At 32.4% G+C, this 72,089-nt stretch overlaps 2 protein-coding genes across 5 annotated transcripts; both read right to left on the bottom strand.

Moving 5' to 3' along the window:
* Positions 1-617: 617 nt before the first annotated feature.
* On the bottom strand, positions 618-20,516 carry LOC142333746 (facilitated trehalose transporter Tret1-like). 4 transcript variants are annotated; one of them, XM_075381253.1, is made up of 3 exons: positions 20,353-20,516; positions 13,285-13,348; positions 618-2,781 (listed from the first exon to the last, which is right to left on the bottom strand). In XM_075381253.1, the coding sequence occupies exons 2-3, from the start codon at positions 13,331-13,333 to the stop codon at positions 1,403-1,405; spliced, it is 1,428 nt and encodes a 475-aa protein (XP_075237368.1). In that variant the 5' UTR covers positions 13,334-13,348; positions 20,353-20,516; the 3' UTR covers positions 618-1,402. The 4 variants fall into 4 exon arrangements, 2 of the variants coding, with proteins under 2 accessions (XP_075237368.1, XP_075237446.1); XM_075381331.1 differs by having other exon boundaries at positions 13,285-13,403; XR_012758734.1 differs by lacking the exon at positions 618-2,781 and adding an exon at positions 4,418-4,551.
* A 10,106-nt stretch (positions 20,517-30,622) lies between these two features.
* On the bottom strand, positions 30,623-35,944 carry LOC142318062 (facilitated trehalose transporter Tret1-like). Its single transcript, XM_075354585.1, has 2 exons — positions 35,714-35,944; positions 30,623-31,995 (listed from the first exon to the last, which is right to left on the bottom strand). Exons 1-2 carry the CDS (start codon positions 35,760-35,762, stop codon positions 30,623-30,625), a joined length of 1,422 nt encoding a protein of 473 aa, XP_075210700.1. The 5' UTR covers positions 35,763-35,944.
* Between the last annotated feature and the right edge of the window lie 36,145 nt (positions 35,945-72,089).

A 72,089-nucleotide genomic window follows, 5' to 3' on the forward strand; every position in this document is an offset into this window, starting at 1 on the left:
GTATTTTGAAAGAGGAAGAAAGTATGTTGCATTTTATCCAGTGTGTGCAGTATTAAAGGAATTTATAAGAAAACATTTTGGCAAGGATAGATTATCATTGCAATAGTTAATAAATCCTTTGAATGGATTAAGGTATAGATATGATATGATGTGATGAGGAAGTTTAGGTTTTAATTTTGTGTGTTGAAAATAGACGAGAAATTATTTTTTTCATAACTTTTTTAAAGACTAGCTTAAACATTTTTCTTGATACTCGTACCTTTTTATTTTAATCTAAGTGGCAATTTTTGTTTTCTAAGTTTTTCTCTAAGTAGAAAGAGTAAATGCAATTTAAGCTATCAAAAGAGAATAATGTTTTAAATGGTTTATTAATATCAGATAGTTTTAAGTTCAGTATGTAGGTTTTTTAAATTTCTCTTTCATGGTTAAATCAGTCAATTTCTCTGACAGGCTCAACCATGAGTATTACTAGCATAATTTATGTATTTTAATACGTTCCAGATTTTGTAATATTTTTGTGCTAAATACTTTTATTATTGTTACAGTAATAGCCCGCATCACATATCATATATTTGGTAGAACTGGAAGTGTCAAATAAGAATTTCTGAGAGGGTTAAGAAAGAGGTTTACACTTAAAAAGGTAGTAGTATTTTTAAATCGTACTTCTTTTTATTTTTAAATGCTAGTTATGAACAAAAATAAAAAAGTTATCCATTAGATTAGATTACAGAAGAAACAAAAGGCTTGACATTAACCAATAGGCTTAATAACACTTGTTTAGGCTTTTGTGCAACCCTCTCAGTTTAGATAGAGTGTTTCTTAAAAAGCTCAGTTTGATACATCACTCACTAAGAAATCAGTTACTGGATAGCATAACCATTCAAATGGAATCATTGCTGCAGTTGACCCAATTTTCTTGGTTTCTATTCAGAGAAGAAAGAGAAAGAGTTGGTGGTGTTGAGAGGAATGAATTGCAGAGAGAAGGGTGTCATTGAAAAGAATTACTAATAAATATTTGATTACAATAATGTTTGTAAAGCCTGTTAACAAATAATGCTAGCTTATTTCAAGAATTCATAAAAGTAAACAAACCAAAATGTGTGTAAAAAATATTGTGTATTATGGACCCAAAATTACAGGAAAAAGAGTACAAGATTGCCACCAGATTATTTTAATGAAGATTATTATAATAATAATTGGAGTCATTTAAAATTAACCTAACACTTGCCCGACTTTGTCACAATATTTTTCAACAAAATATCTGAGATTAGATTTTTTAAACAGCAAATATCCAGAACAAACTGGATTGTATAAAAGTACAAAAACATAAAAATGAAATATTTTAAAACAATCTATTACAATAGTAATTAAAAAATAGAGCTTTCATTATTACAAAAAAAAATTATGCTTCAGTTTTAAATGGAACTGTTTCACTTAGATCAGGTTTTGTCTTTGAACTTTTAGAAAGGTGTTTAAGTTCATCTTGTATTACAGCAAGAGATTTGCCTTTCGTTTCTATTAGAAAAATATACATCAAAATACATCCAAATATATTAATAAAGGCAAAGAACCAAAATGAGTAGTATATTCCAAAATTTGTATTTATAACTTGGTACATTTTTAATGCGATCACTGAGAAAGAACACATTGCTACAGTGAATATACCTGATGCAATACCTTTAATTCCATTTGGAAATATTTCACTTTGATAAACTGGGGTAACAGGTGCCATACCAATACCTGCAAAAACACAGTATCCACCCGTAGCTAATAACAAAATCCAGCTGTAATCAGAAACATTTAAAGTTGTTTCTTTCTGAAGAAAGAAGTAGATACCAGCAACTAGATGACAAATACCTGATCCTCCTGCTGCAATCATTAATAATGGCTTTCTTCCATAATTGTCAACAACTAATGTCCCAAATACACTTAATATTAAATAAATTAAACCAAGAATAATTGTGCACTGGTCTGCACTAAATAAAGAATTTTGTACTGAGGAAAATATTTCTGTTGCATATGTATACATAACTGACTTTCCTCCAAGTAATCCAGTAAATGCTATAATAAAAAATAAAAATACAGTCATTCGGCAAACAGGATCAGTTACTAATGCTGAACAAGGCATTTTTTTAGCAGTTTGCTCATATATAGCAACTTTAATTGATTCTATTTCATTCACTATAGATGTGTCATTTCCGCTCCTTATTTTTTTCAATTCTCTTTTAGCTTTTTCATATTTTCCTCTCATTACAAGACTATATGGAGATTCTGGTATACAGTGTAATCCAAACACTAAAACTGTAGGTAATGAAATACATATACATGAAAAAGTTTCATATGAAACATATGGTGCTATAGAATATGATAAAAGTATTCCAATAAACCACATAACAATGCAAAAAGATGTGATTTTTCCTCTGATGTGAGGTTCAGTGATCTCACCAAGATATAATGGACATATAGTATAGATAATTCCCACACACATACCAAAAATTACTCTTGCAAGAATTAAAATTTTATATGATCTTGTTGCAATGAGTAAACACCATCCAATTATATACATAGGAACAGTTGACCAAATTACTAGTTTTCTGCCTAACCGATCAGAAATAAATCCAGCTGGTATTGGTGTAAATATATCTCCTATTTCTAGAGAAGCAGTGACCCAAGATCCTTCATCTGCATTCATATGAATTTCAGAATTGTTAGATAGAAGACGTACCATCACAGGTGCTGACCATCCATATGCCATTCCAGCTGTTGTGAATGTTAATGCTACTACAAAAGAAGAAATCAACATTAGAAAACACTAAATAGTTACAAAACTCTTTTTATATTAGAATAAATTCAGGTTTTTGTACTATTTTCACAAAACTATTAATCATCTCCAATATTAATTACAAAAATTATAAAAATTTAATTGTATTAAATACCATTTATTAGATGTAATTTAACAAGACATGTATAATATTTACATTATTACTGTTTGTATATTACTTGTACATTATACAAAATTGGAATTTTTTTACAAGTTTAATGAATTTATTTCTCCTGTTTATAGACTGTAATTTTGTTTACAAGACCTCCAGTTTCTTGTGCCTAGACCCCTGACACTTGAATCCATCATTACACCATGAAGTTGCAAGTTTTGTCTTAGCTGTCATGCACAAAGGTATAAGGGTTAAGTCCAGCCACAGATCAGCAACAACACTAATATGTTTTCTCCAGTCTGTTCTACAAACTTGAGGCACAAAGTGCTGGTCTCCATGGCCTCAGTCTTTCTTATCCAGAAAATCCTGGGATAAACCCTGCTCAGGGATGGCATCATTTTCATACGTTACAAAATTTCCATTCTATATACCCACACATAAGCTTTGAGCTCCTGTGGTAAATTAACTCATCAATAAAAAAAAATTAATAAAAAAGTAAACTGTACAGGACAGGATAGATAATATTATATATATTTTGTTTTGTTTTATATATTTTATATATATAAACATTTGTTCAAAATTTTTTTTTTTTAAAATATAAATAATTTCTTATTAATATGTTTAAAGTATGATTTTAAATTACCAAAATTAATCATTTTTTTTATACATAAATTGTGCAAAAATTATATATATATTTTTTTTATTTCAGCACCTAGTCTTACAGTACCTGATTCCTGGTAATTTATACCTGAAGATGAGAGGAGGAACCCTTTTCAAAGTTAATAGAATTTTTTTATAATTATTGATACATTTTATTTTCAATTTTTTCTGCAAAAATGATTTTACTTTCTCTGGGAGTAAAAATATATAGAGTATATATATATTCACTTCGTATACAATACTGTTACAGAATGTATGTGTATATATTGTTACATATATAAATAATATTTTTTTTGTAATTAATAATCAAATAAAAAATATTAATAAAATAATTATGAATTTAACACAAAGTTGATGAATTAGAATCTTAAAAAACTTAACAAAGTTTATTGAGAAAAAAGAACTGGAGTTATAATAAAGGCTTGTTCCATACAGTAAAAATATGCTCTTATTTTAGTAGAATTGTTTATGTTTAATTTTAATATGACTTATCCTAAAATAAAATTTTTGATTAATAGTAATTTTGCAACAAACTACTGGATGATCTCAGGAAAATATGAATCAAATAGAATAATAAAAAAATCTACCTATAATACACGAAGCAAATAATTGAGAGAATTTCAAAGATTACTAAAAGCATTATAAAAGAATTTATAAGTCTGCTACATTTAGCTGAAGTGGTAGTTGTTAAATGTGAGTTAAAACTTAGTGGAATGAATAAGACTGTTTAGAATATAATAAACTGTATTTAATTATTGTTAAGAACAGAAAAAACTAAAAACAATTACAAATAATCTAAAACTAGAATATTCAATGTCACAGATACTAAACTTGGAAAACAAGTTTCATTTCTAATAACTGTTTTAGTTCTTCGGGTAACTGTGTTCTAGATTACAATACCTCTCCTATACTGTCTGAATTGGCTTCACAGTCAAGGATGGAACTGGATCATCAGAAACTGAAATATTAAATATTAACATTATAAAGGGACTAAAAACAAATATTCATCAGGATATAAGGAAATAACATATAATATTGTGAACAATTGTAAAGAATTCAGTCCCTAGCCCACAACATACATAGTTTTAGGTTACTTTCCATAACAGTTACAAACAGTCAAAATCAAATCTGTTTTGTAGACATTTTATTTATTCTTTTTAAAAATGACTTTTTTATTATAAAAATGCAGTTTATTTTTATTATGAACATTGTTTTAAACATTTTTGAAGAGCCTTTTTAAACAGATTTTTACAACATGCTGTAGATAATAATGATATTACAGAAAAGGAAAAAGGTTTAATAGAAGGGAAGTGTGATAGATGCTCAGTGCATAATATTGAACCTTCATAAATGCATAAAAAAACATGTTATGCTTTTAATGGATTTAATAAAGAGCCTTTGATTGATTGTGTTATTGGAAATGCTTATGATTTGTGGAAATGAGGATGAGTTTATTATGCTTGAAATTTAATGTATAGCAAAGAAAACAAGAGCTCTTTAAAGATATAAAATGCTTTTCATATTTAAAGGCCAATTTAATTAAAAACATCTTATTTGCTAAAGGAAAAGTTTTATTTCCTAATGAAGCAATAATAAGGAAATTAGCAATAATAGGCAATAATAAGAAATTAGCAATAATAATAAGGAAATGAAGCAATAATAGGAAATTTTTTCCTGAGGATATGATGTTGGAGACTTGACTGTTTAGGAAAAATGTCTTTTTTCACTTAATCAAGCAGTTGAATATTTTAAGGAATGTAAAATATTATTAATCTCAAAAAAGCAAACTTTATTCAGCGTAGCATCAAAATTAATCAACTTTCTGATATTAGAGATTTTATGAAAGGTGAGAAGGTGGATAAAGGTACAGCACTAAATTTTTGGGTGTTTGGTGGTGTTATAAGTTTGCTTGTGCAATTTTGTGATTTATTATATACTTGTGTTTTAGTTTCCCCACTTTGTGTTTAATTTGTTCAGCTGTGTTTGTTTATTTATAGTTCAGTTTTTGTCTGTACTATAAGCGCGTTTATGCATTTATTACAAATGAAAATCGGCTCGCCAACACAAAGATGAACCGGCACGACGAAGCAGAGCAGAAACGCAGTAGCGAAGACAGCCTGAGTGAAGGAAGACTACAAATTTCAACTTCACCTCACCTATCACTCACCATCCTCTCTACCTAATTCTCACAATTATGCCCCCAACCCCGTAGGAGGAAGACACCCATCTTGTGACGTTACCGGTTACCTCACCACCCTCTTCGTATCGAGACCTGAGGAGTTTTACCGGAGATCGTCTTTAGACCCTCCTACTGATTACATCTCACAGTCATCAGCCAGGCCTAGGTCGGGATGCCACCGATGTAAATGCCTCGACGGACATTTGTATAAGTAAAATACAAATCAAATTTTGCCTTCATATAGGTTTCAAACGGACATCTTTACATCCAACCTAACATGATTCCCTCAAACTAACTGACCAAAACCGCGGAAGCACGAACCCCGCGCCTAGTCCAGATTTGGCATTACCGTTCGTGACTGTGAATATTTTTGAGCCGTAACGTACCGAATGGGGGGGAGACCAGCCATCCGAACCCGGATTTATCGGGAAGCAGCCAGTCGGCCCTTAAGCGATATCATTGTGGTTTTCTCTGAGATGAAAATGATCTTATGTTGGAGACTACACTGTCGGAATGTCTCACAAGCATGAGCAGCTCGGAACTCTACCTCATTAAGCGAATCTCCTTCCACCAGTAGCAACGCGTTGTCAGCATTACACGACAACCACATGACAACCTTAAACGCAACATAGAATCGAATTCTGTGACCCAAAGAAGGGACTCAGAATACTGCCCTGAGGGCATCCTTTTGTTAAGGTCTTACGAATCTCCGAGCCATCATCACGCAGGGAAACTGTTTGATGGCTGAAATAACTTGAGAGAACTTCTAGTTTATTTCGTGTACACTTACACTTGTGCATCTGAAACAGGGCAGAGAGACACCATAAGTTATTAAATGCCCCGGATATGTCCAGATAAATCCCTAGTACATATTTACATGGACTTGAGGAAGCTATATCCATCACCTTTAGTATGGCATCCTCAGTGCTCTTGCCCGGTCAGAAACCATACTGGTTGTCCATTAGCAAATGATTAGTGATCAATCTAACATTATTACGCAAATATAGGACGTTCTAAAAAACCTTTCCAATCGCAGGCAACAGAATTAGTGGACGGTAAGAAGAACTAACAGTAGGATATTTTTCGCCACCTTTGTACAATAACACCAAGTCTCCACACTTCCAACATGCCGGAAAGTGGCCGGTGAAGAGGAACCTATTATTTATTCTAATTAGCGGACAAAGGACTGCCGGAAGCGCTCGAACGAGGAGCACCACTGTGATACAATAATATCGTTTAATTCGCTAACGTTCGAGTGGGTTCTCCAAGAACTAAAGAGAGGAAGATCAGCCCGTATTTGTACAGGTTTGTGCAGGATTACTTTAATAGCAGATCGGTGGTAGGCAATGCAGAAGGGGTTCCAATTGAGATTGGTGTGAAGGCAGGAGTGCCGCAAGGGTCGGTCATTGACCCACTCTTGTGGTGTATCGCTTATGATGGGCTGCTGCGGTTAGGTTTTCCAGACGGGGTGTCGCCAACTGGTTTTCGGCTGATCTTTCCCTGGTCATTACAGCTAAAACGGAGGAGGAGGTTGTGGCCTGGACAAACGAGGCGGTGAAGGTGGTTCACGATTGGTTACGGGAGCGACAGATCCATCTATCGTTGGAGAAAACGCAGTTGGTATTAATGACTGGAAGACAACGGCTCAAGGATTAGTTTGTCAGTAGGAGGCACGGAGATTGTACATGCGCCCAGGGCTAAATGCATGGGAGTAACGCTAGATGACAAGCCTTCTTTTCTGCCACATGAAGTGGAAGAGGTGAATAAGGGCGATAAGACTGTGGGGGCGATTAACAAGTTGTTGAGTAGAATGGGCGGGCCTAGCACAGCGAAGAGAAGATTATTAGCATCGGTAGCTAGGTGCGTCGTCTTGTACGCCATTCTAGCCTGGAGGAGAGCGTTAGATAAGAAGCTTGTGAGAACGAGACTGCTCTCTATGCAGAGGCCGTTGGCAATTGGGGTGGCGCGGTCGTACCGAACTGTTTTGACGGAAGCAATTTTAGTAATAGCGGCCATGCCACCTTTAGATCTGATAGCGGAGGAGGTAGTGGAGAGATCGGCGGTTATGTCAAAAGGTCAAGCTAAGCGAAATACGCTGATGAAGTGGCAGCACCGCTGGGAAAGAGCGCAGGTAGGGAGCTGCACGAGAAGGCTGATCCAACAGATTAAACCATAGTTGGGCAGAAGGTACGGCGAGTTAACCTATGAGATAACGCAGTTCCTGTCCGGTCATGGGGGCTTCAACAAGTATCTGTGGGACAGAAAGAGGAAGAAGTCGGATGGGTGCCTCTACTGGTGAGAGAGTGATTCAGTGGAGCACACATTGTTCCATTGTGACAGATGGGTGAAGGAGTGGAGGGAGGTGGAGCATATTATTGGTGTGATTACCACAGATAACGTGGTGGAAACGATGTTGTTTAATGGGCGGAATTGGGACGCCATTACGGATATAGTCATCCGTATAATGAGAGCGAACGATAAGGAGGAAGTGGAAGATGAGGAGGACGATAGAGGGAACTTCGAAAACGGAGATTTGGGGTTTCTAGATTAGGGATTGGTTGGTTAGCCGCTTTCAGGAGGCGTGGGATGCCGAGGTGTCTCATGGCCGATGAGTGAAAGGGGACTCCAGGGGATTTTTTAGGAGGTTAAAATGAAAAGACCAGAGTCCCGGATGAAGGGCCCTCTAGGGGGCCCTCCACTTAGAGGCAAAGCATAAAGGAAAACCAGAGTCCAGGGTAGAGGTCCCTCTAGGGGGACTTCCGCTTAGAAGCAAGGCATTAGAAAATACCCATTCCCGGCTGACCGGGTAGTACCCCGTGCAGAATGGCATAGCCAGGTCCAGCATGGTCACTCGGAAGGTTAGAGGCAAAGGTCCCGTTGGGATTGAGTCGTGCTTCGCCGGTCTAGGTTTGGTCCGAAGGGGATGGATAAAAGTCTGACCACAACATGATGCCCTAATCGATAAACAGTCTGCCTGCAAACGTAAACGTTTGAAAGAGACCAGAACCCACTTCAAAGACTCTGTGATATTTCTGGGTATCACGCCTATCCGTTTTAAAGACCAGCCTGCAGGCCCGCCGGAAAGCGGTTTCATCCAAATCGTTCTGCTCCCTAATGAGGGACAAGACATCCTCATCGGCAAGGTTACAGTCAATATCATAGACTATAATGCGGGTCCTATGCGTTCTCTTCGGGTCTATTTTTACATTCAATCGCCTAACCGCAGTGGAATCTCTAATTGCCTGAATGATCTTTGTATCATCCGCTATCACAACTAATCCCGTGCCGGTCTCTTTGATGTTTCCGATTTTAAAACCCTTCCAGTCACCCCGAAGGGCAATCTGGAGGTCTTTTTTCAGCTGAATGCTGGACACAGTCGAGTCCTCCGCTCTGCTGACAAACGCAACCTTAGGTTTCTTGGACTGGCTGGTTTCACGTCCACCCCTAATCACCTCAGCATACCTGGGCGGCTGCATTGCGGCGGGGCCAGTTTATGAACTACAGTTACTTCCTTAGGTTGTGAGGCAAGATTTTGGAAACCCTCAACAGGAGCTGTGAAAGCCGCTTGGAAGAATTCTAGACGACGCAATAATCTCCCCTTGGTAGCTGCATTGGTACGCTTGGGATTTGCTAAATAAGAAAAGAAGCCATCTAGTTCCGCCAAAACATCATGGGCCAATGGGACAGAGCTGCCAGACCTGCCCCGTCAGGCCCAGGCCCGTCAGGCTGCCAGGCCTGTATTCCTTCTATCCAGAAATATTGGGCACAAGCCCACAAGCGAGACTGCTACCCGCAGAGCCACGGGCAGCTGGAAACCTTCTGTATTCTCCTGTCACTCGTTGCACCTCTTCGCAGCTACTGGATCAAATGTGTGAAATCAAAGCTCAACACACAGTTACAGATTACGGCCCCTGCTCTAAAAGAGCGCGAGCAGGACTAAGGGTAAAGATTCCTTTGCTCGTAACTGGGACTTACGACCAGGAATCGTTGCCACTCTTTTCGCCACGAGGCGGGTGCTCGAACAAACAGTGCGCCAAAATAATCTGAATCCCCGTGAAATGGAAATGAATCATCTAGATAATAGGGTGCAAAACCGTTGTAACAGTTCTCAGACAGCAAGATTGTGAAACTGGGAAAGGTATACACTTGACCACCAACTCAAAAATAGCACTGAAAAAAAACCTTATACAATGCAATTCTCTGCTTGTAAAAAGAGACCAGAGGGATATGCTTCGCCCAGCATATGCGGCTCCCTCCGAAAAGGGGAGCGCATTATTTCCTCAAAACACTAGCGCCCCCGGAAGGCCGAATCCTTGAGTTCCGTTCCGGAATTCGTTTTTTGTGGGTGACCAGATATAAATTAGCGAGTGATTCTTCAGCTGTAGCTCTTTTATGGAGGAGTTAAAAGATGAGATGAAATTAATGAACCTTGTCCCTAAACAAATTTACAATGCCGATGAGAGTGGGTGTAATTGAAGATTGTTACCGAATAAAACTTTTGTTCATAAAGAGAAAAGTGTGCTCCTGGTCATAAAGTTGCAAAAAAACCATATAACATTCATGCCACCCTCAAATTCATAAAGGTACACACAAGCTTAATTTGTTGGTTTTTGGTAAATCAGAAACCCTCGGGCGTTTGAGAACGTAACAATGGATTAACATCCAATTAAATATACAAACCAAACCCGAGCATTGATGACATTTAAAGTGTTAAAGAATGTTGCAAAGATATTTCATTCCTTCTGTAAAAGAGTACCTACGAGAACACAATCTTTCTCAGAAAGCTCTCTTACTTATGGATAATGCTCCTGGCCATCCCAGGGAAGTCGACGACTTGAAAGTTAAAATCAAGAACGGGTTCATTGAGGTTATGTACTGCCAGCTAATATGACAGCATTAATTGGCCAATGGACAAGTTTGTGATAAAAATTATGAGAATGTGATAAAGTGATAAAATGATAAAGTCGCATTATAAAAAACAGTTACTGATACATTTTGTAATCCAACAGTCTGATATTTCTGCTAGCTTGTCAAACTTCAGTATGAAAGATGCTGTTTTTAACTTTATATATGCGTACTCTTGGAGAAAAGTACCCACGAGTACTATAATTAATACATGGAGATCATTGTAGCCATCACATGCACTTTTAACTAAAGAAATGAAAATGATACCAGTGAACTGACAATCTTAAGGAAATATGGAGATTTTATCAACATTACGTTGGATGCAGGCATGAATAAGCTTATGGAAAAACACAGTTTAGAGGAAGTCTTGGCTTGAAGGTCCGAAACTCACTCTGACAGTGATATAATCGCCAGAATTTTTACATTTCGAATTTCTAATCTATTTTTCTTTTTTTTAAAGATTTTTTTTTGCTAATATTTTATTGTACTAAATACAATTTTTTTTGTTAATATTACTTTAATATATTGTTATTAAAATAATGATTATTAAAATAAAAAAAAACAAAAAAACCAGTAATTTAGTTAAAATTCAAATGTATTTTCACTATTTTCTATAAATAGTATTGAACTATGCAGTAGTATTATATGTATATGCACAAATTCAGTAATCCAGCATTTTCGGTAATTTTGCACCCCCTTGGTCCCGACCACAGCCCCGGAATACTGAGACTCCAATGTATATAGATTAATAGTAGATTTTACAGTCTGGAGAAGTACCTGCAAATTTAAAAAAAAATAGTCTAATTGCTACCATATCAAACAAAGCAGGGGTAAATAAACATGAGAAACATGAGAAGTATCACACTAACACTACCAGCCCAATATCTTATGCTTTTAAAATACTTGGTAAAATAATTTACAGGTGTGGTGGAAGGTGACTAGACTAAGACTGTGGTTTTAGGAAGAGTTAGATTCAAGACATTCTGGTTCTTAGATGACAAACTTAAGGAGAATGAAAGCACCTATATGGTTTTATTCATACTGGTTTACATAAGTAGATGGAGAGGAAGGCATTTGATAATGTAGAATAGAACAAAATGTTTAAAATTTTAAGGAAAATTTGATAGAGGTGCAGGGAAAGAAGTATATACAATCTGTGTAAGAAACAAACAACAGTAATGAGAGTAGAACATGTAGGAAGACTTGGAGTGAGACAGACATGTTGCACTCTACTTATTGTGTGAAGAAACAATTCAGGAGTTGAAAGACAGATTGGAGACAGAATTAGGCATCCAAGGAAAAAAGTTAAATTTCACCAGTGCAAAACATTAAAAAATCTTCAGGAAATTTGAAAAACATTTTTTTATTGCTATCAGTCACTTCCCAATTTCAGAAAAGTAGCAATTTTTCATTTGACAGAAACCAAAAATGAGTTAAATTATTAATGTTGTTGATGTACTGGTAGGAGAGAATTTACACTCGAAAACAAACTTGAAAACAGTTAAACAAACTTGTTAAAAAGGAAAACAATAATGAATTAAATATTAAGATATGGAACACGAGAAGTAAAAGTAAAGTGTACAAGAAATGAAAGAATTTTCATATTTAAGTTGAAAAACTAATTGTAAAGGATGGACAAAGTTAATTAGATATCAAAAATAGACTGATATAAGTAAGAATACTTTTATGGAGAAAATAACTCTGCTTGCATCCAATATAAATTTATTAATTAAAAAGATTTTTCTTAAAAACATTTCTGTGAGTGTAGTATTTTGGTAGTGAAACATGTTTAAAGTTAAAGCAGTAAGGAAAAGGATTTGAGGTTTTTGAAATGTGCTATTATTTCGTAGTTGCTGAAATTTAACCATATCAGCAAAATTCAAAATGAAGCGGTGTTAAAAAAGTAAAAATGAGAGGAGACCTGATAAAGAAGCAAACTAGGTTCACCAGTCAGTTTAAAAAAAAACAGATTTAGTTAATTTGATTATAGAGGAATGGGTACAGGATAAAGACTATCTAAGATTATGAAGATTAGAATTTGTTAAATGGGTAGCTGAGGGTAATTATCTTGTAGATTAAAATATTGTAACAGAACATAAAAAAATGAAAAAATAGTATTAAACCAGTTAAATGATTTGACTTCAAAAAATTAAATATTTTGTTTTTAAATAAAAAGCTGTATTTTTGAATGCAGATGTTCACTTCATAATAATCATAATTATTTATGCATGTAGTTTACATAGATAAAGTTAATTATACATTTTATGTGTGTTTTGATTTGTTTTAAACATGTTTCTTAATAAAAGCTTAACATTCTTCAAATTTTATGTGAATTTTATATATAAGTCCTTATTTTTAAATACTTATTAATTAAATACTTTTTACAAAATTTCCTATAATTAATTTTGGTAGAAAGATAAAAGAGTAACAGAACAATGCTTGATAATGTAATAGTAAATGTGAAATATCAGAACAATATTTGGCTTCAAGAACTTTAAAAATATTCATATGTAATATGAACATGCACATTAGGAAATGAAGTTAAATCATCAATAGCTTATAGTGTCATTACATAAGTTTTATTACAATTATATATAAAAAAATTACCTGCAAATCCAATCAAATACTGTTTCAAGTGGCCCCTGTCCATTTTCATAGAAGTGAAGTTATCCTATGAGAATACAAGATGCTATTTCAGTGATTATAACTACATTATTAAACTGGTACTGAAAATAAACAGTATTTAACTACTTCAAATATGCAACTTCTCAAATCACTTAATTAAAAAGCATATCAATTTAATAAGGAAAAAACTCGCTACTTTCAAATAAATCTGTTTTTGTATTTATGTTCCAGGTAAATCAGTTGGTCAAAACAGTTAAATATAAATTCAACTCCTTTAACTTAAAACTGTAAATGTCTATTTCACTGGAAGGATAATGTTACGTTGTTCCTGTATAAAATGTTAGGAATTTTATAATAATACAAGTAATATTCTGTTTGCTTATTGATCATTGATTCTTTAAACAAATCAACACCACAAAATAAAAATTACTTTTTATGTAATTCTACATAAAAAGTAAGCTTTAAAAAAAAAAAAAAAAAATGTTTTACTTCTTCTAATCTGAAAACCCATTTTTGTTTAAAATTTTTTTTTGTGTAGAAGCAAATTTGTAAACAACACATTGCAAAATCTTCAGCAAGTTTGAAAAATATTTTTTGACTGCTGCATCAGTTATTTCCTAATTTTCAGAAAGGTAGCAAAGATAATATAAACATATTCCCTTTAATATTTAGTTCCATACTTATTATTGTAGAAAAAAAAATTTATCAGGGGAACTGTTGAGAGCTAAGTAAAGTACCTTAACAATCCTAAACAGATAGTTGAAATTTCATTAAAAAACCAAATAGGTCCCCACTTTATAAGGTAGAACATGAGCTGTCGCAAAGCTCTGTCTTTTGCTTATTATTTATTAATGATTTACCCAAAATTCTTTGATTATTCATTGGTACCTTTTTGTAGATGATACCACTGATTTACATCCTACAATAATTATTTAACAGGGTAACGAATTCTACACTAGTAATACCAAAAATGGATATGAAATGTATAATGAAACGGCATGTTGGATCAGAAGAACCAACACCTTCTCTCATACCAACATTTAATCTCCCGATACCATCAGAGAAGATTAAGGTGGGTTACTTGTCGGTTTGGGTGAGGCCATTCATACCCAACCCACATCGATGTTTCAAATGTCAAGAATGTGGTCACACTACAACATTTTGCTTGAAAACTGAGATCTGTGCTCGACATGCAGGGGAAGGCCACAATGACACTAACTGCAATGAAGATAAAATATGTGAGAACTGCAATGGTTCACATACAGCCCACTCCCGAGATTGTCTGATTTTCAAGGAAGAGAAGGCAATTCTAAGAATTTCTACTGAGCAAAAGCTATCTTTTCCTCGGCTAAGCAGAAGATACAGAAAAACAATTAACTCGCAGAACCTGGTTAAACCAGATGTATCTTTTATCACAAATCAACACAACATCAAAACAAAATCAAACATGAACACAAACTCCCACAAATTTAGGTACTCAGCAGTACGAATCCTACACTGAGTTAAAACAACTTGTTCAGAAGTTGTCTGATCAAGTCGCTTCACTTACAGCCTCTATTTCAGAGCTTATGAAAATGAACAAAGTTGAAGTTAGTGAATCCAATCGTGAGATTTATCTGAAAGCCCCTGACCCCAGAGTTTTACCCGTGCGGGCAGGAATAATCGCAGCTGGTGGTAAGTCATCTACTAAGCCCCCTGTTATGGGAGCCACCACAACCAACCCATCTGGGATGACATCTACGACTTCCCATTCTTCAAAATCTCCTTCTCCAACACCTCATATACTGGAGGATATGGTTGAGGAACCGCCCGACCATAGTACATCGAAGTTCCTTACCATCAAAATTACATAAAAGAAAAACCGGATCACGTACAACTAATTTTTTTAATATATTTTCCTGAAATTCTGTATCTATAACTACCTTTACTTATGAACATTATTTAGTGGAACGTTAGAGATCTTCGATCCCGCATTGAAAATATTAGGGTACACGCATATGAACCACTAATCATGTGCTTCCAAGAAACGCATCTTCTACAAGATGCAATAACACTCGGAGGCTATTTCTGTGAGAGATACGACTGTATAATGGATAGTAGAGAGAGTGGAGTTACAATTTTCATACGGAATGAGGTGTCGGCTACACGGATACCACTATCTTTATTCCTGCCGTCGCTATGAAGGTTTCTATCCCCTTCAAATTGCAAGTATGCAATTTGTATCTCTATACGAACTCTGAGTTCAACGCTCTAGAACTGTCAAATCTCCTCACGCAAATCCCATCACTGTCGTTAATAGTATGAGACTTCAATGCTCACCATGTTTCCTTGGGCTCAACTTTCTGCTCGTCTCAAGGAAATATGGTAGTTAAGACAGGACTTGGACCTTTGTCTACTGAATGATGGGTCACACACATTCATGTCCTTATCATCTGGTACATTGTCCAGCATCGACCTCCCTGTCTGCTCGCCGAGTTTACTTCCTCGTCTTACTTGGTCTGTTTGTGATGATTTTCACGGTAGTGATCACAGGCCAATTGTTATTGCTTTTGGTGTTGCCCATGAGTTAGTAAAGATGCCACGAGATGGATTGTTGAAAAGGCGAATTGGAACGTCACCATAAAGCCTTCCCTTCTCAGTATGGCGGTGGCGCGGGCGTTCTTGATCACCTTTCCTCTTTTGCGTCCATGATACTTAAGAATGCTAATAATTATATCCCTCGAATATCGGGAAAATCTAGACGTCCTTCCGTTCCTTAGTGGAATGTTGATTGCCAAGACGCTATTAGTCGGCAGGCTCTGCGTAAATTTAACCGCAGGCCAATTGAACAAATGTTCAATTGCTGGCCTTGTACCGACTTTTACCGTAAAGCTAGAGTGATGTGTCGTCGGGTATTCTTGGATGCTAGGAGGAGAGGAAGTACGTGGAAACCATCTCACGCTCTAATCCCGCATCTGCTGTGTGGAAAAGATCCGAGCAATTTGCAGATCACCAACACAATCTATTCTCGGACTTATTCATTCAAAGGAGGGAGAACTTCTTTTATCATCTTCTGTAGTGGCAAATATCTTAGCAACTTCTTTCCGCTCGGTTTCTCTCACTTCATCCTAGAGTAACGAATTTAAGAGGTATAAGATACAGATGGAAGTATCATCGTTTAACATTGGCGATTCGGTTGGCGAATTAAATGCTTCATTCACATTCAAGGAGTTGTTACTCGTACCCAGATACTTGACAATATTCGTCTCTGTATGCTGTCGTGCCTTCCTCATTCGGCGTTGTAGTATCTATTGAGCATTTACAATGATTTATTCTCTGCACAAGTTTTTCCACCCGGCTGGTCAGAAGCCGTTGTCGTATCAATACTTAAACATTGTAAAGACAAAGCAAGCCCCTCAAGCTACTGCCCTATCTCCTTGACAAGCGTCTTATGCAAAGTAATGAAAAGAATGGTGAACCGCCATTCTCTCGCGTGGTATTTGGAGAGACATGGCCTTCTATCTCCAGAACAGTATGGTTTCCGACAAGGACGATCTTCCATTGACCATTTAGTGTCTGTGGAAACAGCTATCCAGAACGCTTTCCTACTACGACAGCGTCTCTTTGCTATCTTCATTGATATGAGTAAGGCTTTCGACACAGCCTGGCGGCGAGGTATTCTTAACACCCTCCAAAAATGGGGAGTCAAGGGGAATATGCTTACTTTTGTAAGGGGTTTCTTAAATGACCGAAGTTTTCGTGTTCGTGTCGGAGATTCTCTCCCGCGTAGCGTCATCTTGGAGAATGGGATAACCAAGGGAAGTGTATTAAGTACTACTTTATTTTCTTCTATAGCCATCAACGGTATTACTAAATGTGTTCAGACACCTGTCTCGTATTCTTTATTTATTGATGATTTTGCTATATACATTGCACCCCATTTCACACTCACAGCTGAGAGACTACTGCAGAACATTGTATCTCACCTTGAAAGTTGGTTCAAGGTGACCGACCGGCTTCACATTTTCACCTGAGAAAAAAAATGTGTAGTCTTTTCTCGTCTTCGAGAAAGTACCCCTTTATTCCGCGACTCTTTCTCGGTGGACAGTTAACTGCTATTTCTCCTGATATCAGATTTTTAGGATTATTTTTCGATAGCCGGCTTACATGGGTCAAACACATCAAAAAATTAAAAACAAAATGTTTAAGACTTTTGGATATGCTGCGAGTCCTTAGTAATACAAATTGGGGTGCCGATCGGTCATATATGTTGCGTTTTTACTATTCCTTAGTTCGTTCTCGTTTGGATTATGATTGTGTCGCCTACTCTTCGGCGCGCAATACCGTGCTTAAAATGATGGATTCCGTACATCATGCTTTCCTTCGGCTTGCTACAGGTGCCTTTAGGTCAAGCCCCGTCGTTAGCATCCTTATTGACTGCGGTGAGCCATCACTTTGGGATAGACGTGACCAGGTTTTAGCGTCCTATTTTGCCGTCTTAAAGGACAGCGAAATCACCCGGCTTTTGACGCAATCCTTGGAAATCCTTATCTTCAAAGATATGAAAACCATCCACGTTATACTGCCCTGTGGGTATTCGTACTCGGCATTTCCTATGCCTTATAAATGTTGACACAGCTTCCATTTTTCCGATTTATCCATCTTCGTATTCTCCGTGGAGAATCAACCTGATTAATTCTATTTTTGACCTCACTATGTATAATAAAGAATCAACGTCACCTGTTTTATTTCAGCAAATGTTTCACCATATTCTTTCCGAGACGAACCCAGACTCGTAGTATACACAGATTGGTCGAAGCAGCACGATACGGGTTGGATGCATGTTGTTTAATACTGTTTTTTTTTTTTTTTATTGTGATAGTTGTATGTTTTTTGTTTTAACATTTAGTTTAAGTATTTGGTTTGTCTTTATTTTAATATTTTAGTTTGTTTTGATTTTGTCTTTAAATTTCAACTTTGAGTTTTCATTTTGTTTTAATTTTTTTATACTATTTTTTTTTGTGTTTATATTACACGTTTTGTTTTCTGGGCGTTTCTTTTAAATTTTTAATTGTGAATTTTGTTGGTTTTTACATAGTTTTTAAAACAATTTTATCGTGTTCGGACGGTGATAACGCTGAACCGTTTTTCGCCCAGAAAAAAAAAATTATCATATTATAAATTGTAATCATCTTTAAATAGAATGTCTTATTGGGTAACATATTTTTATGGAATGAAAAATTTAATATGTATTAATTTATTGTTAATTGATAAGTTAATTTTTGTCGATAGAAAACTGTTTTACCTGGATATTCAGAAATTTTAATGTAAAATTAATTAGAATTATACTAATAAACAAACCTAAAAAAAAAGGTATTACTAAAATTTAGTTTAAATTCGACTGTTCATGTGAGGGAATAAGAACACTCACTCGTTGCAAACTGCAACGTCGTGAAACAAATGTCAACGGTTTGACAATTTCAACTATCACACTCGTATATAGAGAAATAAATACTTTGTTTTCAGAAACGTAATTGTGTCAGCAGCCTGCAAAAATATTAAGACCTTTTGTTACTAGAATTAAAACAATTAATTAAGTTAAGTTAAATTTATTTCATCTGCAAATAATATATCAATGTTTCTGCTTCGAAGCGTCTTAAAAAACGCTAAGGCTATCCTCATAGTTAAATATTATTATTACTATTACTTATATTCCTATTCGAAATATGTCATTTCTTTGGGCTTTAAAAAAAATCAAAGCCGTTTTTCAAGATACGCCAAAAGGGTCGCCCTGAGGTCATTTCTTGACTTACATATAAATCATGTAAACCGATCTATAATAAATTTAACATTTTAACTTATCTACTCCTTACTATTTAGTCCTTGCTAAAATAAAAGAAATGGCTTCCCAAAATTTAATTATTTCCCCCTCCATCAAATCAGAGATAAGTGAGTACTTCTTAATACTAGTTTGATAAATGTTTTACCACAATTTCCCTTGATCCATCTAGGCATATGCAAGAACAGATCCTCTTTCTCGCCTCCAGGAAGTTAGACATATCCCTATTCCTAACGTGATCCATAAATATACAAATATGTACTTATTTAGTATTAAATAAGAAAATATTATACAATATTTAGTATTAAAATTTTGATGTGGACAACAAATGACTTCCTTGTACGCCTATTAAATTTACACGTTTTTTTTAAAATGAAAATTATATAAAATTTTATTTTATTAAAAACTTCTGATATTTTTTCATTTTTTATTCTTATTATTGAATTATTATTTATCGTAAAAATGTTTCTATAATGGGAGGTTAATAATTCAATATATTTGAATTAGAAAAAAAAAAGGTAAAAAAAAGGATATGAAGTCTGATTCGAACCGATGTTTCTTCCCCTAAGATCCAAATATTTCATTAATTAAACTTTTATTTTGCTGTAACTGTGGGCTTTGATTTTGGGCTTTTTTTGGACACTTTTGGTTCAGTCGATTGAAATCAAAAGGGAAGGTGCATAACTAGATGTTACAACAGTCCTAAATCCAAAATTTCAACATCCTACGCCTAATCGTTTTTGAGTAATGCGAGGTAAGTACGTACATACATACATACATACGTACGTACAGACGTCACGCCGAAACTAGTCAAAATGGATTCAGGGATGGCCAAAATGGATATTACCATTGAAATCTGAAAACCGAATTTTTTTGCGGTCACAATGCTTCCTTTACTTCGTGTAAGGAAGTAAAAGTTAAACGCATTACATATTCTATCGCTATGAAAGCCAGATTGGAATGTTATAACAACTTATATCATTTGCTTTCAACAATTTGATCAAATTTTCGTGGAGAGTTATTTCCCTCTTGCAATTCTGAGATCATTCCTGTATGAGTGTCTGAGAAGAAATAGCTGTTACACAGGTACATTACAATAAAATAACATCTGTTTCACAACAGTTAGTGATTAACACCGTTCTTTATGCTTTTATGTGAGATATCTATTTATCATTTTTTACATGATAACAGATGTTACAAAAGTTTTATTACAATTATATGTAAGAAATTACCTGCAAATCCAATCAAGTATTGTGCCAAGTGGCCGCTGTCCATTTTCACAATGAAGTTGTCCTGTGAGAGAATACAAAATACTATTTGAGCGATTATCATTAGCAATATTAAATTGGTACTGACAATAAACAGTATTTACCTACTTTAAATATACAACTTCTCAAATCAGTTACTTAAAGTGGATATTAAAACGATAAGGAAACAATGATAAATACTTTTTACAAAGTCTCGTATAATTAATTTTAATAGATAAATAAAAGACTAACGGAACAACGCTTGATAAGATAAGTGTTGTAACACGTGAGATTTCAGAACAATATTTTGCTTTGAGAACTTTAAAAATATTCGTGTGTAATAAATATAAATGTGCAGGTTAGGAAATGAAGTTAAATCGTCAAGTTTTTTATAATAGTTTAATATAAATATATCCCGAGTGGTAGCGTCTCGGCCTTTCATCTGGAGGTCTCGGGTTTGACAGGCATGGCATTTTAACACGCTACAAAAATTGTCATTCATCTTATGCTCTGAAGTAATACCTAAAGATGATCCCGGGAGTTTACAAGAAAAAATACATCACGAGTTAGTTATGTTTATTTAACAAGGAATTTTTGCATCAGGAAATTTTAATTAAACAATGTACTAATTCTTATTCTAAGTAAGAAACAAATTGTTATTATATTACTTTTTCAAGCTAGCCAGCAAAGGAAGACACTGAAGTTTGAGTATTATAGCGTAGAAATTAATAGTTAGGAAAACATATTTATACTATATTAAAGCCTGTAATTAATTTTGTTCCTCTTGAGGAACACCTTTTTTTGAGGAATACAATTTTTCCATATACTTATAACCAATTCAGCAAAATAAGAAGCAGCTACAATAATGTTGGTAGAAGCAAAAACAGTATTCCAGTCTTGTTGCTTAAAAAATTCATAAAGACCAGAGTGGTAGTCACCTCATTGAAAATTAAACATAAGCCACTCAGATTTTTATTTATAAAATTACTTCCTTAGTTGTAATATAAATACTGAGAGGTCACGAGGTCCATCAGCTGACGCAAGACGATCAGTCTACAGGGTAACATTAAGCTTGATGTTAGAGAGCACTTATCCAGAACATATTCAGAAAATCCATAACATTTTATTATCCAGAACATTTTTACCACCCTTGGAAACATGATGATTAAAACTGTTATACTGAGGTAATTCTTGAAACTATAGAAATCAAGGTTTCTTTTTAGAAAAAAAAATGAGTGTTAGGTTTGATAGAATAGTTCATCCAATCAAGTCAGGGGCATTAAAATCAGCAATGATATAAACTTATCTATCAAATTATCGTTAAAATATGGCTTGAGTAAAACGGGGTGATATCACGACTAAAGTTATGATTACCCACCCAACAACAGATTGATTATTTTCATATCTCATATTCACTTCAAGCTATAAACATTCAATTATGAATTTCTAAGAAGTTGTAACTTCTGCGACAGCTCTGAATTAAAGACTGAACTGTAATCAGGGTATTGCCACCAAACACCAAATTTCTTTCCAGAAATATTAATATGATGACAGGTTCTTTGCACCACAAAATTTTTGGGAAAGTAATTGGAAGGCAGTGAACCGTCATTGAAGAAACTCAGTAACAGCAATAGAACATTAATCAAACAAAACTAATAATTATTTATTAATAAATAAATAATAAAATATTAAAGAATTATTCATTTTTCATAATTATTTATTATTTTTTGGATTATAATAAAAGTGTTAGGTTGAAATTAAGAATGAAATTTTGGTTAGGTTTGTTTGTGAATTTATTTGATTAATAAAGTTGATAATGATATCAAAATGACTATTACCTACAGACACAAAAATTCATCTGACTTAGTGCGAATTCCTCTGACATGATATATTACACAGAGGGATTTACAAGCCATTATTGAGGCTAGAAGTGCCCACCTTCTCAAATTTCTTAGCATTACTTTCAGAACAAAACACCTGGGTAAGTGTTAACAAACCAAAGAATGGAAACCAACACTCCAGAAGAACATACTAACAAAGCAGAAACTTTACCAAAATTACCTTCAATTTTTCTCATGCTGTAGTGCTGTCAGATTTAACAGATGAAATTCATTATGGTTATTTTTTTATCTGTATAATTGTAACAAAAAACTTTGGCATGTCACTGATTTGTAAATAGATTGTATATCTAATAAAGATATCTTATTTTAAGTCAATTTGTTATAGAACTTTTTCCTTACATTAAAATTATTATTTTTTCAAACAGCATGGTAAAAGTAATATATTTACCTTATTTATTATCATCATTATTTTGTACATATTCAATCATGTTCATTATTGTCTGATTAAGTGCAGATGCATTACACTCATACTCCACAACATAAAATTAATTAATTATAATCTGTTCTTTTGGTAGCTAATTTAGGGCATTTTTACATCTTTTACAACTGTAGTAGTGGGGCTAAACTGGTGATAAATAATGCTTTCCTTTTGGAGTAACAAAATGAAGGCTTTTATCTACCATCTATGACATATTTCTTATTAATTTTCCTTTTTTCCGAGCCTTACTGTATGATTAACAACTGTCCTATCTTTGTCGTTCACTTCCACATCATTGTTTGTCTCCTTCATATTTAATAGCAGCCAACAATAATTCTCCTCAGAACATTGAAAACATGTCCTTTTTTTCAATCTTAACCCTCATTATACACAAAACAAATTAAATTCTTTGTGGGGTAAATTGTGTATAGATTCTTTATACTCTCAAGAGATTAACTTGTTTTGTGTTAAGCCATCATGTCAAAAATCACTAGACCTAAAATAACACACTTTAAAGTAGTCGTCTACTAAAAATTAAATCATGCAAGTACTTGCTACATATAATATATACCCTCTCTCTCTCTCTCTCTCTCTCTCTCTATATATATATATATATATTATATATATATATATATATAGAGCTAATAAAAATGTATAACTTTTTTATAATATTTTTGGTAGATCTGGACAGTAAAGCTTTTTATATTGTTCATAAAAAATCAACTAAAACATGAGGATTATGTATCTGAATAGCAAGATTTTCTTTAAAAAAAAAAACTTCTGATAGATTTTGAAAATTAAAATTAAATACTCAAATCTGATAGACATTTTGTTCTATAGTATTCCAAGTAATATTTCTTTATGTTCAGGTAGTTCATTTAATACAATCACTAATAGTTTTCTCAAATCTTCATGGATTTTTTTACCTGCTGTTAGAAAATTTGAATTTCAACTCTAATAAATCAAATTTTTGTTATCATATTTTGGTTTTTCCCTAAATATTCCCATGAAAGGATAAATCTGTATTAAAGGTGGATTTCTCAGTTCTTGTATATGGCATTTCAATCATAAGAGTAGTTTGAATCTGCAAATATGGCAGCAATATTAAAAAAAATGGGCTTTTCTGTTCACTAATCCTAAAATAAGTTGTTTGTTGATACATTACAAATATCAAGTGCTTGTTATACTGATCAAATAAGTTTATTAATCTTTTATCTGATTGTGACTAATCAAATTATATAGGTATTAAAACACTAAAATCAATAAAAATACAGTAGTTGTATTAGATACTGATTAAGATAGAGCAGGAAATATTTGCAAATATGGTTATAGGCCTATAGTAAGTTATAAGATACATCTCTTCTCATGAAGCAGACAGAAGATGATTCAGAAGTTCTTTCTATATTATCTTAAATACATAACAGAACAAGGAAGTATATATGTGTGTAAATATGTACTTGTTTGTGTGTGTGTGTGTTTTGTGTAAGTTACATTACTGAGAATAGATGATGCATTACATTCCATAAGCCATGTGTGTTGCCTATCCCTACTTTACAAGAAATCCACTGTGAGAAAGAATGTAATACATCTGCAATCTATGTTTCACTATTCTTAATGTAATAACAATTATTCAGTCTCAATCAGGAACTCATAGTTAACATGTATAAAGTTTTTGTCCTGGACTCGTTCGATTCACATTATCCTATTGAAGTCTTTGTACAGAACTCATGGGGTAAAGTCGCTCTTCAGGACTCGTTCGATGTTACATCGTCCTACTTAAAGTCTCAGTCCTGGACTTGTTTGATGAACATCGTGCTATTAGAGTCCTATAGCAGCTCTCATGGGGTAAAGTCCTGCATTAGTTGACTTTTTCGATTTTGCATTGTCCAATTCAATTCATGTGCATTTGCAGATGATGATGTTAACAGTTAATTATTTATGATTACATGTATACTAATTGTAGTTACATTAATCGTAAAACGAACTTTATTTATACAATATATTTATTACTTATATTAATTTATACTATATATTATTATTATTATGCTTTTACGGCCAACATGGGACTACTTAAGTCAATTTTAGTTGGATCTTTTCTGAGAAAAGCGTGTTATTTTACTCTTCCGAGCTGCCTCGTATTTCTTCATTCGTTCAGATCTTGCTTTCTTTTCTTCATCCGTAAACACCCTCTTCGTTGTATTTTATCGTTTGTCTGTCTTTTGTTTAAATCTAATGCTTTTGTCTTTTAGCTTTGTAATTTTTCCAGTTTTATTCTGTAGGTCAGTCAGGGAAATTCCCAATTCTTTCATATCTTCTCTAATTTCTTTGATCCATCCTACTTCTAGCTTTTGGAACCAGAGCTTTTCAATGATATTTCTTGACAGTCTTGTTTCCGGTGTCCTTATGAGATGACCAAAGAAAGAGATTCTTTTTTCCACATAGTATCAGTAACAGGCTCTATTTCTCGATACACCACTTCATTTGGCACAATCCACCAATGGCCATCTTTTTGGTGTTTTTTATTGATACATGTTCTGACAATTCTCCTCTCTATTTTCAGAATTTTTTCAATTCGGTTTTTCTGAGTGATTTTGAAAAGGGTCTCGCTTTCGTAGGTGACTTCTGGCTGAACTACAGTTTTATAATGTTTCAGTTTTGTTTTAGCAGAAAGGCATTTATTGTTATATGTTGACCAAGTTAATTTTTGTGATTTAATCATTTTATTTGTCTTGTTTTGCCATGTCACTTTTTCATTTAAATTATAAGTTATTATTTCTCCTAGATATTGAAATTGTTTTACTATTTTAATTTTCTGATTGTTTACCGTGATGTGCTCTATTACCAGAGGATCTATGGCCATTAGTTCAGTTTTTTCGAAAGAGATATGAAGCCCTATCTTTTGTGCTAGGTTTTTAAGGCTCATGATTTGTGTTTTAGCTTCTTGAATATTATTTGCTAAAAGAGCGAGGTCATCTGCAAATCCTAGGCAATTTAGTGTGATGGAGTTTTTCTTAGTACCCATTTTTATATTTTTGGGATTTATTTCATACCATTTGCTCATGACAAATTCAAGGGTGCAGTTAAAAAGGAGTGGTGAGAGGCCATCTCCTTGCCTCAATTCAGTTTTTATGTAGAAGGGTTGAGAGAGTTCACCTCTGAATTTCACTCTGGACTGGGTATTGGTTAAGTTAATTTTATCATGTTTACCAGTTTAGGGTGAAGGCCCAGGTTTCTCAGAATATTCAGCATGGATGGTCAGTGTATACAATCATAGGCCCTTTTAAAGTCGACGAAGGTGATTATTAGTTGATTTTTCCGTCTTTTATATAAGTCCATCATAAGTTTTAGGGATATTATTTGCTCCGGGCAACCTCTCCATGGCCTAAATCCCCCTTGTTATTCCCCAAGTTCCAGTTCAAGTTGGTCTTTGCATCGGTTGTATATGATTCTCGACAGAATTTTGTATGTGCAATCCAGGAGAGATATGCCTCTGTAGTTTCCCGGATTAGTTTTATCCCCTTTTTTATGTAATGGATGAATGAGGGCTGTGGTCCAGTGTTCTAGAAGTTTTTCTTCGTTCCATATTTTCACGAGGCATAGATGTAGGGAAGTTTTGACTGAATAAACTGATGAGTGTTTCCAGACTTCTGCGAAAAGCTGGTCTTCTCCGCTTGCTTTGTAGTTTTTTATTTCATTTAAGGCTGCGAGAACTTCTTGAATTGTTGGCGGGTTGATATTTACCGGTGAAGTTATACTGTATATATATATATATATATATATATATATATATACATACACACTCCCACCCCACCTGGGCATGCATTAATATTCTTAAGTAATTTTGTACAATGATTATTAATTAAGTAACTTCGAAGTAATATAATTCTTAGAAAATAGTTATCTAAATGAATTGCTGTTATTAATTTGATATACTTAACGGTCAATGGTTTTATTACATTTCACTGAATTACAACTACGAGTTAATAAGTTTTCACGTTATCATGTATATAAATGTTAACATTTATAGATTTAACTTTAACCTTGATACCGTTATCTATGGTTTAATTTAAATATTATAAATTTGTCTACATATGGGCACGTGCGCCTTTTTATTATTATACTGTTGTTATGCAAGGTATGAAAATAAAAGTAACTGAATATCAAGTTAGTAACTGATTATATACATTTTTTGATTGTTTAAAATAAAGGACTGTTGTTGAGTTGGTGCATTAGTGCTTCATTGAAGAAATGTGAAAAACAAATTTTAACATTGATTATATTATCATGCTATAATTTGAAAATAGATCAATTATCTATTCGCTCGAATGAGAGAAAACATATAATAATAAACAGTTCACTGATAGCCTATATGGAGCAACTTACATCTAGGCACTCTAATCCAAGGACAAATAAGTTCTTTGACCTTCGACGCCATTGTTAGGTCGGTTAATACTCTACCTGTGCAAATTGCTTTTATCTCAGGTTGTGAATAATTTTTTTTTTATATATTTTAGACAATTTTAGTTAAATTATAATTTTAGCGTTTTTTATATTTCCCATTTGTTTTTACAGCATTGTCGTGATATGTTTTGCTTTTGTTATGCGTGGTTAGTTCTGGCTTTCTAAATAGATACTGTGAAGTTTAGCCAGTTTTTAGTTAAATTGCATAGTAATTACCGCTTCTTTAATCTTCAGTTTTTTTGTAGCATTGTAGTGGGTATGTTTGGATCGTTTTTGTCCAGAATTCAATAATGTTACCTAATGAAATAGCTGATGAAGTCCGAACAGTATCAATTTAAATATTAAAAAAACGTCATTAGTAAAAACTAAGTAGCCTATAAAAAGCGATTACTTTAAATGTATCGTATAATAGTCTCATCTGAATGTCCTCGTAACCGAAATTGTAGATAATACTGTTATTTCAAGAAATGGAATTTTAGCTTTTGCTTTCAGACTAATAAAACAATAAAAACTAGCCAAGAACTTTCATATCCAAACATAAAACAAAACCGCAAACAATTTTAAATACTACCGATAATTTTGAAAAAATGCTTAGGCGATAAGTACACAGTTTGTTTTATTAACAATGAAACTCCGCAATAGAAAAAAATGCTGCAACTGTTAACGAAGACGAACAAAACTTCAGCAGTCGGACGACCTTTTAAAGAATATAAATTTATTCAAATTATGTGAATATATATTGTTTCCAAAAAATAAATATGCTCTACCTTGGTTAATCAATGTACATAGTGTTCAGTTCTGAATACTTCCCAATGTTTTATTATAATCATTAACTGAAAATTAAGTATTATTAAATAAAAAACAAAAAGTAGTATAGAAATTAATCTTCTTTTACGGTTCATTTATATTGTGGTTCTATCTAATGTATTTCCTTTGGTCCTGCTGAAAGTTTCGTTATAAAATTTACTAAGCTTTCTTATTTGAAATATACTTTTGCAATTTCTATACCAACAATTTTCTTGATGTTGATTTTGATGATTGGCAGATTAAGAATTTTATTGTAAATAAAAGGTGTGATAAAATTGTGGCCTTTGTTTTTATGTTAGCAATTCTTATTAGTATATCAAAAGTAGTAGAACTAGCTGAACTAAAGGTATTATTTATGAAAGTAATTTTGTGACAGTAAATTTTTTAAATGTTATGTTTGCTACAACAATAATTAATCTTCATGTTGTTATGATGTGAAGAAGCTGATGGTTCTGTTTTATGTTTCTTCTATTTAATCTTAAATTTCTATGATAGGCCAAGAATGAACTCCATGAATTGCACGATAGTGAATTATGTACTCAGATCTCTTATGTTCAGTGTAAAATGGAAATATTCCGATACTGTTATGGTTTTAATTTTATAAAAGCACAAACTCGAGAATAGGCCTACAGGTAAGTAAATTTCTCAAAATTTTAACAATGTCGGAAGTGACATTAAATTAAGAATGTATAAATTTTATTGAATTCATTTTTAAGTTGTCATGGTATGTGTAATATAGAGTTTTACTAATTACAACTGAAAAGAACAGGCTGATCTATAAGGCAGATTAAAGAGGAATATTTTTATAACAATACAACTAGAGTCCACTTTTTATTGCAATATTTTAGGAGATATTTTATATTTCAGTCTGTACGTAACAGGCCTCCCGTAATATTTTACTGCATAGGAAATAGTTAAGATATACATTGAAATTAATGCTAATATTTGCATTTAAATTATTCTTTAATAATTTATGATTATTTTAGACCTAGCCAGATAATTTTAATATAGTAGTATTTTAACATAAACGGGTATGATATACTATCCATTGCGTTACTCTTAATATAATATTTGTATAGGTAGCCGTGATAAGAATATTAATATTAATGATTTATTAAATAATACATTTTATAAGTTAGAATTTTGAAAATTTGATAATAAATTTAAAAAAAATTGTTTTATCGTTTCAGGTTAATGAAAAACAGATTATAGGTTATGGGTTGTAACATCACAAATATATTTGGTATATAAATGATTTGCTTTGATCCCTAATAATTTTTAATTTGAGAATGGAACCACGGCGTGAGAAAAAAAGCAAAGCGAGGTCAACAAAAGTTGAAACTAAAAAAAATACGTGATTTGGAGTTACTACTGTAGCTGGACACTGCTACAGTATACAAGTGTTTATTAAAATTTTAAAATGCCAGTCTGAAAATACGTCTAGCAACGACGATATGAATGAGTGGGGAAATATAAATAAAAATAGTAGTATTCAAGAAAGAGAAAATAACATATCTGCAACTTCAAACGACGTAGATACTATTGATAATGCTCAAACTGATCAAACAAATTTGAGAAAGAGAGAAATAAAGATACAAGCAATGGAAGTCAATATCCCGATTCCAGAGGGCAACGGTCAACGTGAGAGAGAGAGAGAGAGTGAGTGTGTGTGTGTGAATACACACACATATATATATACATATTGCATTATATATTGTTACATTTAGAAAAAAGCTGACAACATAGTTGTAGGACTTTCCCGTCATGTTGCTTTTTTCTGATGCACGGCTTGCACACACGACGTAATTTAAAATATTTATCATTTTCTTTAAATATAATATTTTTTGTTTATTTAATTCAATGATTCTAACTAAAGCACGTGCGCATACCGTATTTCGTTCGCGTGGGTGTGGTGGTACTAGCGGCTACTTTAAATAATTTTTTAAACTTAAAATATTATTAATCTATTTAATACTACCACTTACCTGTGACGTCACAACATAGCAGATGACTACAACAGCTGTACATGAGTGCTACACTAGCACTAGTTGTGGTGAAAGGGGGTACTAATGACGCACTATACCCACTTAGCCACTAGTTTATTTAGATAATTTTTTGGGTGGGGATGCGATTTTGCAAAAAAATGTTTTTGTAAATTTTATTATTTTTTAATTGTTAACAAATGTATAAGAAAAATAACACCTTTAATAGGTGAAATTTTGAGATGCTGACCTTGCTATACAATTGATTTTAATGTACAGCTTCACCCCCTTCATCTTTTGAAAATTTAATGGCATCAATGCCCTACATATAGTAGTAATTTGACCAAGTTTCGTCAAAAATCGGTCCACTATTTCGGGAGATATAAAATTTGTTACACTGAACACACACATGTACATAAATACATCCAGAAAATTTCCATCCAGTTTTTTGGGTTCCTTAGGTGTCAAAACATCAATATCCAATAAAAACCACATATGCCCTAACTGAACCGATTACAATACTTTCCCTACTAAAGCTGTAGCTCTGCTATAATGCTAGATGGGAAAGTAAAAAATTGATAGTAATAAAAGAAAAGAATGTATAATCAAAATTATTATTTAAAAAAAAAAAACATTTTGAATTGCAAGTAAAAATCTAATTTTTTTATAATTAAAAAATTTCATGCTTAAATTTTAAAAGAAACTGTTTCATTTGCATCAGCTTTTGGTTTTGAAATTTTACAAAGTATTTTAAGTTCATTTTGTATTACAACAAGAGACTTGCCTTTTGTTTCTATCAGATATATATACATCAAGATACATCCAAAAATATTTATAAAGGATAATAACCAAAAAGAAAAATACATCCCAAAATTTGAATTAATGAAATAAAACATTTTTAATGCAATCAGTGAGAAAATACACATTGCTATAGTAAATATGCCTGATGCAATGTTTTTAATTCCATTTGGGAATATTTCACTTTGATAAACTGGTGAAATAGGTCCGAGACCAATACTTGTAAAAACACAATATCCACCAGTAGCTAACAGCACAATCCAGCTGTAATCAGAAACATTGAAAATTCTTTTCTTCTGAACAAAGAAATAGACCCCAGAAACTAAATGACTGATACCAGATCCTCCTGCTGAAATCAAAAGTAGTGGCCTTCTTCCAAACTTATCAACAACTAATGTAGAGAATACACTTAGTATTAAAAAAATTAAACCAAGGATAATAGTGCCTTGATCTGCACTAAATATGGTGCTTTCTGCTGAGGACAATATTTCTGTTGCACATGCATACATAACAGACCTTCCTCCAAGTAATCCAGTAAATACAATAATAAAGAATAAAATTACACTCATTCGGCAAACTGGATCAGTTACTAATGCAGAACAAGGCATTTTTTCAGCAGTTTGCTCATGTATAGCTGCTTTAACTGACTTTATTTCATTCACTATAAACGTGTCATTTCCACTTCTTATTTTTCTCATTTCTGTTTTTGCCTTTTCATATTTTCCTCTCATTACAAGATTATATGGAGATTCAGGTATAAAATATAATACAAATGCTAACACTGCTGGTAAAGAAATACAAATGTATGAAAAAGTGTTATATGAAACATATGGTGCTATAGAATATGATGAAACAATTCCAAAAAACCACATAACAATACAAAAAGATGTGATTTTTCCTCTAATCTCAGGTTCAGCAATTTCTCCGAGATATAATGGACATGTGCTGAAAATAATTCCCATACACAGACCAAAGATTAGCCTTGCAAGAATCAAAATTTTATATGATCTTGTTGCAATTATTAAACACCATCCGGTTATGTACATAGGAAAGATTGACCAAATCACTGGTTTTCTGCCAAAGCAATCACAAATAAATCCAGCTGGTATTGGTGTAAATATATCTCCTATTTCTAGAGAAACAATGACCCAAGATCCTTCATCTGCAGTCATGTGAATTTCAGAATTGTTAGATAGAAGACGTATCACCACAGGTGCTGACCATCCACAAGCCATTCCAGCAGCAGCGAATGTTGATGCTACTACAAAAGGAAATGTCAACATTAGAAAACACTGTTGTTAGAAATATTGTTTTTGAAATACTTTTATACTATAAAAACTCAGTTTTTCTGCTTTCTCATGGTGTGACATAGACATGTATTAAAAAAAATTGTGACTTAACATATTTAGATTACATTGCATATTATACTTGTATATTACTTAGAATTTATATACTGTACATGAATTATGTTTACATATCACATGTTGTGTATTATATATGCAAATATTATACAAGAATGTAATATATTACTTTTGAAATTGATTTTTTCACAACATAATTAATATAAACAAGTATCCCAGTATACCTTTATTTCTTGTTTCATGAAAAATACTTACATTTCATTCAAATGTAGTGTGTTAAAAGTGAACCTGTGTATCTATCTTATGTATTTCATTTGAAACGATACAGGTATGGAAATGAAAGTAGGTTGTACAAATACTGACTGGAAAACAGATCTTATTAAAATAAAATATCATAAATTAAGCTTTTACCACTATCTAGCTAATGCAATAAAATACGTTTAATTATAGTTTATAATATTTTAAAGCTTAGTAGGTTTAATAAGTTCTAATTTGGCTAATTCACCTCAATCTATTAATTCTTGTACTTTTATTATCTTATTTTTTTTTTTTAAATACAAAATTCAATTTTTTCATGTTTATATGATATTAATACATTAATGAAATGCGATGTCATTGATTGCTACTGACTGCCAGGGCTGGTTTTTATTTAAATTATAGGATTGATATTCTACAAATATTTCTGTCTCTATGGCAGTTAAAATGATTTCAGCTCTTTCATCTGTAGTTTAAACATGTATCTCTGGTCTACTTAAGTGCGTCCAGAGTTCCTGTGTTTGCGTATGGTGAGAGACGGCACGCTGAGGTGTGTCGTTTTCAATGATGCACTGAGGACTCCAAGGGTTTAGATAGGTCCTGATGAAGAAGAAGAGTAAGAAAAGACCCGGTGCCACGTTACGGCTATTCGAGGTATGTCGTGGTTTCCAAATGGGCAAACAGAAAATCACTCAAAAGAGCTGACACCGGCGAGCCGACCTGCCATGCCGGACGTTCAACCGGTAGGCGGAGAGGCTCGTTAGAGTTTACCAGACACTCCCCTGGGTGGCGCAATAACAACCAGTCGGACCGGCTCAGGGGAGTAGAGAGAAAAAAAAAAAAAAAAAAAAGGCTCATCTTTAACTGGTAAACGTGTTAGGTTAGTAACGAGTTATCCTATTCTTATAGGAGTTGATGCGAATACCAAATCGCTTCTTTATCACAGTGGGATCACTGACGATGGCGGCGAATTAATCGAAGGTTTCATCGCGCAGCATCAGTTTGATGTTTTCAATGTAGCCGGCGAGTTGACTACCTTTGCCGGTGCAGTTGGTTTGCGGAGGGCCTTCCAAATTTGATGTTACCATTGGTAAGGATATTCTTGGTAGGATTCTGAATTGGTCGGTAGTCAATAGTTTTCGGTTGGGTAGGTGGGCTGGGCGATGTCTAAAGGGCTGATGTTCCTCTTCAGTAGAGGCGTTTTCTGCACAGGCGGGCGGATTGGCTTAAGTTTTTTAACATTCTTGTGGTCAGCCTGCGAGTTTACTCGAAGTCTGGACGAGGTCCCATTAGACGACCTTGCAGAGAATTTCTCTTCTGCGATAGTTGAAGCCGCTGAACACTCTATTCCCAGAAGTACGGGTCAAGAGAGAGTAGCTGGATAGTGGACTTGGGAATTGACTGCGATGAAGCGGACTATGAGCCCGCTCAGGAGAGCCGCACAATGTGTCCGGATGATCCGATCCTATAATTCCTTCTATCAGTCTATCCTTCTATCCTAAATCTGTCAGTTCTAAAAGCAGCAATACATCCACATCAGAAACTGTTCACTAACAGGTGTGATACAGAGAATGTGCCTTCATATAATGAATGCATTACGAAAAAGCACAAATTACATCCTTATAAGCACTGTTCATACAAATTGTTATTCTGGTAACCGTATTTTTCAAGTTGCAAACTTATAATCCTGACTTTCAACTACGGGTAAACTTCCGATATTAACATTTCAATACCTTTTTTCAAGAGCTCTAAGAAAACAAGTCGCAAGCATTACACTTTTCCCATCCATTTTCTGGAACACGCACCACATAAAATTTTTCTGGTAAAGGAATAAAGGCAGCAAGAAAGTTATGGAAAGCATACCATCTAAAGCAAGCATACCGTCTAAACATACAAATTCATATAATAACTATAATAGTCATAATTTAAGAAGGTTGTAGCTTTAAAAATAATAAAACGACAAAAAACAGTTTTAAAATTGTAGGAGATTTAATTCTAAATATAAAGTGTTATTCCACTTTTTTCTGTAATTCCTAACTTTTGGGTGATATTCAACGATCTTTGTAAAAAAGTCTGAACATTTTTAAAAAGTCAAACTTTAAAAAGATTATATCTCGAAAAATATTAAAGTTACAAATGAAGTATTGGGCTGAAATTATAAGTTTAATGTTAAGTAAAACACATTCATACAACCAATTTTATTATAAATCCTAAAACTGCAGTGCTATTCGGCAATTTTTGAAGAAAAATCGAAAAACCAAAGATGGGATCGTTGATCCCATCTTATTATGTCGAACATAAATTGCGCAAATTCTGTCACATTAATCCAGCAGGTCACGATTCTGACTTTATTTGATCTAAGCCACCACGCTACTACTTTAAACAGTTTAAGCTATATTCATCTGTTTCATTAAACTGAAAAGCGGGTTGATAAGCATCAATGATTTCTTTTCGCAGAAAACACATTATGAATGTTCTCTAAAAATCATACGCAATAGATAAATAGTTTCCTACAAAGATCGAGAAGTTTTATGCATCTGACTTTATCTTACAAATCTATTCAAACATTTTCCTCTTAATTGAACGATCATATTTTAAAAATATATTTTCTCTTAAAACAAAAGATAAAGTAGTATTTCAATGATTTCGTTAACCAATACATTTACAAAACATCAGTTAACTAAGAAAAAGTAAATCCAATATTTTGAATCTCCGAGTGATATCGTCTCTGCCTTTTATTCAGAGGTTCCGAATTCCGAGCCTCGAGCAGTTATGGGATTTTTCATACGTAAAAAAAAAAAAAAATCATTAACATCAATCATTGTAACTGTTATTTGGCGTCAGCCTGTTTCTGTATGATAAAAAATATTTAAAATAAGGGGTGAAAAAAGTAATTAAAGGTAATAGAAGTCGTATCTGACTATATTCGCGGTGGGAATTCTTGATTAAGACACACAAAAGTACTTCGGTTCTCTGCAGTGTGAAATTTCCGATTGTCTTATTAGACAATGAGTTCTAGTGGGCGGACAAGTTCATTTTGTTTGGAAAAAATATTCCTACGAAATACATTATGTCATTAGTCTGATTCCATAAATAAGAATATTTTTCCTGGATGCACAAAAAGAGCTTTCAGATGGTTGCTTGATGCCAATAAATATGAAATAACGTACAATGATATCTACTAAATCAACAATTCTAATTCATTAATAAATGTGCATCCTTAAAAAGAAGATATCTATATCTACATTTCGCCTCCATTGAACCGGACACTCTATGTCCAGACTTGAGGTGCTGAAATACTTTTGTTATGTTACATTCGTATGTTATAAAATTTTATTTTGATTATTATATGTAAAACATTACCTGCAAATCCAATCAAATACTGTTTCAGATGACTACTGGTCATTCTCATCAAAGTGAAGTTACCTTTTGAGCGGTTACAAAAAAAATTTCAGTAACACGTGTAAGTACTTAAGTTATATAGGTGAACAATAGTCTTTGCAGCATATAGATACAACTTCCTAAATCATTTACTTAGTATAGCGAATTAATATGATAAGAAAACAATGGTAAAACTGTTAACAAATTTTTCTGTTATTAATTCTACACGGGAGATAATAATTGCTAAAACAATGTATAATATGATAATAGATATCAACTACTTATACCTTTCAGTTTCTATTTTGATTTCAGTAATCAAATAAAGAATACCTGTAAAGTATATGACTTTTTAGCCGATTACAATTAATCCTTTGGTGATTACTTCAATGCACGTGTATAGATAATGTAAAGCAAATAAATGTAAATTAAATTTTGTAAAAATAAAGTAATTTATAAAGTAATCTATGGATTGAAAAATCTTCCATATTAGATGCGCTGGTTCTCACCCTAAATGATAATATAATAGATTATTATTATGTTATATCATCAAATAAGAGATTGTTTCGGTAGTATTTCCGTTACTGTCGAATTTTCATTATTGTTATCTCTCCGGTCAACATAAACTAATTTTTCGACTGTGTAAATTATTTTGTTCTTTTGCTTTAGACATCCCTCACCAATAATGAATAATAGTTTGTTACCTGTTATTTTCTATTGTAATTGTATAAGTGTACTATTTTACAATCAATCAATTAATTTTTTTTTGTAACATTAACCAAAATTTATTATTTATATAACATTGTACATTAACCTGAAAGGGGATTATTCAATTTATTATTCTTGCTTTCTTTAAAACTTTTATTATCATCAAACATATCATCATCATGTACTAATTGAATTTTAATGATTCCTGGTAAATTAGTATTAAAAAATGATAAATTAATAACTACTTAGAATCCTGGGAATCTAAAACAGGTAGCATAGCTCACTCACATACACAACACCCAACACACACACACACGCGCGCGCGAACTTATTTTTTTTTTTTTTAACTGAATTTTTATGGGCATCGACTTCTAAGGTCATTAGCCATCGTCACATTCTTTAAAAGTAATTTATATCACCATCTGGATCGTCATATGTAAGGGTGTAAAGGGCCCTTATATTTTATTTAAAAGCACAAACTACACAAAAACATTAAGACACAAAAGACAAGTACAACACACACCACTTACGGGGTGTAAAGGGCCCCGATATTAAAATTTGAGATAAGGTTCTCAAAAGACCATGAAATTAAAAATATCATCTTATCAATACCATATCTTTCTTTCTTTCTTCTACGAGTCTCGTTTATAGTTTGTTTAAGCACCCTCGGGGCGACCAGAACCGCCGTTGAGCAGTATATCAGTCGCGCCAGGGTGCCGTGGCAGTTGAATCCTTCTTATAAACAGGCTACAGGCATGCACCGCGCATACCCATAGCCTCGCGCCCTCAATCCACCCTTGAGGGTCCCCCATGCCATCATCGGACACACCCCGACTCACTGCTCTTGAGTGCAGGTGAGCCAAAATGGCCTACGCAAGAGGGCTACCTCCCGTCACTATACGTGCCACGCTTCGAGACTCCCTTATATATATATAACTACCGCTTAGAGATTATTTTATCACACCTTTAAACTTTCATATTATAGACTTTTAAGAAGTCCACTGGCGTGTAAAAATGCAACTATATTTTCTTCATTTCCATTATCCAGATCAGCAGTAATATTATTTCTAAGACAGAATCTCTTTCTGAGGTCCTCATATATGTTACACTCTTCTATTAGATGCTTGATTGTCAGTGTTTTATTACAAACACCGCACATTGGTCTCACTTCACCGGTTAACAAATATGAATTTGTTAGTCGCGTGTGACCGATTCTAAGTCTGGTCACCGCTACTTGTTCACGTCGCTTTTCCATTTATATGGAGAAGTTTTAATTGAGTTTAATTTTGTATTTAAACTCCTCCATTCAGTATTCCACTTGTTTTTAAATACGTTAGTTAGACAGTTTTTAACATCTGCCACTCTTACAGGAAATGCATCCAAATCATCGCAGACTGTTGCCTTTCTGGCAGCTTCGTCTGCGATTTCATTACCTGTAATACCAGCATGCCCCGGAGTCCATACAAATACGCATCGCTGTCCTCGTTGATTTAGAACGTATAAAATGGACAGGATGTTTGCAATTAGGACATCCTTAATGTTCTTGTTTCGAATTGCGACAAGTGCACTTAAAGAATCGGAACATATTAGCACTCTCTCTTCACAATAGTGTTCAGTGTAGCGAAGAGCTTGCTGAATTGCAGTGAGTTCTGCCGTATAGACACTGGCCACATCTAGCAGTTTCCAAAAGTGAGCTTCTCCATTTACATATATTGAGCATCCAACACCATGTTCGGTTTTAGAACCGTCAGTATAAATTTTAATATGCGAACTTATTTATAATAAAAATAGTTATGTGTTAAAATTAAATTATATATCACATAATAAAAGATAACATTTCGCTTTGTTATTTTCTTATAAATAATAAATATGTTCCAGCACGCTGTAGCGTGTGTTGTCTTATAAAAACATTAAATTTCTTAATATTTTTATTTATTTAACAGTGGTGCACTAAAATTCTCACCAATCAATAAATTTCTGACGATACTATTACGTACTTATTTATATTAATTTTACAATTACGAGTACATAAACAAAATTCGTGGGGATCTGTTGTTTTTATCAAGAACTAAAAGTTTGTATTTTTATTATTATTTTCCTGTTTAATTATTTTTTCAATTAGATTGATGATGATGAAAATTGTTATCGAATTACCGCCAGAAAGCAACACCATTTATACAATCTTGGTTTTAGATATTTTTTTAACAGAAATACTGCTTTAATTTACCGAAGTATTTTATTTGACTTACTCATTCTGGCATACTTACCATTTAATTGAACATTCGAGAAAATCATAAGGTCTGTCGACCATTAATCCTACCTTAAGGTAAGATAAGGCCTTTTTCTCAGGTGTTATCAGAGGATTTACATTAGAACCATTACACGAGAAAAGTCATTAATTAAAGTCACGAACAGGAGCGGTTCCAGAACAAAACTCTGGAATAAATTGTCTTAATTTCTTTCCCATCCGAATAAAGACCTAAAAAATCATAAAAATCATATAATAAATGATATTCGATAGAGTTGAAGTTATTCAATTTTTTGTGTTATCTTTTTTAGTACTGTAACAAAAGAAGGTAATTATGGATTTGATTTCTATCAGAGATTTTGAAAATGACACAACAACTGTACAATTCATTTTTTCTAGAAATTTGTTTTCTTTATGAATTACAAGGACAATTTTACACAAGAAAATAAATTTATTTTCATGTTTCTCCAAAACCCATACGTTTTACACACACACACACACACACATGAGCTCGCGTTCATATACCTCTATTTCCTACTTCTTTATTGCTCATCATAACTAGTCTACACGTTTACTACTTTCTATTAGCGGTCTGCTCTTAGAGGCTACTGGAGTTCAGAACACTTATAAGTTAACGTTACATACCGTGCCTGTTAATTTTTGTTACTACTCCATAATGCGTTCTCTGTTCATCTACAACATTATTGGAGAATTCTAATTGGTTTAACACACAATTATATGTTAAATATTTATACATTTTTAATCTCTATGTTTTTACCTTTATGCTACCTTTACCTACCTTTATTCTACCTTTCAAAGGTAGAAAGTAGCATAACTCAGCTGGATTATCAAGATACAGCGCATTCATGAACGCTTAAAACTTTCAGGGCTCTTTTTTACTTCTAAATTTAATTTCAAGTATTTAGAAGGAGCTCAATCATTTTCGTTTACTTCTCGAGAGGAGACGAATTTTGTAATTAATCAAAGATCTCTAAGCAAACTAACTTTTCACGCTCTTTCATTAATATGACACGTAATACAGTTAACCTATTTCATTAAGGGTCCCAATAACTAGGAGTGGTCTTAATCCCATGTCGAATTTTAAAACCTACCGACCATTATAATAAGCCTTTTCTTCTACGGGAACAAACAACTCTTTGAGAGGAAAAAATATTCCTGATGAATCTTATTTATATCTTAATTGGCGCAGGTTTTTTAAATTATATTTTTTAATAACAATGTTTAGTAATTCGATGATACAATTTTTAAACTCTCATATTGACTAATAGTTGTCATTCAGTTTACATTTCAGTAACATGAAAGAACCTCTAAAAAATTTTTATTTGTTAAAAAAGTTGGTAACTTAATTCTTTCAACCTACCAAATTAAAAAAAAAAATTCTTAATGAAATCTTTTATTATACCCCCTACATCCGACCTCGCTAACAATTTTTTTTACATATTCAAAATGTTGCCTGTCTGCACAATTTATCTCAATTAGTTGCTAAGCATAGGTTTGTTGTTAAGGATAAAACTAATCAACACAGAAATTATATGGAGGGTATATCAGTAATAAAGCAATCCGTCACTACTTGCGGGGGTTACGTTTCGCGAATGCCAAAAACGCAATACATGTAAACCTAACTTTAAATCTTAAAGTTAGTTTAAGGGTTTATTAACCACGTAAGCCTCGGGGTTATTAACCACGTAAGCCTCCGTGACGCAATTGGTAGCGACCTAGCCTTTCATCCGGAGGTCCCGGGTTGGAATCCCGGTCAGGCATGGCATTTTCACATACGTTACAAATCACTAATTTCATCCTTTGAAGCAATACTTAACCGGGTCGTCCCGGTTCCGGAGGTAAAACAAAAAAAAAGTTCTTAAATCACAAAAAAATGGATCGTTACACAGAAATAAAACAGCAATACGCGATAAATTCTTTCTAGTAAGTACATCCAGATTAAATAAATATTTTAAGTAATTTTTGCATCCGACTTTATTGTGAAACATTCAATGTTCAGTAACATTAACATTACAATGTTTTATTTTAAAACAGAAAAACTAAAAACCTGAACCGTCTTATTTGATAAAAAAACTTCATTATTTGTGTTTGGTTTTAATTTTTTCCGAGTTCTTTAAACTCTTCATTGTACAATGCCAATGCCAAGTCTAGTTAAATTCTAAAATTCATGGAAAGTTCTAGAAAAGTATCAATTTCAAAACCTTTAGTTGCTAACTGTCCGCATAAACCAAAAATTACATTCAACGATTTTAGGTTAATAGGCGTAACTGAAACCTCGTTGTCGTTATCCTTTTCCAAAAGGGTAGTAAACGGTTTCGTTAACAGCTCTTCTAGTTCTTTTTCTGGGAGTTCCTCGTATTTAGTTTGCAGAAGTTCTTGAATGTCTGAAATTTCAATTTTGTTGAAGTTTTCGTTTTTAATTTCATGTGTTAATGACACAATTTCTATCATTATACCATCGAAGGCCAAGGGCACTGTCTTCTAAAACACACACTTATGGCCAGACGGTCAGCAAGCATGATCATCGACGACTTAATTTCATTTACCGATTCCTTTAGTTGATAATGGTCTGCGATGTGGTAATTTTTCCCGCATTGAATGAGAAACAAATACGTCACTAATTTTCCTTCCATTATCCGTAATTACCTGCTGAATGTACGCCGTAGATAATAAACTTTATAAATAGCGATCATTTAACTAATGACAAGGTGTAATTATGTCGATGTTAACAACATTGTCGTGTTTGGCGGGAAAAATAAATATTAGGCTGTAAAACTTCTAGTTTTTGGGGATATTCAAGGCAAATCTATGACGAGTAGCACTTTAAAAGCCAGTGAATTTTAGTTCAAAAAAGTTATATCACACTTCGTTTGTTATAGTACAATTTATATAGCACGCGCGCGCGCACACACACACACACACACACACACACACACACACACACACACACATATGTACAATATTAATTGTTAGTATTACACTCGGATTTTCCGACACTTAGTAATAATTAATTATTGCTGTACGTAAGTGAATACTCTTTTACATATTGGAATACATAAGGGAATATATTTCCATTCCGTTTCTTACGGAACATCTCTCGGAATACTGATCTTAAACTATTGATGTTATAAAAACATTATAATAATTACGTTATATTTCAGTGATGAACATAATTTATACTATTTGTACTCGTTTTTATTTGTTCTCGAGTGTGTTCTGGTTGTGTGTGTGTGTGTGTGTGTGTGTGTATATATATATTTTTTAAACATATGTGTATGTGTGTGTGTGTGTTTGCTCTCACGCGCTCTCGTAAGTACGTGTATCTGTGTGCATATGTATGTACGGAATTTATTTGTTTGTGCTTTTGCAATAGTGTAAGACAGTTGAATTTGCAGTTCAATTTTATTTTATGTATTTAATTTTATTTTAAGTCCATTTAAAACGTTTGCATTTGTTTTTTTTTCTTTTATTACTTTATTATTACTATTATTTTTGATTACGTAATAATTTTTCCATATTATGTTTATTGTGTTTAATTAATTAACGCGTTTAATTAATTTTTACTATATATGTACCGGATATTGATAGTATTGAACATGTGTTGCAAGGTTTTATTCGTAACTAGGAATGTAATTTTTCTCTGGTGCCACTATATGTTTTTTAATTCCAATGTTTTAGGTTTATGATTTGGTCGATTTTCATCACGTGGTTAGGAGTCTACTTTATGTACATCGTACAATTTTTATTTCCGTTTTTGATGACAAAAATTGTCTTTCAGTGTTCTATTTCTCTATTACCAACAATTAAGAACCGTTATGGAAAAAATGGTTTTCATCGGGTCACGTCATCCCTAAACAAACGATGATTTCAAACTCCAATATATATTAATACATAATAACATTTATTCTATGAATGTTTTATCATACATCATTATATATTCATTTGTAATTACTCATATTTATTAGAAACTGACAAGTCGATTAAATTCTATCCATGAATGACATTTATTTTATTTTAATAATTAGATAATTTTAATAATTTTTTTTTTTTTTTTGTCTTCAGTCATTTGACTGGTTTGATGCAGCTCTCCAAGATTCCCTATCTAGTGCTAGTCGTTTCATTTCAGAATACCCTCTACATCCTACATCCCCAACAATTTGTTTTACATACTCCAAACGTGGCCTGCCTACACAATTTTTCCCTTCTACCTGTCCTTCCAATATTAAAGCGACTATTCCAGGATGCCTTAGTATGTGGCCTATAAGTCTGTCTCTTCTTTTAACTATATTTTTCCAAATGCTTCTTTCTTCATCTATTTGCCGCAATACCTCTTCATTTGTCACTTTATCCACCCATCTGATTTTTAACATTCTCCTATAGCACCACATTTCAAAAGCTTCTATTCTTTTCTTCTCAGATATTCCGATTGTCCAAGTTTCACTTCAATATAAAGCGACACTCCAAACATACACTTTCAAAAATCTTTTCCTGACATTTAAATTAATTTTTGATGTAAACAAATTATATTTCTTACTGAAGGCTCGTTTAGCTTGTGCTATTCGGCATTTTATATCGCTCCTGCTTCGTCCATCTTTAGTAATTCTACTTCCCAAATAACAAAATTCTTCTACCTCCATAATCTTTTCTCCTCCTATTTTCACATTCAGTGGTCCATCTTTGTTATTTCTACTACATTTCATTACTTTTGTTTTGTTCTTGTTTATTTTCATGCGATAGTTCTTGCGTAGGACTTCATCTATGCCGTTCATTGTTTCTTCTAAATCCTTTTTACTCTCGGCTAGAATTACTATATCATCAGCAAATCGTAGCATCTTTATCTTTTCACCTTGTACTGTTACTCCGAATCTAAATTGTTCTTTCACATCATTAACTGCTAGTTCCATGTAAAGATTAAAAAGTAACGGAGATAGGGAACATCCTTGTCGGACTCCCTTTCTTATTAGGGCTTCTTTCTTATGTTCTTCAATTGTTATTGTTGCTGTTTGGTTCCTGTACATGTTAGCAATTGTTCTTCTATCTCTGTATTTGAACCCTAATTTTTTTAAAACGCTGAACATTATATTCCAATCTACGTTATCGAAAGCCTTTTCTAGGTCTATAAACGCCAAGTACGTTGGTTTGTTTTTCTTTAATCTTCCTTCTACTATTAATCTGAGGCCTAAAATTGCTTCCCTTGTCCCTATACTTTTTCTGAAACCAAATTGGTCTTCTCCTAACACTTCTTCCACTCTCCTCTCAATTCTTCTGTATAAAATTCTAGTTAAGATTTTTGATGCATGACTAGTTAAACTAATTGTTCTATATTCTTCACATTTATCTGCCCCTGCTTTCTTTGGTATCATAACTATAACACTTTTTTTGAAGTCTGATGGAAATTCCCCTTTTTCATAAATATTACACACCAGTTTGTATAATCTATCAATCGCTTCCTCACCTGCACTGCGCAGTAATTCTACAGGTATTCCGTCTATTCCAGGAGCCTTTCTGCCATTTAAATCTTTTAATGCTCTCTTAAATTCAGATCTCAGTATTGTTTCTCCCATTTCATCCTCCTCAACTTCCTCTTCTTCCTCTATAACACCATTTTCTAATTCATTTCCTCCGTATAACTCTTCAATATATTCCACCCATCTATCGACTTTACCCTTCGTATTATATATTGGTGTACCATCTTTGTTTAACACATTATTAGATTTTAATTTATGTACCCCAAAATTTTCCTTAACTTTCCTGTATGCTCCGTCTATTTTACCAATGTTCATTTCTCTTTCCACTTCTGAACACTTTTCTTTAATCCACTTTTCTTTCGCCAGTTTGCACTTCCTATTTATAGCATTTCTTAATTGCCGATAGTTCCTTTTACTTTCTTCATCATTAGCATTCTTATATTTTCTACGTTCATCCATCAGCTGCAATATATCGTCTGAAACCCAAGGTTTTCTACCAGTTCTCTTTATTCCGCCTAAGTTTGCTTCTGCTGATTTAAGAATTTCCTTTTTAACATTCTCCCATTCTTCTTCTACATTTTCTACCTTATCTTTTTTTCTCAGACCTCTTGCGATGTCCTCCTCAAAAATCTTCTTTACCCCCTCTTCCTCAAGCTTCTCTAAATTCCACCGATTCATCTGACAACTTTTCTTCAGGTTTTTAAACCCCAATCTACATTTCATTATCACCAAATTATGGTCGCTATCAATGTCTGCTCCAGGGTAAGTTTTGCAGTCAACGAGTTGATTTCTAAATCTTTGCTTAACCATGATATAATCTATCTGATACCTTGCAGTATCGCCTGGCTTTTTCCAAGTGTATATTCTTCTATTATGATTTTTAAATTGGGTGTTGGCAATTACTAAATTATACTTCGTGCAAAACTCTATAAGTCGGTCCCCTCTTTCATTCCTTTTGCCCAGCCTGTATTCACCCACTATATTTCCTTCCTTGCCTTTTCCAATGCTTGCATTCCAATCTCCAACTATTATTAAATTTTCATCTCCTTTTACGTGTTTAATTGCTTCATCAATCTCTTCGTATACACACTCTACCTCATCATCATCATGGGCGCTTGTAGGCATATAAACGTTAACAATCGTTGTCGGTTTAGGTTTTGATTTTATCCTTATTACAATGATTCTATCGCTATGCGTTTTGAAATACTCCACTCTCCTCCCTATCTTCTTGTTCATCACGAAACCTACTCCTGCCTGCCCATTATTTGACGCTGAATTAATTACTCTAAAATCACCCGACCAAAAGTCGCCTTCCTCTTCCCACCGAACCTCACTAATTCCTACTATATCCACATTCACCCTATCCATTTCCCTTTTTAAATTTTCTAGCCTACCAACCTTTTTTAAGCTTCTAACATTCCACGCTCCGACTCGTAGAATGTTATTTTTTAATTTTCTGGTGACCCCTTCCTTAGTAGTCCCCACCCGGAGATCCGAACGGGGGACTATTTTACCTCCGGAATATTTTACCAAGGAAGGCGCCTCCATTATTGCTATGTGAAAATGCAGAGAGCCACATTTTCTTGGAAAAAAAGCAGCTGTAGTTTTCCATTGCTTTCAGCTGCGCAGTACTCAGAGAACTGAGTGATGTTGATACGGCCGTTTAAGTCATTGTGACTCACGCCCCTAACAACTACTGAAAGAGCTGCTGCCCTCTTTCAGGAATCATTCCTTAGTCTGGCTCTCAACAGATACCTCTCCGATATGGTTGCACCTTCGGTCCAGCTTCTCTGTTTCCCTGAACACTCAAGCCCCCTCACCAACGGCAAGGTCTCATGATTCATAGAGGAGAATTTTAATGAATCATATTAAATTAATTATTTTATAAAGGATTTAAATTTAGAATATATTAGCAATTAAACTTTATTAAAATTTAAGTGTATTAATTTAAATAAAAATTATTTTTTTTTAAATATCTAATTAAACAAATTTAAAATTGAATATAAAAATTAATTTTAAAATAATTATTTAAGTGATGAATTTAATTAATTAATTTATTTTATATAATTATTTTTAAAAAAAACTATTACTCATGTAAATATTCATAGTAGACAAATAATTAATGTTTAAATTTTAAGAATATTTTTACTTAAATGAAGAACGTTATTATTACATACATTTTTAATTAAATGTTATTAAATTTCTTTATTATAATATTAAATTTATAACAGTAAAATTATTTTATATATAGAATATATAATATATACATTTATCTTCTACAAAATATTATAAAATAATAACTACGTTCGTCCCTGTGCGCGCATCACGCAAAACTACTGGACAGGTTTTAATAAAACTTTGAAGATTTACACTTTAGAGGCTTGGACATTATATTCAATTAGAATTATCACAGTAATCATAATGGAGATTAAGATATTCGTTAAAAAAAAATTAATCTTTTTACTTCGTTATATTTCTGTTACCGTGGTAAAAGAAAAAGATCTCTGAGTTCAGATCTATATACTTTTAAATACTTTATTATACGATTATTTTTAAATTATTATTACTGTAATTAGCTTAAATTAGCACATTAAGGCAAATTTTTGAGTTTTGATGGTTTATTTTGACAGTCGATATTGGCTTGTCAAAAGATAAAGAAATATGCCTTAAAGAGAAGTAACAATTCGTATTATTCAAAGTTTGCTAAAAGAATGAGAGTACCTCGGTTCTTTGAAACAGCCGAAGTGCGTTATCGTTTAGCTCTTCCCTCAGACTCGAGCTTCAATAAATTCCTCACGAGTTCATACTGATGTTATATTAGAGCTATTGCGGTCACGTAAGGATAAAAGTGACTTTAGCCTATTATGTACACCGATCATAGACATATTGGCGCACGGCAGAAGTGATTTCGTATTGTTATGCTCAGAAATAGACAGGGAAATTATAGGGATATTTTACGCTTCAGGAAACGTTCATTTACCTCCGATTCAAGAACCGCCGATGGTATCTGAAGCACACTTGAATAGAGACCAGTCTAAATCCAAAGATCTTCTAAACAATATAAGAGCCTAAAACAGCTCTTTCAAACGACTTCGGAAATTTTATCAGTATTTTTCTCACAAAAATGGGAATACCAACAAACCGGGAATCCAGCTGGCTAGTATAAAACATATACACGGTGTATCACGACGTTTTCCCGGAAATTTTATGACCTATTCTACTCTTGAAAATAATGGAAAAGGTTCATGTAAACATATGCCCTAAAATGCTTCGTTTGAGATTTACAGTTGTGAAAGATTTCGCTTGGTTATCAGCTACCCCGTTGAAACGAGGTCGTACTGAAATTTTTAGGACGTTAACTGAGGGATAGAATTAGTGATGCCTTATGATTTTTGATCAGAAAAATCGAATAAAATAGGTCCCAGAATCGTATCTCCAATAGTTTTTGAGAAATTTAGGGTGAAATCCAATCAACTGGAGTGAAAAACCCTGTTTTATATGTTTGACGTACAACAATTTTCTTAAATGAGTAATAGATACATAAAACTTCAAATTATACTTGTAGAGAATTTAATTTTGAAGAAAATGGTGTAAGATAAGTTGAATAAAACTAAGAAAAGTTAGAAAAATTAGAATTTTATTTACAAAATATACATTACTACATTGTCAGAAAATTATTTATTTAATAAAAAAAAAAAAAAAACAGTATTTTTTGGTGATATGAAAAATTTGTAAAAACCAAATTAGCTGTTAAAGATTTAAAAATAAGGAAAGAAATTACACATTTGTAAAATAAAAATTACTTATATAATAATTTTTTTGTTAATAACAGAATACAATAAATTATTTGAAAAATTGTATTTCAAAGTTAGCAATAAAATAACAACAGCTGATCAATAATGCGCAATGCTGTATTAGGGTTTAAATCATTCTGTAAGGTACATTAAGTATATCGGGTAATGCAAACTGTGTTGTTAGCGAAAGTTTTCTTTGAATTTTAGATTAACGTGATCGGGTTGCCTTAATTATCTACAACAGAGGAATACGCTGATATGGTATTCATCTTGGGTGTGTGTAATGATAATGCTACAGCGACTATATTAGAATATATAATACGTTTACCGAATCGCAGGATTCCAGATCCCCAAATAATTAGCGCGACTTTTCGCAATCTTCGGGAAACAGGCTACCTATTTATTATTCGTACCAGCTACGAACGATCTGTTCAACACGACGCTGTTAAGGATGAAGTTATTATCGATACTGTTTAGAGCATTCCAGGCGTCAGTGCACGACGTCTTTCTAAGCGGTTCGACGTTCGCATGCGATGGTTTGAAGGATATTGAAGCAATTCTTATCATAAACAGCTAATTCATCTACACCCAGGAGTCAGTCCACTTTGCTAGAAGTTCTGCAACTGGTGCGAAACAAATTGACAACTCTGCAAGTATGTTTTGTTTTCCGATCAGGTAAATTTTACTCTAGAAGGCGTCAACAACATACGCAATGAGCATACATGGGCAGAGGGCAATTCATTGGAAGGAAGGCAATTTTCAAAACCGATTAAGAGTCAATAAATGGTGCGGCCCTCTTCACAATCAGCTTTTGTCCGTTCATATTATTTGGCCGCTTAAATGATGATTTGAATTATTAATTCAACAATCTAACTTGAAATATTAGGATAGAGTAAAAGATCCTTTATGACTCTTTAAATTTAAACCTTATATCTATCTAATACTACGATTTTTAATTTATTATGATGTAGCCATCAACAACAAGAAAACAAAAACAAATAATCAAAGTTTCACCAAATCTGATGTGACTTCCTCGTACGCCTATTAAATTATATACCCACATTTTTTTATAATGAAAAGTACATAAAATTTTATTTCATTAATAACTTCTGATATTTTTTCATATTTTTTTTTTACAATCCAATCGGAGGTTAATAATTATTAATAAATAATATATTAAAATTAAAAAAAGAGAGGGAAGTCTGATTCTAACCGATGTGCCTTCGCCTTATAAGTACCAAATATTTTATTAATTAATATTTCATTTGGCTACAAATCTGGAACCGATGAAAATAAGTACCACTTATGATATATCGTTGAAAAACTTTTAATGAGGGCTTATTACTGCAGTTAAGAAAAAGTCGAAAAGCAAAATTTTTTTTGGACACTTTTGGTTTAGTCAATTGCAATCAAAATGGGAGGTGCACAGCTAAATGTTACAACAGTACTAAATGCAACATTTTAACATACTACGGCTAATCGTTTTTGAGTCATGCGAGATACATACATACAAACGTCACGCCAAAACTAAAATGGATTCAGGGATGGTCAAAATGGATACTTCCGTTGAAATCTGAAAACCGAATTTTTTCGCGATCACAATTCTTCCTTCCCTTCGTACAAGGAAGTAAAAAGGATGGTCTAAGGGTAAACCTAAGCGATATAATTTATATTTTTATGTGTTTTTTTAAGAATGTTAATAGTCGATGTTTCTTTTAATTTTTATATGACGTAAAATGTTTTTGATAGAACACCTTTTACTAGAAGTGATTGTGTGTTTTTAAGTGGCAAGGACCCTTTACACCCTTATTTTGTTGTGTATTCAGGGTTCAACAACATTCTTTGACAAGTCTATTTTTAGATTATTTGTTTTGACAGGACTAGTATCTGACCGTAATCATAATTCTTAGGTTAATGACCACAGCAGTCAATACCCCAAACCTTAAAAAAAAGTAATAATAATTGGTGGTTTTGCCGAATTTCAACTTTCTATTAGTTGAAATAAATCCTCTTTTAGCACAGCTGTAGGATACACGATTAGATAATTATAATAAACTAGCCGACCCGTCTAGCCAGAAACTGGACCCTTAGGGCTCAGGTCGACTCCCCGAAGCTAACCCAGGCGAATCCCAGAACTAACTCAGCGGCTCCTTGGGACCTTGCGCCTACCACAGGGCCACAGAGCTCATTTCGCTCGCCATTCCCGTGTTGCCAGGAGAACCATTTGCCTGGACACCCGCAGAGCTAGCTTCGGTCGCCATTTCCGTCTAGTCAGAGGACTCAGCCTCCTGGACCCCCGCACTGTTCGTTATCTTCGTGGTTGTGAGTATAATACTGATAAAAAAAGAATTTAGGCTTTTAGAAACCTGAAAAATAAACTACATTATAAACAACTTCACCACTCTAGACTCACACGCAGTCCCGACGACAAAATCATTATTATTAAACAGAATTTTTTAAAATCTATTTAATATTATTTAGCGTAAATTTAATTCTATATTTTTTGTAATATTATTCATTCGATTGATTCAAATCCATTCAGTTCAAACCCGGCTAACACAGTAAGTAATTAATTAATCTAGCGCGGTTCATCACATCGCGTCACAGCGCATGCTACTGAGTCGCACGAGGAGTACTGACGGAGCGGAAACGGCCAATACGCAGCTGATTCGAAGTACGCGCTAGATTAATTAATTTTTTTCATATAGTAATAATTATTTCCCCATCGATAAAAAAAGCGTTTTCGAAAGGAAATTTGACAGAGAACACGATAGAAATATTAAAAACTTAATACATGTCGGGGGGGGGGGGGGGGGCAATTGTTAAAAATCGATTTAAACATTTTAATTGTTTATAACAATTTCAATTTGTAAATAATTTTTTTTTCAAGTACTTTTTTATTAAAGCTCGTTCTTTTAACTTTAAAATGGAAAAAAATGAAATCTGTAGCTCAAATAGAACCAGAGTTATGAAGTTTTAAAAAATATACTACAAGCCAAAAATCACCAAATTCTTAAATTTTCAATCCTTTCTATTTCCAAAAAAATGAAAAGAAAAAAAATCCTGGAATAGGTATATCTTTTTTTGTCGTATAGAACACGTAAAAAATGTTTTAGCTAAATCAAAAATGTGTCGGTCAATTTTCGACCAAATCTGTACGGTTTATAAAAGAATGTCCCATATATCTGTTAGCAGATATTAGAGTTCAACTATTACAACATGTTTAAAAAATGACTGACATCTATTTAATCATTTAAGATTTAACTTTATGAAACTGTTAATCTGAGATCTGCAAATGCGGTCTGTTGTATGAAGCACAATGATTGGAATATGTCAATTTTAATCGCTGCATATATCTTATCTAAATTTAATAATCTTTTGTGTAAATAGATGAACAATAAACGGGCATCTGTGTCAAACGCTATTTCTTTACAGTCAAAACAACTTTATTACAAAGGAAAATTATATAGGTCTACAATATGCAAACATTGTCTACGTTTAATTGAAGGATATTTCAGCAAATACTATGAAATGAATACACTAAAACTTAATCAGGAAACCGAGAGAGAACAAATATAGGAACTCAAATTAAACAGCCAATTGGTAAACAGCTATCATGTTTGTTAATCAATAAAACCGCACTAAAACTGAAGCTTTAATGCTGCAATACTACAGCTTATAAAAATTAAAAAAATATTAACACACACACACACATATATATATATATATGTAAGTTGAAATACATAAATATATAAGTTGGAAAAAACATACTTTAGAAAAACAAAAAAGAATTGCGTACAACTAAAACGGTACTTTTCGTTTTTAAAAATTATTTAATTAAATATGAAGAAATAAAGCCTATTTAAAAATAACGTATATTAACAAAATTATGTTATTCTGAGGATACTATTTATCATTATCTTATTCACTGAACACTCATTAAGTATAGCAAAAAGAGATAAAACAATATTTCCATATTTCGATGAATATTAAATGCAAAGTTTTCTCATTTTTTTAACTGAGTAAATTTTAATTGAGTAGAGTGCATTCAGTAAAGATTAGATAATACACCAAAAAGCAAAAAAAAAAAAAAAAATGTGTTTTAATCAATAGGTAGGAAAATGATATTCATGAGTGTGTGAAATAAATATCAAAGACTGAGTTAGCAATAGTACTTTGTTCAATACACTGTTTTCCTTTGAAAACTCTTAACAAAATATAGATACAATTGTTATAAAATATACGAGTATGTTATGCCGTCAGTTGTTTCCGTTCAAAAACATATATCTTCCGGTTTTATAAAAGCTCAGTAATACATTTCAGAATTCAAAAACGGGTTAAAAGATCAATTTTTGTCACCTATATAAGTTCTTACAGATTAATATTAATAACATAAAAATTCAAATATTTTAATTTATTTACTAGAATATAATTTTTATGTTTGCGAGTTTTTAAAAATGTTAACTAAATAAAATGTCCACTTATTATAAAAGGCGAACATTTTCGCGTAATGTAGCGCAACTATTTCAGCTATAAAAAAGGATCTTTTACTCTTGCGTCGCAATTTTTAATTAATTATTTAACTAACAAATTTTCTTTTATGAAATTAAATTATATTCCTGTAAAAAAGTAAACGTAAAAAAAAAGTTTATTTCTTTTCAAATATTAACCGAACCTGAAAACTTTGCATTCTCCAATAACGTGTAGTTATATAGTTTTAAATTAACGTTTTTTTATCACTAATTCATCAAGTAAGCTCGAAATTTGGGTATTTTTTAGTGTATGAAAAATACAGTGCCTGCCAGGGATTCGAACGCAAAACCTCCAGCTGTAAGAATGAGACGCTACCGCTCCACCACGGATCGGTATTTAGAATTAATATTATTATATTACATTATTTTCATAACAATATTTCTCATAAAAATTATTGATATCTTTAAGAATAGATTATAAACTATTTCTCTTTTTAATTTATATTATTTGTTCTCTTATTTACAGTATTTTTTAAATTGTGGTAAAACTTTGGCATATTCTTATTACTAGTTTTCATCGATCCTTTCAGACTAACTCTGGAAATATTCTTTTACCATTCAAGGAGTTACACAACTTTCCATCCCTGACGTAAACTCGTAAACTTCAAGACGAAAGTAATTATATATTACTACTCTGAAAAATATTTACTTTATATATTCATATAACGATTTCTAATAAAGGTAATATTCTTCAGCCCGGAAAGAGCATTTGGGCTTTTAAATACAGAATAACATATATATATATGGAATTGGAATATATCCAGTTTAAAAATCATGTGGTAGAGAATAAGATAGCTTTTTCAAGAAAATATTATTTTAAAATCAACTTTTAAAACGTAATTTGTTGATAATATTGATATATTTTATTTTCCTTTTCTCAGAATTAATTTTTGTTATTAAATCAAATAATTTCCGGTTATCGAATTTTTAATTACTTTTTTTTAACAACACTTTTACTTTCTGTCATCGGCTATATAGTTGCAGCAGGAGCCATAGCTGTAAAGGAAATTATGGTGATTAATAAAACGTTTCGGGTGCAAAGATTTTTGAAAATCTCGACATTTCATGACCTCCCTCTTATCGAAAAATACAAAAAAAAAATAACGTATGGAAACTTCCGGAAGGATATATGTATATCAAATATCTCCGGATTGCTTGAACATTAAAAACTTTAAATCTGGGTATATTTAGAGTACTAATATCGTTAGATTTTGGATTGGATATTTACCGCCAGTTTAAAAAGTCAACTTTTTGTGGGGCATTATAGAAGTTGAAGTATGGTACAGTGATAGTATTAGACAACTTGCTTACATTGATGAAATTTTAAGTCGATCGGACTTAGGAATGGAGATACAATTATCTTAATTTTTTAGAATTTTTATTTTATATTCCCCAAAAAAAAACGATTAAAAAATAAATCGTTAAAATATTTGGTAAAAATATTTGTCTTAATAAGTTAAGGTATATTAACTTAAGGTATATTCTGATTCCAAGGTTTCGTACTCAAAATAATTGTGTTTCAGGTTTTTCTTAATATTTCTGAACTGGTTTAACTATTAAGCACAATATTAGGCCAAAATATTCGTATGCTACCTTAATTGTATTAAGTTTTAGATCCCTACAGACAAGGGGATAAGGTGGTACCTTATTTAGAATTTTATTAATTTTCTTGTAATATATTATACAAATTTTATATTAAAGCGTGAAATTCAATTAAAAATGTTTCTTTGTAAAGGAATCATACAACGGGATATTCATTTTTAAGTAAACATTAGTACATTCGGCAACCTGTATTACCTAGTTAAATATTGCCAAAACTTTTAGAAACACTATAGAAATAGATTTATAATTTTGTTTATTCAATTCTTTATTTAAAATCGATTTCCCAAAATCATTTTACACGTTATATTTAACAATCGATTTTATAAAATAACTAGCCGGTCACGGGGCTCAGCCTCCTGAACCCTTGACAAGTTCGTATCCTCATGTTTGTGAGAATAACATTTAACAACCCTCTAGTGGTGAACGCGTCTTCCCAAATCAGCTGATTTGGAAGTCAAGAGTTCCAGCGTACAAGTCCTAATAAAGTCGTTATTTTTACACGGATTTGAATACTAGATCGTGGATACCGGTGTTCTTTGGGGGTTGGGTTTCAATTAACCACATATATCAGGAATGCTCGAACTGAGACTGTACTAGACTACCATCATACATATCATCCTCAGTCATTCTCTGTAATACCTGAACGGTAATTTCCTGAAGCTAAACAGGAAAAATATTTTACAATAACAATAACAGAAACACATTTTACTGATATTGTTATTTTATTTAATTTTTTTTTTACTATAAATGATCACAAAATATTCTTTCATAAAATGTTTTAAAGTTTTATTAGTATTTCGCCGCGATGAACTTATTGTAGTGATTTTCTAGCTACAGCTCCATTTATCGATCAGCAACTTATGGAACCAAAACTGCATCTCAATAAACATTTTCAAGGAGAACTTTCTTCAATTTTGTTTAAAAAAAAACCTGTACTCAATATCACTTGCTCAGTAAATATTTGCGTTTTTCGGCCTTAATATTGGATCTAGAAAGGTTGTAAAAACTTCAAAAGTTCTTAACAATCGAGATTGATCATTGTCCTGAATCATTTTTATACGATATTTCATTTAAAAGTTATTTTTAAAATCATTGATAACCGATAACTTCAAATGTCGATCGACAACATGTTTTTTATTTGGCATATCGATAAATAATTAAAAAATGAATATTTTGGTTATTCCAGAAAAAAAGTTGTGTAGCCGGTTTTTGTAATAGAAATGTGCGGTTTAATCCCTCATGGCATCGCATCAAAAAAAAAAAAAAAAACATAAAAACCACCCTTGCAATAAATAGAAACTTTTGCCGAATTAGATTTTTTTTTTGTATATCTATGGGTCCTTAATCTTGCTTGAATTTCAAAGAAATCACCTCGTTTTTTATACACATAGAAGAAAAGAAGATATAAATATACATAAGGAGACAACCAGATGATCGAGAGTATATCTTTTGTATGCAAACGTTAGTCTTTGTACTGCCAGCAAATATGCTGTTTGAATTTTTAAAATTAGTCGTACAATTCCAGAGATATGACTGAATTTCGGAATAGGAGAGTGACCGGATAACCGGACAACCGGATCATCGAGAGTATATTTTTTGTATTCAAACGTTAGCTCTTGTACGCTAGCAAATGTTGCTCCGGAGGTTAAACAAAGAATAAAAAGATAAATAACATCAAAACAACACATAAGATTTCGTTTTGTATGAGTATTTATTACCGTCTACTGCTGGTAAATTATATCTAATATTATAAATTATTTTATTATGTATACGGAAATAATACACAAATTTTAATAATAATTTATTATCTGGGACTTCTTTAAATCAAGGATATTTAATTTCTTCTTTTTTTTTCTATAAGTTGAGTTTTTCATTTTTTCTTTCCGCAGTTTAAAAAAAGATTTTATTTTACATTATCTGCCGATCGAATCTTTTCTTCCATCATTTTTCAAACAGTATTGCCACAAAGAAACTAAGCAAAAAATAAATTCTAGTTGAATAACCTTGAAACCGAGTAAAAGTGATTTATCTGTTATCAAGACGCGTTTTTGAACAACAAAAAGTACAGGATATCTCATTTCTATGCTACTCACGTCAGACGGGTATGAAGTATATAATATCAAAATATTATCAGAATTTGGTATATAATCTGTTCAAGGCCTATTGTAACTACGTCTATTTGTACAAAAGTATAAAATAGTAAGCTATTGAGTTTTTGAAGATTAGTTTTATTCGTATTGCTGTTTAAATAAAACAATTTTAATAAAAAATTTAGTTATAAAAAATTCAATAGTACATTTTATTTCACGATCAATTTTCTATCGATTTAAATTAGATGATATTTAAAAATTATGGTTTTTTTTTTACAAAGTAATTTCAAATAAAATTATTTACGATATTCTTGAGGTAAAATAAAAGAGATGAATGATTATTAAAAATTGTTTATTTAAAAGAAAAATTGAGGCCTTTTTTGCTTTATTTTTGTTATATTATTCTAATATACAGTGGAATATTTCTTTACAGAATAGATAAATTAATTTATTGTTTTACACTTCTTTCTATACCAATATTTTATGTATTTACTTCTATTTTTACAATTGCCGCATCTAAGGAATCTGAAACTTTTAGTCAAAATGTGATTTATTTATGAGAAAACCAGTGATGTTTAATATACAAATAATTCCTCTTAATGAAGGAGTGAAAATTATGTTCATATTGTTTAATACTGCCAGTATTTCACTGATATTGTTATACCATGCATGTCAAGAGCAAGAGTAGAGCTAGGTAATGAAAAGAGCTAACAAGAAATCCCTACCCTCCTCACCTTTAACTGTTCCTTTTTTTTTCTGTTTAGCCTCCGGTAACTATCGTTTAGATAATTCTTCAGAGGATGAATGAAGATGATATGTATGAGTGTAGTCTTGTACATTCTCAGTTCGACCATTCCTGAGATGTGTGGTTAATTGAAACCAAACCACCAAAGAACACCGGTATCCACGATCTAGTATTCAAATCCGTGTAAAAATAACTGGCTTTACTAGGACTTGAACGCTGTAACTCTCGACTGTAACAAATCGAAAGTGTAAATGCAAATGATGTTACAAATTACAATTCAACACTGACACAAATTGTAGAATGGCTGTTGAGATTGTTTATAAAATCAATTAAACTGTAATGAAACAGTAGTAGTAGTAGTAGCAGTAGTAGTGTTACAGAAGTAACAAACAGGGATATTTATTGTATAACATTACCTGGAGGTCAATAGGAGTTTACCTTCAAATACTTCTTAAGTATTCAGTTTAAAGCTGTTTTCATTTACTAAATATCACTATATATATATATATATATATATATATATATATATATATACACAACCAGCATCCCCGATGTGGCTTCGCCGCTATATATCATTACTCTCGTTTTCTGTCGTGATCAATTTTTTCTTTTACTTTATGTTGTTTTAGTCAAATAACTGACTGGAGGCATGTGTTGCCAGTCGCGTTGCACATGGCAACACTGGGCTGTGTCGCACCCTTTAAAAATCGATATGCAAAAAACGTCAGAAAGTTTATAAATGTATATCTGGGGAATATTTGCAAGCCCAAAAAATACAGCATTCATGTCTGGCTTCGCCCACGCTATGTGATTACTTGCGTTTCCCGTCAAAGTCAGGGGATATTTAGCAGGTTATGGCTCGCTTCGCTAGGCGTTTAGCCAGAAGGTTCTCGTCTATCCAGTTGGTTCTGCCCCTTCGATCTCTCTGTGTTCATTGAACTCGTGCCTGTTAGAAAAATAAAGATAAATAAAAATTAAAGCCTGTTCAATTTATAAAAAAATATCAGAATATTTTAATTTCTTCAGAGCCACAGTTTGATCAATACAGGATCCGAAATTTTGAGCGATCTGAAGAATGCTGGTTTCAAAATAGTCGACCTCATCTTAAAGTTATTAGTTATTAGCAGATGCTGCAATGCTTCGCTATTGCTCGATTTGAGTATATATGTAGATTAAATTAATACATTTGGATAAAAACATTAACCAAATTAATATTACGGAACTTAAAAAAATGTAATCATTCCCTTTTTCCCAATTTCATTTTTACCGCATTCCCTTTCCCGCCATTACCCTTTAAAATTCAGTTTCCCCGTTTTCCCCTTTTTACCTTCTTCCTTTTACCTTCCCTCTTCCCCTTTTTTCGATTTTCCCTTTTTCCCCTCGCGTAAATCGGTCCAGTAGTTTTTGAATCTATAGCGGACACACATATCGGAAATATTGAAATTGAATCGTAAAATATTTCTTATAGCGTGTGTTACTTTTACGTCCAACAGATAGCGTTGTTTTTTAAAAAAAAGCAAAATTTTACCCGTCACAGGTGTGACATCTTAGGTATATAAATAGTAGGTATACAAAAACACGCGCTTATTCGGATGCAACATTGTGTCAAAATTTTAAAGCAATTGCTGAAGAAATTTCGGAGATATAAGATTTTGAACAAACAAACATTTACATTTTTGTTTATATAGATAACTTAATATTTTGTTAATATTTACTACTTACTTATATCAGAAGATTTAATCCTATGAGCCGTTTCTTTTGACTCGAGAATATACAGAAATAGCATCTAAATCTTGCAAATTTAAGTGTGGATCTGGTTGCAGTTGAACTTCAGTTTGGCCAGTTTAGTCATGTAACAGTTGAAGAGTGAATCACACATTTCTTGAGGTATCGGATTTTTTTTCTAGTCAAATTGTGGTCTGGTTTCTTGATTTATTCGCTTAGATGTTAAAATAATTTGGCATAAAAAATCGTTCGTTGACTTTTTTTGTAAGACAGTTGAAAAAATTTATGCCCCTTGCATATTTTGACGTTTCCTTTAGAGATACTGACTTTGTCTTCTTCCCTGTCAATTCAATCTTTTATGATATTATTTGTTTTCATCTCATTTGGGTGTCCGCTGCGGTATTTGACTTTAACGCTTATTCGACCACAATTAAACTTGGCAACTCCTATGCCAAAAGTTTTTCCTTATGCTGCAGACCTACCAAACTTACCTTTTATTGGGGTGACTATTTTCGCTTTCAAAAAATAAAATTGTTTAATGGCAAAGATCTTCTTTCACCAAAAATCACTCGCCAGATTTCCTTAGCAAACTGTCAAAGAAAGCTAGGAAACATGGCGAAATGATATTTAGGACTTGAAGATTTTAACAATTGAAGAAAACAATCGAAAATGAAATGAAAGCGTTTACGTACTCTGATACTCGCAGCTGTGAAAATCTAAACTGTGACCGGCTAGCCGTTAAGTCATTTCCCGCCAATTGTTGCCGGTAGTAGACCGTTAACGGGGAACCACAGCTCTTCGGTAAATTACATCGGATAAATAGAACGAGGGTTCTATTTATTTTATTAAATTTACATATTTTAATACACGTAATACCGATGATTTATTAAAGGTACGGAAGCAAATTGCTCTATCATCTAAACGATCTTCAAAAACACTGTTAACACTGAGGAAAGTAGCAACAGTGTGAATAATTACGTAATGAAGACTACAGGAGTTGTTCGAGACGCTGACATCTAGCCAGATATACGTCTATACCCACCTGGTTGGTCTAGCGGCTAGTAAAGGCAGTTACTTTTATATGGATTTGAATACTTGATCGTGGGTAAAGGTGTTCTTTGGTGGATGGGTTTCAATTAACACACATCTCAGTAATAGTTGATCTCAGACTTTACTTCATTTAACCTCATTCATCCTTTGAAGTAATACCTGACAGTGATTCCCGGAGACTATACAGGAAAAAAACCTGCTCTGTAGTTATACCTATGTGTTGCAAAATACCACATCAAAATCGGTCCAGTAGTTTTTGAGCGAATGGTAACAGCCATATACACACAACCTCGTACCCCAAACGCACATACCGTCTCCGTTCCGTCGTGGGTTTTTTCATTTTTCGTAAAAAAATTTTTAAAATGTTTTCTTCGTTACAAAAAAATGTACATTTCCATAGAAACAACATTTACAAAACGATATTTATTATTAATATTTATGATAAAATTATTCATTTTAATTGAAAAATAAATCATTTTGAGATATTTTAAATTTAATTCCTTAAATACGCTTTTTGCATTAGTAAATAAAAAAAATAGTTTATATATAAAAAAATATTTCCCTTGAAAAACCCTGCATTCCGGTAGAAATATTCAACGAATTTTTATTTTTCATATATTTTCGGTGAAAATATTAACTTTTTATAAAAAATAAATATTTTATAATTTTTTTCAATAGTTGTTTAATATATTTTTTACTTAAAAACGTATATATTATTTACTTTAAATGAAAACGTTATGTAAAAAAACTTTTAATTGAAAACGACCATCTGCATAGACACCACATTCGTCAAAACAATTTTAATAGGTTAAATAATTGGTCTAAACGATTATTTATTCATGAATATTTTAAATTTTAATACAAATTGTCTTCTTTACAAATCAATAAAGAATACGAGAATACAGTATGCGGCCGAGAATTGTCATGGAGAAAGACAATTCCTGATGACAACATTCCTCTCCGCTTATTCTTATCATCCACCATATAGCCCGGACTTGGCTCCATCCGATTTTCACCTCTTTGTTTACATGAAACGCTGGCTAGGAGGACAACATTTTGGCACAGACATCGAGCTGCAGACCAGCGTAGAAACACGGCTGAAAACACAGGCGGCTCCGTTCTATGACGAGGGTATTGGAAAGTTGGTACCACGCTACGACAAATGTCTAAATCGGATGGCGACTATGTAGAGAAATAGCGTAACTATGTTAGTAGTTGTTACAAAAAAAAATTTTTATTTTCACTGTGGTTTTAATTTCGTGACCGATCGGAATTTGAAAAAAAAATAACCCTCTTATTATTAGCGGCTTATCAGTGTAATGTAATTGTGCTAGTAAAACAAACTCAGGTCGACAACTCCTGAGACGTGTGGTTAATCGAAACCAATCACCAAAGCCTTTTTCATCCGTAGGTCCCGGGTTCGAATCCCGATCAGGCATGGCATTTTCACAATTTATTATTATTCCCTAATCTGTGTAATCTTGTCATTTCAGATGTAGAAAGGAAATCTACAAAGTTAATCCAAAATTCACGTCTAACTATGATATTCGAGAAACTGGCAACATTCAAGATGCGAGTCAATTACACAGATTTTTAGATAAATTATAAATTGTTTACATTTACAGAAAGTTAGGAATTAGCCTAAATCAACATTTCAATCGAGTAATTTTTATTTCCCTTCATCGTACCTCGTATTTTTAATTATTCTATGCGTTTAAGTAGCAACTAATGAGTGATGAATGGTGACAAGACAATAACAAAGATAGCATGAATGAATTCCTTTATTATGATTAACAAATAACTACGGTAAATTGTTTTTCATATTGTATGTAACACATTTAATTGACCACCATCAAGAACAACAGAAAAAAATTTACGGTACCATCAAGAACAAAACAAACCCATCAAAATCGAGCCAACTGTTTTAGAAAAACACATCTACTGCAGCGCCCCCTAGTCTAAAAACCTGCTCTGAATTGATATGTTTATTAGGTAATGCAAAAACCGCATAGAAATCGCTCCAGTAGTTATTGAGGAAAATTGTAACAGCCATACACACACAACCTCTTACCCCAAACGCATATACCGTCTCCATTCCATCGTGGGTAAAAAGTCTGCGCTAAAACTGTTAAATTTGCTTTTTCAAAAAGTACTGTTTGTATTTACTGGGATCAATCTTGCTTGAATTTCAAAGAAATCACCTCGTTTTTTATACACATAGAAGAAAAGAAGATATAAATATACATAAGGAGACAACCAGATGATCGAGAGTATATCTTTTGTATGCAAACGTTAGTCTTTGTACTGCCAGCAAATATGCTGTTTGAATTTTTAAAATTGGTCGTATAATTCCAAAGATATGACTGAATTTCGGAATAGGAGAGTGACCGGATAACCGGACAACCGGATCATCGAGAGTATATTTTTTGTATTCAAACGTTAGCTCTTGTACGCTAGCAAATGTTGCTCCGGAGGTTAAACAAAGAATAAAAAGATAAATAACATCAAAACAACACATAAGATTTCGTTTTGTATGAGTATTTATTTCCGTCTACTGCTGGTAAATTATATCTAATATTATAAATTATTTTTGACTGAATTATTTTATTATGTATACGGAAATAATACACAAATTTTAATAATAATTTATTATCTGGGACTTCTTTAAATCGAGGATATTTAATTTCTTCTTTTTTTTTCTATAAGTTGAGTTTTTCATTTTTTCTTTCCGCAGTTTAAAAAAAGATTTTATTTTACATTATCTGCCGATCGAATCTTTTCTTCCATCATTTTTCAAACAGTATTGCCACAAAGAAACTAAGCAAAAAATAAATTCTAGTTGAATAACCTTGAAACCGAGTAAAAGTGATTTATCTGTTATCAAGACGCGTTTTTGAACAACAAAAAGTACAGGATATCTCATTTCTATGCTACTCACGTCAGACGGGTATGAAGTATACAATATCAAAATATTATCAGAATTTGGTATATAATCTGTTCAAGGCCTATTGTAACTACGTCTATTTGTACAAAAGTATAAAATAGTAAGCTATTGAGTTTTTGAAGATTAGTTTTATTCCTATTGCTGTTTAAATAAAACAATTTTAATAAAAAATTTAGTTATAAAAAATTCAATAGTACATTTTATTTCACGATCAATTTTCTATCGATTTAAATTAGATGATATTTAAAAATTATGTTTTTTTTTTTTACAAAGTAATTTCAAATAAAATTATTTACGATATTCTTGAGGTAAAATAAAAGAGATGAACGTTATTAAAAATTGTTTATTTAAAAGAAAAATTGAGGCCTTTTTTTGCTTTATTTTTGTTATATTATTCTAATAGACAGTGGAATATTTCTTTACAGAATAGATAAATTAATTTATTATTTTACACTTCCTTCTATACCAATATTTTATGTATTTACTTCTATTTTTACAATTGCCGCATCTAAGGAATCTGAAACTTTTAGTCAAAATGTGATTTATTTATGAGAAAACCAGTGATGTTTAATATACAAATAATTCCTCTTAATGAAGGAGTGAAAATTATGTTCATATTGTTTAATACTGCCAGTATTTCACTGATATTGTTATACCATGCATGTCAAGAGCAAGAGTAGAGCTAGGTAATGAAAAGAGCTAACAAGAAATCCCTACCCTCCTCACTTTTAACTGTTCCTTTTTTTTTTCTGTTTAGCCTCCGGTAACTACCATTTAGATAATTCTTCAGAGGATGAATGAAGATGATATGTATGAGTGTAGTCTTGTACATTCTCAGTTCGACCATTCCTGAGATGTGTGGTTAATTGAAACCAAACCACCAAAGAACACCGGTATCCACGATCTAGTATTCAAATCCGTGTAAAAATAACTGGCTTTACTAGGACTTGAACGTTGTAACTCTCGACTGTAACAAATCGAAAGTGTAAATGCAAATGATGTTACAAATTACAATTCAACACTGACACAAATTGTAGAATGGCTGTTGAGATTGTTTATAAAATCAGTTAAACTGTAATGAAACAGTAGTAGTAGTAGTAGTAGTAGCAGTAGTAGTGTTACAGAAGTAACAAACAGGGATGTTTATTGTATAACATTACCTGAAGGTCAATAGGAGTTTACCTTCAAATACTTCTTAAGTATTCAGTTTAAAGCTGTTTTCATTTACTAAATATCACTATCTATATATATATATATACACAACCAGCATCCCCGATGTGGCTTCGCCGCTATATATCATTACTCTCGTTTTCTGTCGTGATCAATTTTTTCTTTTACTTTATGTTGTTTTAGTCAAATAACTGACTGGAGGCATGTGTTGCCAGTCGCGTTGCACATGGCAACACTGGGCTGTGTCGCACCCTTTAAAAATCGAAATGCAAAAAAGTCAGAAAGTTTATAAATGTATATCTGGGGAATATTTGCAAGCCCAAAAAATACAGCATTCATGTCTGGCTTCGCCCACGCTATGTGATTACTTGCGTTTCCCGTCAAAGTCAGGGGATATTTAGCAGGTTATGGCTCGCTTCGCTAGGCGTTTAGCCAGAAGGTTCTCGTCTATCCAGTTGGTTCTGCCCCTTCGATCTCTCTGTGTTCATTGAACTCGTGCCTGTTAGAAAAATACAGATAAATAAAAATTAAAGCCTGTTCAATTTATAAAAAAATATCAGAATATTTTAATTTCTTCAGAGCCACAGTTTGATCAATACAGGATCCGAAATTTTGAGCGATCTGAAGAATGCTGGTTTCAAAATAGTCGACCTCATCTTAAAGTTATTAGTTATTAGCAGATGCTGCAATGCTTCGCTATTGCTCGATTTGAGTATATATGTAGATTAAATTAATACATTTGGATAAAAACATTAACCAAATTAATATTACGGAACTTAAAAAAATGTAATCATTCCCTTTTTCCCAATTTAATTTTTACCGCATTCCCTTTCCCGCCATTACCCTTTAAAATTGAGTTTCCCCGTTTTCCCCTTTTTACCTTCTTCCTTTTACCTTCCCTCTTCCCCTATTTTCGATTTTTCCCTTTTTCCCCTCGCGTAAATCGGTCCAGTAGTTTTTGAATCTATAGCGGACACACATATCGGAAATATTGAAATTGAATCGTAAAATATTTCTTATAGCGTGTGTTACTTTTACGTCCAACAGATAGCGTTGTTTTTAAAAAAAAAGCAAAATTTTACCCGTCACAGGTGTGACATCTTAGGTATATAAATAGTAGGTATACAAAAACACGCGCTTATTCGAATGCAACGTTGTGTCAAAATTTTAAAGCAATTGCTGAAGAACTTTCGGAGATATAAGATTTTGAACAAACGAACATTTACATTTTTGTTTATATAGATAACTGGTTACCCGTACTTTGGAAAGGTAAAAATGTATTTTACCCGGTTCTTAGTGTTTTTAAACCTGTTTTTATACAAGTTAAATATACGTTAATTGTTTTCAGAATTTACAGTTTGGGGTTATTTTGTTAATATTTACCACTTACTTATATCAGAAGATTTAATCCTATGAGCCGTTTCTTTTGACTCGAGAATATACAGAAATAGCATCTAAATCTTGCAAATTTAAGTGTGGATCTGGTTGCAGTTGAACTTCAGTTTGGCCAGTTTAGTCATGTAACAGTTGAAGAGTGAATCACACATTTCTTGAGGTATCGGATTTTTTTTCTAGTCAAATTGTGGTCTGGTTTCTTGATTTATTCGCTTAGATGTTAAAATAATTTGGCATAAAAAATCGTTCGTTGACTTTTTTTGTAAGACAGTTGAAAAAATTTATGCCCCTTGCATATTTTGACGTTTCCTTTAGAGATACTGACTTTGTCTTCTTCCCTGTCAATTCAATCTTTTATGATATTATTTGTTTTCATCTCATTTGGGTGTCCGCTGCGGTATTTGACTTTAACGCTTATTCGACCACAATTAAACTTGGCAACTCCTATGCCAAAAGTTTTTCCTTATGCTGCAGACCTACCAAACTTACCTTTTATTGGGGTGACTATTTTCGCTTTCAAAAAATAAAATTGTTTAATGGCAAAGATCTTCTTTCACCAAAAATCACTCGCCAGATTTCCTTAGCAAACTGTCAAAGAAAGCTAGGAAACATGGCGAAATGATATTTAGGACTTGAAGATTTTAACAATTGAAGAAAACAATCGAAAATGAAATGAAAGCGTTTACGTACTCTGATACTCGCAGCTGTGAAAATCTAAACTGTGACCGGCTAGCCGTTAAGTCATTTCCCGCCAATTGTTGCCGGTAGTAGACCGTTAACGGGGAACCACAGCTCTTCGGTAAATTACATCGGATAAATAGAACGAGGGTTCTATTTATTTTATTAAATTTACATATTTTAATACACGTAATACCGATGATTTATTAAAGGTACGGAAGCAAATTGCTCTATCATCTAAACGATCTTCAAAAACACTGTTAACACTGAGGAAAGTAGCAACAGTGTGAATAATTACGTAATGAAGACTACAGGAGTTGTTCGAGACGCTGACATCTAGCCAGATATACGTCTATACCCACCTGGTTGGTCTAGCGGCTAGTAAAGGCAGTTACTTTTATATGGATTTGAATACTTGATCGTGGGTAAAGGTGTTCTTTGGTGGATGGGTTTCAATTAACACACATCTCAGTAATAGTTGATCTCAGACTTTACTTCATTTAACCTCATTCATCCTTTGAAGTAATACCTGACAGTGATTCCCGGAGACTATACAGGAAAAAAACCTGCTCTGTAGTTATACCTATGTGTTGCAAAATACCACATCAAAATCGGTCCAGTAGTTTTTGAGCGAATGGTAACAGCCATATACACACAACCTCGTACCCCAAACGCACATACTGTCTCCGTTCCGTCGTGGGTTTTTTCATTTTTTTAAATTTTAAAAATGTTTTCTTCGTTACAAAAAAAATGTACATTTCCATAGAAACAACATTTACAAAACGATATTTATTATTAAATATTTATGATAAAATTATTCATTTTAATTGAAAAATAAATCATTTTGAGATATTTTTAATTTAATTCCTTAAATACGCTTTTTGCATTAGTAAATTTAAAAAAAAAATAGTTTATATATAAAAAAATATTTCCCTTGAAAAACCCTGCATTCCGGTAGAAATATTCAAAGAATTTTTATTTTTCATATATTTTCGGTGAAAATATTAACTTTTTATAAAAAATAAATATTTTATAATTTTTTTCAAAAGTTGTTTAATATATTTTTTACTTAAAAACGTATATATTATTTACTTTAAATGAAAACGTTATGTAAAAAAACTTTTAATTGAAAACGACCATCTGCATAGACACCACATTCGTCAAAACAATTTTAATAGGTTAAATAATTGGTCTAACCGATTATTTATTCATGAATATTTTAAATTTTAATACAAATTGTCTTCTTTACAAATCAATAAAGAATACGAGAATACAGTGTGCGGCCGAGAATTGTCATGGAGAAAGACAATTCCTGATGACAACATTCCTCTCCGCTTATTCTTATCATCCACCATATAGCCCGGACTTGGCTCCATCCGATTTTCACCTCTTTGCTTACATGAAACGCTGGCTAGGAGGACAACATTTTGGCACAGACATCGAGCTGCAGACCAGCGTAGAAACACGGCTGAAAACACAGGCGGCTCCGTTCTATGACGAGGGTATTGGAAAGTTGGTACCACGCTACGACAAATGTCTAAATCGGATGGCGACTATGTAGAGAAATAGCGTAACTATTTAGTAGTTGTTACAAAAAAAATTTTTTATTTTCACTGTGGTTTTAATTTCGTGACCGATCGGAATTTGAAAAAAAAATAACCCTCTTATTATTAGCGGCTTATCAGTGTAATGTAATTGTGCTAGTAAAACAAACTCAGGTCGACAACTCCTGAGACGTGTGGTTAATCGAAACCAATCACCAAAGCCTTTTTCATCCGTAGGTCCCGGGTTCGAATCCCGATCAGGCATGGCATTTTCACAATTTATTATTATTCCCTAATCTGTGTAATCTTGTCATTTCAGATGTAGAAAGGAAATCTACAAAGTTAATCCAAAATTCACGTCTAACTATGATATTCGAGAAACTGGCAACATTCAAGATGCGAGTCAATTACACTGATTTTTAGATAAATTATAAATTGTTTACATTTACAGAAAGTTAGGAATTAGCCTAAATCAACATTTCAATCGAGTAATTTTTATTTCCCTTCATCGTACCTCGTATTTTTAATTATTCTATGCGTTTAAGTGGCAACTAATGAGTGATGAATGGTGACAAGACAATAACAAAGATAGCATGAATAACAAATAACTACGGTAAATTGTTTTTCATATTGTATGTAACACATTTAATTGACCACCATCAAGAACAACAGAAAAAAATTTACGGTACCATCAAGAACAAAACAAACCCATCAAAATCGAGCCAACTGTTTTAGAAAAACACATCTACTGCAGCGCCCCCTGGTGGCGTATAATCGTAAAATAGTCTAAAAACCTGCTCTGAATTGATATGTTTATTAGGTAATGCAAAAACCGCATAGAAATCGCTCCAGTAGTTATTGAGGAAAATTGTAACAGCCATACACACACAACCTCTTACCCCAAACGCATATACCGTCTCCATTCCATCGTGGGTAAAAAGTCTGCGCTAAAACTGTTAAATTTGCTTTTTCAAAAAGTACTGTTTGTATTTACTGGGATCAATATTCCCTTCCCTACCTGAACAACCCTTTTTCGAAATGTGTACATAACGTTCATAAAAGCTACCAGGGAATCAGTGGTACTTTTATGTTAATTAAGGTTATTTCCTAATGTTAAGTTCCTATCCAAACTCCCAAAACAATAAATTTGTTAAGGTTTCGGCGAGAGTTTGCCGTCAATTGAAAACATCAAAAATCAAAATGCAACAATTTATTTATTTATAGTTCTTCAAAAAGATATTGTACGACTCAAAAAATTACAGATATGTATGAAAGGCGAGATAATTGTTATATATTTTTTCTACTTCATTTTCTCAAAGTAACAATATACGCAGTATATTTTATTCCTAAATATTGAATATTAGATAATTTATTCCTCTAGTCATATTTACTCAAATATGTTGACTGAAAATGCAAAAAATCTTGTCGACCCGACAAATCCTAATAATTGATGATCCATAAGCGAGTGTTCTACTTCTTTACTTGCTTTTGAAAGACGATAATTCCCAATGCAAATCATATGAATTATTATTCTCTAGTTCTAAATCCTAATTAGTCATTTATAAGAAGTTCTACGGTGTAAAATAATTTGATGCAATTCTGGAGTATCATGCAAAATAATGTGCATAATTTATATCGAATTTTTCTTGAAAATATACTTAATTTTTTATCTTTGAATTTTTGACAATGTATAAAGTTAATGAAAAATAAATTTTATGTTTTATTGTGCAGTGATTTCTGATCCGTTAAGCTATTTCTCCAGTATATTTTGCATGCTCCGTAGGAATACAAACTGCTTCTTTGGTAGCATTAAATGCTACTAAAATGATAGAATAGATATCGATATTACACCGATATAAAATCCATTGAATTATAACTTATTTGCTAAGGCTTTGGATGTAGACATTATGAGTTGAAACCAAAATTTATTTCTTGCAACTGCCATGTAAAATTTATAACAAAGCAAAGTGTTCCCCTATTAACGTATAAAAGTACGTTATTAACTTTTCTACTATTCATTTTGTTTATGATATATCGTAAATTATTTTTGATATAATTCTTTATTTATTACCTAAATAATAAATGCGCAAAATGAGACTGGATATGAAACAAATGACAACAGCTAAACAGGATAGATACTCTAAAACTTTTGTTCCAGTTGATCGTTCAAAAAAATTATAAAATCGTACCATACAAGCATTTCATTTTTCATAAGGCCAAAATGAGTACAACATGATATGCCTGAGTATGAAAAATCTGAATCTGGTGAGCTATATTTGGATATGGGATCTAGAGTTTTAAACCTGATAGACTTAATTATAATTTTTAATTTAGTTTATTGTAACAATATTCAGTTTAAATAATTTTTTTTACTCGTAATTATACTGTTAATTTTTTCCCTTGTTGATATTTACAGATGCTTTAAATTTACAAGAATGAGTAGGTATGAGCTCTTTTCATAGTTGTATTCTTTACTTAGATTATATTACTTTGTTATTAAACTGCTTACATATTTAAATTTTTAATTTAGTTTATTGTAACAATATTCAGTTTAAATAATTTTTTTTACTCGTAATTATACTGTTAATTTTTTCCCTTTTTGATATTTACAGATGCTTTAAATTTACAAGAATGAGTAGGTATGAGCTCTTTTCATAGTTGTATTCTTTACTTAGATTATATTACTTTGTTATTAAACTGCTTACATATTTAAATATGTGTGGATATGAGCAGTTACTGCTGATTCATCGTCTCATCTTCAACCTTCAAAACTGTCTAGTCAAATCAATTTAGCCTCTATTAAGTTCATTATGTATGTTCTTTATTATAATGAAATTAAAATATCTTTATTTAAATACTTAGTAATTTATTGTTAATTCTTTATTATATTTTCATTTTTAGATTTGTCTTACTGTAGTTAGTTCACTCACTCTGTGGTTTTTATGATGTAGTTTTGAATGTTATACTTTTTTTTTGTTTTTAAATAGGATCTGAATTTTAGGTAAAGTTCAATCATATCTTTAACATTATTTCCATTATTGAAAGATTGTAAAATAGTTTATTTTTTAAAGTATTAAATATGATTATTTTTAGAAGTACAAAATCAACCCATATTTTTTTTAATTTTACATTAAAAAAAATAGAAAAAAAATAATAGTTGACAAAATATGCCAAAGTATTATGATGATGCTACTTGTGATTCTATAAAATATTATTTCTACACTTAAATAAAACTTTTTATTAATTAAGCAAGATATTTTTAAAATATTAATGACTGATTTTTAAATAGTTTTAGGAAATTATTTTTCTCTTTATTTGATGCAACTTTTATATACATGGACAGAACATCTATTTTTTTACTTACTTCCAAGGCAGATAAAGAAATTCTATCTACCAAAATTTTTTTTTTTACATGTGTTCTTAAGATAAGTAAAATGTTTGTAATGATTTTTTTCTCATGAAATGAATTTCATTATTGGTTATTGCTTACATTTAGAGTTGTAGGCCTAATTTCACCAGCACCCTTTCATATCACCGTGATCCCCGTGGTGATCTTGACTCTCCGGTTGAGAAATGCTAGGTTAGGATATGCTCTTAGGTGCTTTAAAAAGGAGTTACTGCAGGCAGAGTGTTTCGTGGAATTAAGACCTGTAGAAAAATTTATCAATATGATGATTTATTAGGCCCAGCAGTAAACCATGTTACTGAAGATGCAGTGTTAGAAGCAGTAATAGAAAACAGTTTTAGAATGTGACATAGAAAACAGATTTATGATGGGACATAGCAGAATTGAGGCCGCCAATCAATGAATGACATTTCTGCCACCCACGTTAATGGTGGCAAAGTTATTGATTAATTTTTTTTCGTCCAAGTATTGTTTTTGCATTAAGGAATATCACGAAGAAAATTGTAAAGCTAACTAAAATGAAAGTAGTGGTGGGATGGAGTTAGCTGATGTGTCGGATTTACAGACTTTTAGTAAAAAAACTCAGTTATTTAGGTGGTGAGAGGTAGCAACTCATTTAAGTCAGTACTTGATAATAAACATTACAGTGATGTAACTATCAAAAGGCTGGAGTGCTGCACCACATCGAGAATAGTATGGGGGCTAGATTCCAAAGGAAAAAAATTAGAATATGAAGGACATTTACCGAGGAATAATTTACCTACAGGAGGAAAAGTGGATCTGTTGAAGTTTTATCTTTTTTTAGGATTGCAACAATATATGCTTTCTTACACTGCTACAGATAAGTTCAGTCTTATCATATCTGATAATCTGATTTTGTTTGGTGAATCTATTAGGTCGTGTTAGATTAACAGTATAATATGGAAATAAAGTTTGTACACCCACAGATAACCTTCACTGTCTTCTAAATGTCTGCTGTAGTAGTATTACTATTAGTGTACATCAAGTATTGTTGTCAGGATCGTTTTTAAGTCTTATAAATCTGAGAGTTAAATAAAACATTGGTTAAAGCATCGACATCATTATCAATAACTTCAGTTGTTTCAAGTAATGAGGCTCATCCAATCTGCCTTTATGGCACTTCCATGGAAATTTCTAAAACCTTGAAATTATATTTCAGTGCCATTGATGCAGTTATAAATGTTAATTTTAACAAACCATTATTTAATACAACAAAGTCA

Source organism: Lycorma delicatula, chromosome 1, assembly GCF_047948215.1.
Source record: "Lycorma delicatula isolate Av1 chromosome 1, ASM4794821v1, whole genome shotgun sequence".
Classification (NCBI taxonomy): domain Eukaryota; kingdom Metazoa; phylum Arthropoda; class Insecta; order Hemiptera; family Fulgoridae; genus Lycorma; species Lycorma delicatula.

What these genes read in the sequence shown, in the direction of transcription:
- LOC142333746 (XM_075381253.1), bottom strand. Translation starts at nt 13,333, where the DNA reads ATGAAAATGGACAGGGGCCACTTGAAACAGTATTTGATTGGATTTGCA. An exon ending in GTATTTGATTGGATTTGCAG is followed by an intron (nt 2,782 to 13,284) that starts GTAATTTTTTTA and finishes CTTCTTTTGTAG; the next exon opens with TAGCATTAACATTCACAACA.
- LOC142318062 (XM_075354585.1), bottom strand. Translation starts at nt 35,762, where the DNA reads ATGAGAATGACCAGTAGTCATCTGAAACAGTATTTGATTGGATTTGCA. An exon ending in GTATTTGATTGGATTTGCAG is followed by an intron (nt 31,996 to 35,713) that starts GTAATGTTTTAC and finishes TTCCTTTTGTAG; the next exon opens with TAGCATCAACATTCGCTGCT.